Source organism: Solanum pennellii, chromosome 6, assembly GCF_001406875.1.
Source record: "Solanum pennellii chromosome 6, SPENNV200".
Taxonomy (NCBI): domain Eukaryota; kingdom Viridiplantae; phylum Streptophyta; class Magnoliopsida; order Solanales; family Solanaceae; genus Solanum; species Solanum pennellii.
In genome coordinates, this window is record NC_028642.1 from 45,038,732 (window position 1) to 45,110,320 (window position 71,589).

Consider the following 71,589-nt stretch of genomic DNA (forward strand, 5'->3'; position numbering starts at 1 on the left):
TAAAATGGGTCAGCCATGTAATCAAGAAAATAGAGTTATTTGTCAAAGCCAAAAATAATATATTAAAGGTATAAGTTGATACAAATAAGGAAAACCTTAAATATATTATTAAGGAAGGAAGTTGTATATAATAAGGATTGTACTTTAAAAGGGAATCCTTGTTTAAACATAACTTTCTTACCTTATTAGTAGGGATTGTACAAGGCAAAAACTCTATAAGAAGCACACGAGGCAGAGAAAATATCCACGACTTCACGCAGAGAACAAGGGAGAATTATTCATCAAATTGAAGTCTTCAAGGTTGATAGGATTACTACGTTTAAAACATTCTTGAGTGAGAAGGTTTTATCGTGTAGAACTATTTGTCTTGTTTTTGTTCTTAATTGTAATTTACAGTTTATTGTACAAAGGGTGGGTTTGGCTCTTTGTAGGGTTGAGTGTTAGTGAGAGTTGTAACAAAAGGTGGGTTTGACCTTTTGGAGAGATCGATTGGAGTCAATCGAGGGAGTAGTAGAGATAAGACTTTTTGATTATTGAGTTGTAATCACAAAATCTTATAGTTGAATTAATAAAACGAGGTTTTTCCTTCCTTGAGTGAGGAAGGTTTTTAATTCAATAAGTGTTTGTGTCTTTACTCTGTCTTTACTTAAAAGCAACTTACACGAACCTGGTTCGTGTTCTGGGGTAAGGTTTCTTCAATTGGTATCAGAGCAGGTCTTTTCGTTAAAAGATTCACACCTTGAAAAGACTCAATGGCAGCACCACCTACCCCACAAGAGGGAGCTTCACAAACACGACCACCACTGTTCAATGGCAAATATTATGGATGGTGGAAAAATCGTATGATGGACCATCTTATTGGCGAAAACCCTGATCTATGGGGAGTAATTCTAGATGGCCCAACCATACCTATGAAAACCGCAACTGATGGAATCACCAAAATCCCAAAGGAAAGAAAAGAATGGAATGTTGAAGACAAGCTTGCAATCCAAAACAATGCCAAAGCCAAGAAAATTTTGATCTGTGGCATAGGACCAGACGAATACAATCGAATCTCGTCCTGTCAAGATGCCAAAGCCATATGGGAAACACTACAAACAGCTCATGAAGGAACAACGCAAGTCAAGAAGTCCAAAATTGATAACTTGAACAGGCAATATGAGCTGTTCAGGATGGCAGAAGGGGAGACTATTCAAGATATGCACACCAGGTTCACCTCCATCATTAATGAGATGTACTCCTTGGGAGAGATAGTTCCTAATGGAAAGGCAGTAAGGAAACTCTTGAGTGTCCTTCCTGAAACTTGGGAAAGTAAAGTCGAGGCTATCACTGAAGCCCGCGACCTAGACTCACTGGCCATGGATGAGTTGATTGGTAATCTCATCACATACGAACTCAAGAAAAACCAAGAAAAGGAAATTGGAGGAAAAAGGAAGGAAAGGAACCTGGTTCTAAATAAAAATGCATCAGATGATTTTGAAGATGAAAATATTGCCCTCATAACCAAAAGGTTCACCAGAATGCTAAAGAGAGGGCAGACCTTTCAAAAGAAAACTTCTCAAAAACCATCTGAAAACACTAAAGACCAGGTTTGTCATAAATGTGGGAGCCCAGATCACTTCATCAAATTCTGTCCACTTTGGGCTTTAGAGCAGAAAAAGGCAAACTTTGAGAAGGTCAAAGACATCAAGAATGATAAGTACATTCCCACAAACAGAAGAATGACCAATCAAGAAGCGGATCTTTCAACGAGAAGAGCCTTTGCCGCTATGGGGGACTTATCTGAAGAAGAATTTGAGGATGGAGGGTTCGAAAATCAGTCACTACTTGCAATAGAACAATCAAATAAATATGATTTTCTTGCACTCATTGCTGAAACAGATTCTGAAGATGATGAAGAAGATGACAAACAAAGCAAGGTAAGTTTTCATCACATCAAAGTAAATATTGAATCATATTCTAAAAAGGAACTAGAGTCTTTATTGAGTACTCTTATAGATGCATATCAGTCTGTCAATTCTGAAAGAGAACAAGTGATGGAAAACTATGCATCTTTAAGAGAAGTCAATGACAATCTTGAGAAACACAATCACTTTCTTCAAAATAAATTAAAAGAACAGATTAAAATCTCAGAGTTAAGTCACAAGGGCAAAAACTCTGCTAGTGAACTTCAATTAGCTCTAGAAGAAAAAATAAAATTGTTAACCATAAAATATCAAGCTTTAACAGAAAGGAATAGGTTGTTACAAGAAAATCTTGATCATACCAAACTGGATCTGGAAAGAAATCTTAGATGGACCAGGTCCTCTGAAATTTTAACTCAGATTCAAGAAAAGCAAACCACTAGTCGAAGTGGGATAGGTTTTAAAAAACAGAATAATCTTGTGTCACACACTATTCACATGTCTAAAAGTTTATGCACTCATTGTGGAAACTCAGGTCATTTAAAGAATCAATGTAAAGCTTTATTTGAGGCTTTTCAGAAAAATGTTAAGTTCACCAAAAAGGAAAAGACTGATACGGCTAAGAACCTGGTTCGAAATAAAAATGCTCCAAATAAAAGGTTTTCTTATTTGCCTTTATGGGCTAGAAGAAATCTTATTCATCCTTTTACTCACATAAAGGGGCCCAAGCTAATCTGGGTTCCCAAGACTAATCTTTGACTAGTGTTTCAGGTGAAGGTGAGAGGGAAAAGGCCAACTTGGTACATGAATAGTGCATGCTCCAAACATGTGCTAAAAATGGTAGAAAATTTCCTCTCGCTCTTTGATTTTCAAGGAGACAGTTTATTCCTTGAAAAGGATGAAAAAAAAAAAGTTGAAGAAAGTGACATGATATCAAACATCTTTGATGATGCAAATTTAGGGAACACTGCATATGAACCTGGTTCACAGCTAACAATCATTGATGCACCTGCAACATGAATTACTACTAATCTATGGTTCTGGAGATTGGGGGAATATTAGAGCAATCGGGACAGTAAGAGTATGGCACACCTTTAGGGGGAACTTCGTTGTGTGAACATGGTCCTTGTTATTCATTGGAAGGTATTGAAAATTGACAAGGGTTGGTTCTCTGTGAATCAGCTTGAGATTCATTTGATCTGGGAGAATATGATGATGCGACATTCTCATGAAGGCCTTGAATATGAAGAACTTGAGAAAAATCAGTCAAAGCATGGTGTTATCGAAACAAGTTGATGCATTATCATGATTTCCTTTAATAATTGGCTAGTAAAAGAATAATCTTACGCTTGAGTAATTATACAATGAATATCTGCTAACTCAACCTCGTACTGTAACAGGTACACACTCAAGTCACATCTCAAACAATGCTTAGAAAGTTTGCGGATGTTATCTCTTCTTTTTGCTAACACCATTAAGTAAGTCATGAAGAAACACAAAAAAGGGGAACCTGGTTTCTCTGTAATACTCAGGTATGTACCATCCTTTTTCAATGCATTAATTTCCTGAGTGTGGGTCAAACATAAGCACTAATGAACCTGGTCGATCATCAAAAATTCAACTTTCTTAAAGATCACCAAGAACCCTCTTTGACAATAAGCATCGTTCAATCTCAAACTGCTCTAATGATGAAAATCTCAGTATTGAAGTCACTCATGCTTTAATTTAGGGGGAACCCTGCTTTATCACCCACATCTGAACCAGGTTCACAAACTCCAAATTGATATTTCATCCATTCCAAGTGTATAACTTGTCTATCTCTCAGGGGGAACAATTCTCACAGAAATAAATTGTTGCTTGCTTTCATTATTGATAAACACATCTCTTTGTGCACCAAAATGTGATGAATCTCTTACTAGTAGTTGGTACTCCTTCAAAGTTGTCATCAAGAAAAAGGCTATCAAAAAAAAAAAAAGAGAAGAAAATCATGGAGAATGAAAATGTTACGGAGTAGAGTTAAAAAAAAAAAAAAGGTGATGATGTATCTCATGTTTCTCGTGATGAAATTTCACATTCTAAGAAAACTGATCAGAATAAAGAAGCTGGTGCACAATGGGCATACTGAAAAAATTATCAATGGCAGTAAACATCCCTTTCTTCCTTACTTTAGTAATCTTTGTCCCAATCCTTATCCTCAAATTTTATACTCTTTTGACTCTTTGATGTGCTTATGTCTGTCTCATACTCATGATATTATATGTTTTTGATTAAGGGCATAAACTGGTACATATTTGTTTATTTCGTTTCTCATTGAAGATCTTAATTGTGTATGAGTTTAAGATGACTAATATCCTCAGATTAACTAACCATTTTGTTAGCAGAAGTGTACTTGAAAGTGTTGCCCAAGTGGCTATGAGTTAAAAATGATATTGCACTCATTGAATGTTATTCGAGTTCTTTGGTTATTGGTTTTCAATGATGCCAAAAGGGGGAAAGTATATAATGTAGATAGACATATGTATAGTTTGTCATCATCAAAAAGGGGGAAATTGTTGGGGAATGAGAAAACATGAAGTTTGTAGTTTTGATGGATGACAAAGAATTGAAGTTTTTGGAAATCTGTTAACTAGAGTGTTTGATGCATTTGAAGTACCATTGGGAGAAGACAGGATTTTGACTCGTGCAGATATGTTCACTCAAACCATTCTTGCTGATTGTGGCATTCCCATGGAGTCGGAGCAGGTTGCAACTGCATCTCCACGTACATCTGGTCATGTTGCTCAGTTACTTAGGGAACTTAAAGTAGCTGAAGAAAAGAACGCCTCTCTTGAATCAGACAACCAGAAGTTACGTGCTGAGCTTGATTCCTCAAATGCTGAAATACACAGGTTGAAGGATCAGTTGGTGCAGCAGCAACTTGCTAACAATGCAAGAGTTGACAGAGTTCTGGATATGCTGGCTTCTGCTTCAACTAAGCCTGGTCAACCTTCACATTGAAAAAGCATCTTGTTTGAACCTGGTTCTCTTAGTTGTTTAAACTTATTATGCTCAACTGGCTAGGATTATATTGTTGCTATGGATGTTGATTGGGTTTGTTTAGCCGCTGTTGGACTCTTTTTGATTTGTCAAAAGGGGGAAGAGTATTTGCGCATGCATCACACAGAAAGATTTGTTTGTCTTCATCAAAAAGGGGGAATATGATAGAATATGATAGAATCGATAATTCATGTTTTGATGATAGACAAGAAGCGCAAATAATCAGTAGCAAATGTACGCAGCAAAAGAAGCCAAGCTCGAGTCCAAGATCGAGTAAAATGGGTCAGCCATGTAATCAAGAAAATAGAGTTATTTGTCAAAGCCAAAAATAATATATTAAAGGTATAAGTTGATACAAATAAGGAAAACCTTAAATATATTATTAAGGAAGGAAGTTGTATATAATAAGGATTGTACTTTAAAAGGGAATCCTTGTTCAACAATAACTTCCTTACCTTATCTGATAAGGAGTGTACAAGGCAAAAGAAACTCTATAAGAAGAGCACGATGCTAGAGAAGAATTCCACGACTTCACGCAGAGAACAAGGGAGAATTATTCATCAAATTGAAGTCTTCAAGGTTGATAGGATTACTACGTTTAAAACATTCTTGAGTGAGAAGGTTTTATCGTGTAGAACTATTTGTCTTGTTTTTGTTCTTAATTGTAATTTACAGTTTATTGTACAAAGGGTGGGTTTGGCTCTTTGTAGGGTTGAGTGTTAGTGAGAGTTGTAACAAAAGGTGGGTTTGACCTTTTGGAGAGATCGATTGGAGTCAATCGAGGGAGTAGTAGAGATAAGACTTTTTGATTATTGAGTTGTAATCACAAAATCTTATAGTTGAATTAATAAAACGAGGTTTTTCCTTCCTTGAGTGAGGAAGGTTTTTAATTCAATAAGTGTTTGTGTCTTTACTCTGTCTTTACTTAAAAGCAACTTACACGAACCTGGTTCGTGTTCTGGGGTAAGGTTTCTTCAGCTTTTTATAACTATATCTTTATCGTGTCACATGCACTATTTTGTGGTCTAGCTAGCTAGTGTTGTATTGTTCTCATTGTTTGTTTCTTGTTCCTTAGCTGGAAGGAGATTTTTGTCATTGTTCTTTTATCTTGTTTGATTGATATATCACTTTCTTTTTCTGGACTTGTGTGGTTTGTTGTAAAGGTGCATTCTCTATTTGTATGGTCAATTCTGTTAAAGTTAGACAACATTATTCTTAGTTTAATTTGATCAATTTTGTGGAATAGCTATTTCTTAATTACCTTAGTTGTTAGTTTGATATTTTATTAGTATTTGGATTTCTATTATTTTCTAGAGTAGCACTAGTTTTTTCCTAAAGTTTAGGAGAGTTAGGTTAGTGCATTTATTTAGTGGGATTGTGATTCTATTAAAAGTTGTAATTCTCTCAATCCGTCGTTCTTATTCTCTGAAAAAATATAATCTCAGACTCCTTCGGTCATATTTTACTTGAGCTTATTATTATTTAAGTTCTTCATTTGGTATCAAGAGCAAGGTTGTTCCTTGGGAGATCGTTTACTGTACTTCTTTTTTTAGACTACTATGACAGACCTACGAGCTGTCGGCGAAATGAAAAAGCTCAACAACAACAATTACAGTACATGGTCAACTTGCATAATATCTTATATGCAAAGGCAAAATCAGTGAAAGGTTGTAAACGATAGTGAGGTAACACAACCAGCAACATAAGATGCAAACGACACTCTGCGAAAATGAAAGATAGAAGCTGGTAAGGCTATGTTTGCTTTGAAAACAACGGTCGAAGAGGATGTGCTAGAGTACATACGAGACGCCACCACCCCAAAGCAGACTTGAGATACATTCGTCAATTTTTTTCAAAGAAAAATGATACAAGGCTCCAACTCTTAGAGAGTAAATTACTCTCGATAGGACAATGCAACATGACAATTGCACAATACTTTCATAAGGTGAAGATGCTATGTCGAAAGATTTCAGAGTTAGATCCACAAGCTCTAATTGGAGAGACGAGTAATAACAGATAGTATTAAATAAATAGTATTAAATAATATTAGTATTTACTGTGTACTAATTCTAGTCCTATTAGGATTAGTACTCCTTAATCCTAGTCCTATTAGGATTAGTACTCCTTCCTATATATCCTATATATATCTCCCATGTATTCCCTTATTAGGTTAACACTTCAATACAATCAATATTCCTTCATGGTATCAAGAGCCAGAAAACCTAGATCTTCTTTTCTCTAGGTTTTTTTCTCTCTTTAGGGCACCGATCGTTCCCTCTCTTCTCTTGGGCGGCGGCAGCCATGACAACCGAGGTGGATCCTCTCGATTCACTTCCTTCTGGCGTTAAACTCCTTCTCAGGCATCTTCATGCCCTGATTCCCGAAAAATTATCAGACATAAATTACCCTACATGGAAAATCACCGTTCTTACAGCCCTTGAGGCCAATTACCTTCTCAAATACGTCGATGGAAGCACAGAACCGCCGCCGGCAGTCATCACCGCCACGGACAAATCAGAAAAAACCAATCCGGCCCATGCCGCCTGGAAAGCCGTGGATGGCCAGATCCGATCATGTTTGATTGCGGTCATCTCTCCCACGGTTCAGAAACACGTCCGATCCTACACAACTGCTTCAGCCCTGTGGACGGCCCTCGCAACACGCTATGCATCAATTTCCCACTCTCATATTTTTCAATTGCGTGATCGTCTCCACACAATTACCAAAGGCACGAAAACTATGGCGGAGTATTTAGACGAGGTCTCCACCATCATCACAGCCCTCGACACCGTGAACGAAATCATTCCCGAAAAAGATCTCGTCATGTGCGTCGTTCGGGGGCTCCCATCAGCTTACTCCTCCATTAAACAGGCGGTTCGCATCAGTCCAACGCCCGTTGACCTGGCTACTCTCTCCTCGTGGCTAAAAAGTGAAGAAATCAACGTGGATCTGGAGAGCAAACTTCTTCTCCGAGAAGCCGCTGTTATGGAGCCGGCCACCGCCCTCACCGCAAGCCAGAACTATCGCGGGGGGCGTGGTGGCGGCCGGCAGGGGAGCCGCGGCGGCTACGGCAGAAACAGCGGAGGCCGCGGGCGCGGCGGTCGGCAGGGCAGTCGTCCGCCGTACGACGGTCAGCAGCACGGCAGCAACAACAGCCTGCACTCCTTCGGCAGCGGCGGGCAGTCATCTTCCAGCGGCGGGCAGGGCACTTACGAGCGGGATCGTCCAACTTGTCAAATCTGTCAGAAAACAGGACACACCGCTGCTCATTGCTGGTTTCGGTATGAGGAGAGCCGAAATAGTGATAACCGTGCCAATTATGCATCTCAAGCCGGCCCTTCCTCTGAATGGCTGTTGGATACTGGGGCCAACATGCACGTTACTTCTGATCTATCCAAGCTTAACGCTCCAAATCCATATCATGGCTCCAATGGTATTACTGTTGGCAACGGTGAGTCCCTTAATATTTCTCACACTGGCACGGGTACCATTAAAACCCCCACCGCTATCTTTCACCTAGGTAACCTTACCCACGTCCCTTCTATTAAATCCAATCTCCTTTCAGTTCACCAATTCACAAAAGACAATAATTGCTCACTCTTGTTCACCTCTAATGATTTTCAGATCCTAGACAATACTACCAAGAGGGTGATTTTTCAGGGCCCCTGTGAGCATGGTCTGTACGTTCTTCCTGGCACAAGTTCGTCTGCCCACCCAGTTTCAGAAAGCGTTCCTGTGGCTCCGGTGGCTCTTTCGGCTGATGGCCACAGTCTGTTGTGGCACAGTCGTCTGGGTCACCCGTCTACTCAAATAATAAATTCTTTAATGTCTCAATTAGGTTTTTCTTCCATTCATGTAAACAATTGTGACTCCTGTTCAATTGCTAAATCTCATAAATTACCTTTTACTTTATCTGAGAAGCGTACAACTGCACCTTTTCAACTTATTCATTCTGACCTATGGGGTCCTACTGCTGTTCCTTCATTTGCTGGTTTTCGCTATTATATTTGTTTTGTGGATGATTTTACAAAATACACTTGGTTGTACCCACTAAAACACAAATCACAGGCATACACCACCTTTGTCACTTTTGAAAAAATGGTCAAAACACAATTCAATTCTCATGTTAAACTTTTTCGAAGTGACAATGGAAAGGAATATGTCAATAACATCTTTGGCCAGTTTCTGCAATCCCTGGGAATTATACATCAAACCTCCTGTCCATACACTCCCGAACAGAATGGGGTGGCTGAGCGTAAGCATCGCCATCTCATTGAAACGGTGGTTACTCTTCTACATCAATCTCATCTCCCTGTCTCCTTTTGGGTAGAAGCTCTAGCCACCGCAAACTACCTCATTAACAGAATGCCCAGTCACACTCTCTCCAACAAATCACCCTATCAACTCCTTTACCAAGAACTTCCCAATTATACCAACCTCCGCGTCTTTGGGTGTCTTGCCTACCCTTGGCTACGCCTTCATATTACTCACAAATTACAACCCCGATCCCGTCCTTGTATTTTTTTGGGCTATCATCCTACCTCCAAGGGTTATCGCTGTCTTGACCCACAAACTCATAAAGTCTACATATCTCGTCATGTCAAATTTGTCGAAAATGAGTTTCCCTACGAGTCTATTTCCTCCTCCACAAATACATCATTCATTGGCGTCCTTCCCCTTTTTCCAACATACTCACAGGGTCCCTCACCACCTTCCCCCACACCTCCACCCACTACCCAACCACCCCTCATCACCCCTTCGACCGTCACCCACAATACACCCGCAACCACCACCCACACTCACAACCAACCCGAACCACCCCATACCCACAACATCTCCAGCCCGATCCGTTTTGGGTCCTTCCCGGCCACCCCCGAATCACCACCGCCCGTGCCACCCCCCAATACTCATCCCATGTTAACCCGTGGCAAAGCCGGTATCTTTAAACCCAAAACCTTTCAGGCTACCATACTACCAAATACACCCCTTCCCGATAGTGAACCAACAACCTACTCTGTTGCCTCAAAAAATGCTTATTGGCGTCATGCTATGGATGACGAGTTTAAGGCTTTGACTGATCAGAAAACTTGGGTTCTTGTACCTAAGCCCCATGGGCGGCACCCAGTGGGCTGTAAATGGGTGTACAAAATTAAACACAATGCGGATGGCAGTATTTCCAGGTACAAGGCTCGTTTGGTTGCTAAAGGCTACAATCAGGAGTATGGGCTTGATTACTCCGAGACATTCAGTCCTGTTATTCGGCAGGAAACCATTCGCCTGGTACTGTCACTCGCCGTGCGCAACAATTGGCTCATCAATCAGTTGGATGTTTCCAATGCTTTTCTTCATGGCATGCTTGATGAAACTATCTACATGACGCAACCACCGGGCTATGTTGATCCCCGCTTCCCTCAACATGTTTGCAAACTCCAGAAGTCTCTGTATGGGCTCAAGAAAGCCCCCCGTGCTTGGTACACACGTCTGAAAACGTTCCTCCAGGGACTCGGCTTCACGTGTTGCGTACACGACACGAGTCTGTTTACTCGACATTCAGCACACGGTACAGTCATTCTTCTTGTCTATGTAGATGATATCATTATTACAGGCTCTACTGCAGCTCTCATTCAGGATGTCACTCGAGCTATGCATACTACCTTCAAAATGAAGGACCTTGGCCCGTTACATTATTTTCTGGGAATGGAGGTTTCTCGGACAGGCAGCGGCTTGTTTCTTCATCAGTCAAAATATGCTCGAGATCTGTTGCAGAAAGCTGGACTGGAAAAATGCACCAGTCAACCAACACCGATGGCAGTCTCTTCGTCTACGAATGGAGCCGACACCCCCTTTGCCGATATCACCCACTTCCGCAGCCTCATTGGGGCTCTACAGTATCTGGCCATTACCCGTCCTGACATCCAGTTTGCTGTCAACCGAGTTGCTCAGCGCATGCATCAACCAAGTGAACATGATTACCATTGTCTAAAACGCATTCTCAGGTACATTTTTGGCACTCTTGGTCGTGGTTTACTCATTCGACCCGGGGACTTGGAGCTTCGGGGTTTCTCAGATTCAGATTGGGCGAATGATAAAAATGACAGAAAATCTACATCGGGGTTTCTCGTTTTTTTGGGGCCGAACCTGATCTCCTGGTGTACAAAAAAACAACCCAAGGTCTCTCGGTCCTCGACTGAAGCTGAATACCGCGCCCTTGCTCTTCTTGCTGCTGAGACCATGTGGGTCACATATATTCTTCGCGAACTCCGCGCCACTCACACTGTTCCTGCTCTCTATTGTGACAACAAATCAACCATCTGTGTGGCCAAGAATTCCGTCCTACACACCAGAATGAAGCATGTTGATACCGATTGTCTCTTTGTTCGCGATGAAGTTCAGGCCGGCACCATGACTGTGCAGTATGTACCCACTGAAGAACAACCGGCTGATATTCTCACCAAGCCTCTCCCGAGCCGACAGCACGATTACCTCAGTTCCAAGCTTCCGTTCGCTTCCGCTCAGCTCAGCTTGAGGGGGGATAATAACAGATAGTATTAAATAAATAGTATTCAATAATATTAGTATTTACTGTGTTTAAATTCTAGTCCTATTAGGATTAGTACTCCTTAATCCTAGTCCTATTAGGATTAGTACTCCTTTCTATATCTCCTATATATATCTCCCATGTATTCCCTTATTAGGTTAACACTTCAATACAATCAATATTCCTTCAACGAGGATGAAGTGGATCATAATTCATGGTCTAAAGCCTGAATATTGAAGTTTCAATGCTGCTGTACAAGGATGGCAAAAGCAGCCATCACTCATAGAATTTGAGAATTTGCTAGCAGGTCAGGAAGCCTTGACTAAGCAAATGAGCGGAGGAGTCTCTCTTAAAAACGAGGAGAAAGCACTCTACGTCAACAAAAGCAGAAGGAAATCCAAACAGTACACGCCGGTGGATAAAAAAGAACTGATGATAAGTCAAAAAGTCATCAAGGAGAAGGAAGCTCTCGTCCAGGGGGAAGTTCGAAAAACAATTGGAGAAATTTGCTACATAAACTAGGACAAAAAGAGTAAAATATATTATTTTTTGAAAATTATGTTAAAATCAGTCATAAATAGAGACAAATAAAATAATGAATATTGAGCTCGTGCTTGCACGAGCTCATTGTATCTAGTTTATTATAGGAAAAATTACGTGGGATTACAAACATTCCTAAGTATTTACCTAATAAGGGTATATTTTAATTTATTTATTCTCAGTAATTATAGTTTCATTTTTTTTGTTATAATTAATGAGACCCATCACCTCTTTGTATATCCAACTGTAAAAGACCTTTTTATACTTTTGTGTATAAATTTATACAAAATTAATTTTTTCTCTCCTATCCCCATTCCATATCTTTCTTCTAAAATCACTCCTCCGCTCCTATTTTGAATTTCGAATTTGGGAAAATTTCACGTTCTCCCTCCTGTCTTACTTCAATTTTCGCATGTAACTGCCAAAATCAACCCATAATCCATTTATTAAATTTTTCCTTCATCAATAATTATATATGTATTATGCTTCTTAGTTTTTCAAAATGAGAATGGAGGATTCATCTCCATCTATGAGGACTACTAGATGTATGGCAGTGCATGTCAGTATTGTTGATAATCTATCTTCGTTTTCAATTGGGTTTACTTAGAATTTTGGGCAATGTAGAGTCTATGACAAAACATAAACAAGTTCTAGTTGAACAATCTGTTAAATTGAGATTCAGGAAAAAAAATGACTCAATGACAATTCAAAAAGTCATTAACAACGCGAAATATAGCGGCATTAAGATTGTTGAAGGTGGAAGTAAGAGAAAAACCATAAATAGAAATTCAGAGGAGATTGGATCTGCCTTGTCAGAACTAGAAAGAACTAGACAAATCTGAAGAACATCAGGAACATCAGGTAGTGTAATTTATATACAAATTACTAAAGTTATGTATATAATGGGTTGTATATTAAGGTAATATATACAAAGTATTATGGGAAAATTAATGTTATTTGTATATTCTATTAATTTTATACCAATTACTAAAGTTATGTACATAGTGGGTTGTATATTAAGGTAATATATACGAAGTCTCATGAGACAGTAGTTATTTGTATATAAATATTTAGTTTTGTATAAAAGAAAATTGTTAAAATCATTGTATGATACATATACATATTATAGTATATTATACAAATTCGTCGATATATACAAAAATTATGAACATAATAAAATATTGTATATATAAACATTACACTCTCAAATATACAAATAGATTTCAAGCTTACAACATATACAATTGACAAATGAATATTATACTATCATTTTAATCATTAATTTTAAAAAAACACAAAATTACATATGCACATATACAAATATAATTCATATACCAAATTATCGTACACTATACAAATTCCTAAATATATACAAAAAAATTTAAACATAATAAAATATTGTATACAAACAGTCTACACAAAAAAAATTTAAAACAAGTACAACACTCTCTTTTAAAAAAAACAACAAACGCGACTGTCATATATACAATTTTCACATTATGATGATCACATATACAGTTAATAACACTTAATAAATTACACACGAATATTGTATAAAAATCTATATACAATTTTTCAAATATATACAATATAATCAATTTATATATATATAGGATCATTAACATTTGAGTGTTTCATACGACTTATTTAAAAAAAAATTTGAAAATATTTGAATTTGAATGATTACCTTAAATCATAGGATTATGTAAATGTTTGTTACCATATGTAGCGCTACTGTTACCATTTAATGAAAAAATAAAATATTGAATACATTAAAAACAAAAAAAATATTTTATACAAATTAAAAGATACATAACAAATTAAACTATATCGATAAAATGTAATAATGTAAAATATAAAGAAATTCATATAATGTTATTTCATAAATTATATTAGACATATATAAGATTTTCTCATTATTGTATAAACATACAATAAAAACTAGAAAATAACTTTATAGATTTGGATAAGTTCCCTTCCACCCCTAATAGTCTTAATTCATATGTCTATTGACAAGGAGACAATCATGTCAAATAGCAATTTAAAATGAAAAAATGTTATAGCAAAACCATGAAATTCACAATGAGGATTATTCTTTTGTTTTTTTAATTAGATAATTCGAGTTTAAATCTTAAAATATATATATAAAAAATTAAAAATCCATAAAAATACTTCTCTCTTAACTTAGTCATATAATAATGAGAATTTAGTTAGTCATATAATAATGAATAGATTATTCAATATTTCATTTTCAATATAAATATAAGAAAAAAAAGATCAAGACAACATGAAATTTCAATATTCTCATAGGAAAAATGATAGAAATTTCATCTTTAAGTTCTTTTATTAGCATTATTTCATATTAGTTTTACAAATTATTGAAATTCTCCATTTTCACGCATCAGATTAATGTATTAGCACATCAAATTAATGTATCTCGCGCATCAAATTACTGTATCATGTATAAAATGTAATATATCTTATTTAACGATTAATGTATCTCGTATATCGGATTAATGTATCAACGCTTATATTATTGTATCAGTTTGAGAAATTTCTATAATTATAAACTTACAAGGAACAAATGAAAATTTTACCTTAAAAGTATGTGATTTCTGTCCTTTGTCCTTTTATAAATACCTTCAAGTTCATTATCATCCATGTCATTTGGTCGTCACAAAATAGTACTCCCTACAACATCAAGATTAATATCAATACCAAGAAACAAAACATATGCTAATAAAAACACATGCATTTTATTCAAATAATACATAGGAGATATCATTTGCCTAGCTTAATTAGCTCTTAATTAAGAGTTAGAATATTGGGTACAATTAATTATTTAGTTTGTTCTTATATAATATAGAGAAAATGTATAGATTGCCCCTTGAATTTATATCAAAAAATCAGTTACATAATCAAACAATAACGGTGATCTATTGCACTCTTATACTATTTACAAGTGAATTTTTTTACCCTCTAAATCTGACGTGACAAAATAAAATAAAATAAAAATAAAAATAAATCATGCGCGCCAGATAATTATTTAAGTAAAAGAAAGTTCTAAAAAATCAGAATTCTCCTTATACCCCACCCCCACATCCTTCTTCATCATACCCCACCCCCCACATCTCTTCTTCTTCATATCCCACCCTTCACATTTTCTTCAAACCCAAACAAGATTAAATGAATCAGTAACAAGAAGCAATGTAGTAACAAGTTACTTCAAAAACACCATTTTTTTTTACCCGTAAATCTCCCAGCAAGAAAAATACTACTAGTAACTTAAAATATGTGGATTTTGATTTGTGTTTGTTCATGTCATCGAAAGGTAAACTTTAAGTTTGGGGGTTCTCAGTCATGGAACTATGGTGAGACTTTTTAGAAAAATAGATGAATGATCGATTGAAAAGGGGAAGAAAATTATTTTCTTGTTATTCTTATCTTCTAAGAAACCTCCATGAAGAACATAAAAGAAAAAGTAAAAATGATGTCCATATCTGAAAAAAGATTTGCTATTGAATATCGATTTTCATGGTCAATCAATGGAAGAAACTAAAAGAGTCTTCTCGAGGTTCATTTTGGAACGAAAGAAATTCTTTCACCATAAGAATTAACTTCGGATTTCGAAGAATTTTCTTAACGGCCATTGTACAAAGCTTCTTCTTTGCAATTTTGAAATGAAGACGATATAATTATTAGGAAATTTTACTAATTAATTAGAAACTAATTAATGTAAAATATAGCTAACAAAAGAATTGATAAAGAAAAAAATAAAAAAGATATAAAACAATTATAATTTCTGACATGACGTTGATGTATCATTGATGTGGCAGCGAGTGTAATACACCACATAATGTGAGAGTGATGTTATATTTTGTAAGATGATATTAAATACACTTTTAAATAATAAAAATATGTAATAGATCGTTATAATAGTTTAAACATTTAACTGACTTTTCCGTATAAATTTAAAAGGAAATTCATGTCTTTTCCCTGTAATGTATGCATTCTATTTAGTTAACTCGCTGGTAGGTAGATACGTGGAGCTCAATAATGCAAATTGGCCAAAAGTTCAAAATGAATCAAAAATAAATTTTGGATATTGTACGTACACATACCAAATTGACACATAAATGGATGAAAGGGGAGGACAATAATGTTGGTCAATTCACTACTAAAAATAGGAATTTTCCACATACGTCTTATCGAAAATTGACTCATCGTTAGGAAATTTTTTGATAAAAATCTGTTTAATAAGTCCTATTTATGAAACTATCGAGAAAGAAAAGAAGGGGTTTAAGAAAGAGAAATGATCGACGGTAAAAGCAATGAAAGCAAGTACTATATATTTTGTGTTTATTATAATGTTTTTGTATTTTAATTAATATTACACAAAAAAAATACTACTGTGATGCTTAAAAATTTATATGAAATCAAAGTACAAACATTTCTACTAATAATTAATTTTAGATCCTTATAAGTAGTTGTGGTGGTGATTTGGATCTTGAACATTAATTAATGTTGAAAGATATATCATCAAACAAAGTCATTATCTCATCATCATTCATACTCAACAACTTGGAAAATGAAGGACTCTTTGGAATGCCAAATGAACCATTAATATATATTGTTCTGCACTGATGTATTCATTGAGGGGATATTCGTCGAACATCAACAAATATACCCTTGGACGAATATCAAAGTCAATAGTAAACAAGTATTGTTGGACAAAAATAAATATTCATTTTTCTATGTTTAGATGAGTTATACTTCCTCCTGGGTTTGCGTATCGGTTAGTTTCATTTGGCTTATTGAGTATCGGTTTGTAGATATGATAAACCGTTATAGAACCATTAAGACATTGACTTATTGGTTATTGGTTTATCAATTTTTTTTATCATTATCGGTTCGGTTATCAATTTAGCCGTTATGATTTGACACAAAAAAATATTAAAAAATCACTTAGAAAAAGGCGACAAACCGGATAAACCATGCACATGAGGTTACAAGTTACATCTTACTACAAAACAAACACTTTTACATTATAGAGTAACCAAGTATTCAAGACAACAGAAAATAAGAGTAGGAAACCAAACTCTAAGTCAAGGACTTCATATACAAAATTGTATAAATATAACTATCTAATTTACTATCAGATTATTGGTTAACCCATTAAGATAAAATCTCAAACTGATAAGAACGAATAATCGGATAACCAAAAAAATCAAAACTGTTACCAGAACTGCTAAACCAATAACACAGTACCGATAAACCAATAAGTTTTTTCAGTTCAGGTTATTGGTTTAGATTCGATTTTGAACAGTCCTACTCCCTTCTTCCATTTTATATGTCATCGCTTTCTATAAATAGATGGTCCATAATAGTTGTCATTTCATAAAATCAATGCATAAATTATCATATTGTTCCTTTTTACTGTTTTGAGTTATTAGTCGTGAAAATATACAGTTGACCAATTTAAAAAAGCTAAATAAATGATTCATGTTCATTGGTTAAATTAATTAATCAAATAAATTAATTTATATTCTTGATTGAAAACTTAGGTTCCAAAAAAAGAAGAAGATAAAATTACATTATTTTTTTTAATACAAATACAAATATAAAACGAGAAGGAGAGAGTACTAAATATAAGGAGAATTTAACATTTATTATCTGCTGGTTCTTAATATGTTTCAAGTAAAAAATCAAATATTATTAAATAATATGAGTATAATTTATAATATTTTATTGGAAGTTTCTTTTTAATATTTAAAATGACAAAGTTACCTTTTCAATGCAATTTTTAATTCCAAAAAGGGAAATATCGTTTTTAATTGTATGCTTCTAGACTCTAGTTGCTTCTATTTTTTCTTTATAATATAATAAAAATAAAATCACATCCACTCATGTATATCATTTTAAATTTTCCTGCTATAATTGTCCCACTCGCGTACTCAAACAGATAAATTCAATAATTTTCCTTTGCCCCTCGTTGATAATGATTTAAAGCCACATATATTGATAGTACTTAGTTTTAAAACGATTTAAAACCACATAATGTTCATTACTTACTTCCTCTGACACTTTTCATTTTTAAAAAATCAAATAATTTAAGTTTAATCAAAAATTTATATGTAAAATTTTTAATTTTTGAAATAAAAGTACTCATAAACTATCTAGAAAGTAATATGAGTCACAATAATTGATAATTCAAAATATTTAAAAGATATATGAAAAAATTTACGATTAAAGATAAACTTATTTAAATATCAAAATTTGAAAATATCAAACTTTTTGTGATTCATTGGGACGGTGGGAGTAGATTTTTCAAAGTGTATAATATAAGAAGTTAGAGTAATATTTTTTTGCTCAGAAAAATGGAGACAATTCAAATGATAGTAACAATATGTTGTTGTGCTGTTATGGAAAGTACTGAATTGGGTTTGGTTCAATCCAAAGAAGTTGGAGAATTTGTTGAGGAAACAAGGACTAAAAGGGAATTCATACAGAATATTATATGGGGACATGAAAGATGTTACTAGAATGATTAAGGAAGCTAATTCAAAGCCTATGAATATGTCTGATCATGATTTAGCACCAAGAATGCTGCCTTTCTTTCTTCAAACCATCAACAAATATGGTATGTTTTCAACTAATTCACTTGTTAAAATAGATTTAAATTTTTACTATATTTTCTATTGTGTGATAGTGCTTATAACTTAAGTTTATCAATTTTGAATTTGATATGACATGAATTCATAAGTTATTGACTAATTAGTAAAGTTGATGTAATGTGATTAGAGTTGTGGAAATAGCCTCTTGTAAAAATGCAGTATAAGGTTGTTTATAGTATACCTTGATGACATTGCACCAAGAATGGTGTCATTCTTTGTTGAAATTAGGAGTGTCAAATAGGCGGGTTGGGTTGAAATTGAAAATATTAAAATGGGTTCAGATAGAAGTCGGGTTGGGTCTTGACCTGCCCAAGTTTATTTTGGGCTCAAATGGGCTTAAAAATGGATTGGATCTTGACCCGTCCAATTTGACCCGATTAATATCACTAATTGAACATATTAATATTTAACTTTTATAATCATAATTTGAATTTTAGCTCGAATTTTTTTTTTTAAAAAAAACAAATGGATAGATAAATTCTAAAATAATATCTTAAATATAGAAACATATCTTAATAAAAAATTATAAAACGAGTTAAAATTGGAATTTGAATTGGGCTCAATTGAGGATTCTCTTCAAATGAGTTATGTTTGAATGGGTTGAGATTGAAACTAATTCAAATTATGTTGAGCTCAATCCTTAAAATTCTGAGCGGGTTGGGCGAATTATCTATATTTGGGTTCACTTTTGAAACACCTAGTTGAAATCATCAAGAAATTGTTGGGTTTTAGCAAGTGTGAATGGGAAAAGAAAAGAGAGAATATCAAAAGTGAGGGAATTACTTTGGAGGAAAAATGAAAAGTCATTTGCAAAGTGCAAATGAAAAGTCATTTCTTTGGATTTGGATTTGGATTTGGCAAATGATGTGATTGATTGATAAATTTTTTGGACAAAATTTATTTAATCAATTTTTGTTAAATCAAATAAATCCTGTTAATATTATCTCTTATAAATTTGCGGGTAACGGTAACATTCCGAAAAGTCGTTACTTTTCCGAAAAGTCGTTACTTTCCAAAAAGTAGTTATTTTCCTAACAGACACAATTTTTCGAAAAGTTGTTATTTTTTCCAAAAGACACAACTTTCTGGATAAAATGGGTCTGAACAGATTTCACTGAGCAGACATGTTTCTCGCTGAAAATGGCTATAAAAGGAAGTCAATTTTTGATTTTTTACTCACTGAAAATTTTTCTTTCTCTGCATTTATTTTTCTCTCAAATAAAATCAAAGTGTCGATCGACTGAGTCTGTGTGACTTGTTGCTGTTCTTAAGTTCGTTGAAGTTAAAGAAGTTTGAGGTACCGCTATTTCTTTAACAGGTTTAATCCGTTTTATCTTGGGAGAAATTAATCCATAACCTTGGGTACAGTGAGGGGATTAAATTTCTTAAGGACACACAGTAGTTTCTGTGAACTCGGATTAATTCTTGTATTCTATATTATTTTCTGCTTCATCTTATTTCTGTTTCTGTTTCTGTTTATTAACTTTATAAATACAAGTTATTGTAAGAATAACAGAAATATGTTATCTTTTCACCAAAAGAATTTTTTTTTTTACACAACCAATACATGTATTCTACTAGTTTTTCATATAAGTAGTAGAATAAATTCAGTAATTTGTTATCCATTCACAAATCTCTCATTCATTTCCACAAATGGAGATAGGATTTGAAGTTTATGTTTTTGGAACTTGAAATTGAACCCATATAGTTCTCTTTAGTTACGAGGTTCGCAGTTAAATATTTGTACATATTTAATGAACTTCCTAATACAAATAAGCAGTTTAGCTCTTGGTGTATGTAGTTTGTCTCAACTTTCTTCGAATTCGATGAAATTGTAATGAGCCTGTTCTCCTGAACTGTTTTTTTTTAATCTGAAGATCACTCTGTTCATTTTGTTCTCTTCGGTTGTATAAATGTTTCATATTGAATTTTGTACTAGTTGTAGTTAATCATGAGACATATATATGCTTGCTTTGCAGGGAAAAAATGTTTTACATGGATGGGTCCAAGACCACAAGTATTGATCATGGACCCTGAGCTTATAAAGGAAGTACTCTCGAAAACTTATTTGTATCAAAAGCCTCGTGGAAATCCATTAGGCACCTTATTTGTACAAGGATTAGTAAGCTATGAGAAAGACAAATGGGCCAAACATAGGAAAATCATCAATCCTGCGTTCCATCTAGAGAAGTTAAAGGTCTGTCATTCAACTTTGTGATTGGTCAACCAGAAACTATAATGTTGAACAATTCTTACTCTGTCGATGGATAAAATGTCTGCTCTTGCTTCTATCTCCTTTGATTTACCTTATCGTAATAATCTAAAATTTAATGTCATATGACTATTTCGAGTAATATCTTCTACCTGATTTGAAGTAGACGAGCATAGTAGTGGTTCTATAGGGACGGATATCGCCTGGATCATGATACAATTGTTCTAGATTGTTCTTCCACCAATTGATAATATGCTCGCTCTTGCTTATCTGGCTAATGTTCTGGTTAGAGATCTCTTTCCGCTTTGACTTTGCTTCTTTATGTTTCCAATTTGATCTTGTATGTATTCCACATATGACTATATTGAGTGAATTCTGCTACCTAGCTTGAGTTAGACAATTGGAGAATCATTTTATGGTTCAAAAAAGTCGAATCTTGTCTGGATCATTATCTGTCAGGACTATATTTGCGTAAGTTCCTTGGCTTGTACAGGACATTTAGTTCATGTTGCTCTTTATGCATTCAGAGAGGACAAATGGATCTTTTTACTCCCGACCTTGCTTCACCTTATTTGTTATATGAACATGTATCTTTCTTTTGATTTAACCTGCAACTTGTACTAGATGGTGATGGCAATTCCTAAATCTGTTCCAGTGTAAGTGTCATTGACATTAATCCTCGTTCACCATTTTGTCGAACAGCATATGCTTCCAGCTTTTTACTTGTGCTGTAGTGAGATGCTGAGCAAATGGGAAGACATTGTTCCAGTTGAAGGCTCTCATGAGATAGATGTATGGCCTCATCTGCAGCAGTTGACTAGTGATGTGATCTCTCGGACAGCTTTTGGCAGTAGTTATGAAGAAGGTAGAAAGATATTTGAACTTCAAAACGAACAAGCTCAGCATTTTATCGAAGCTATACGCTCAGTTTATATCCCAGGAGGGAGGTAACTTAAATTCTCCTAAGAATTCGGAAAATGTAGTTGGGAGTTTTCTATTACAAACTACATTAATTGATTTAGTTCTAATCATTGTGAATGCATTTTTGGTAAAGATTTTTGCCAACAAAGAGGAACAGAAGAATGAAGGAAATAAAGAAGGATGTTTGGTCCTTACCTAGAGGTATTATTGATAAAAGATTGAAAGCAATGGAAGCTGGGTACGCCGATAATGAGGATCTATTAGGCATATTGCTGGAATCAAATTTTAAGGAAATTGAACAGCAGGACGGAAACAAGGACTTTGGAATGAGCATCGATGAAATCATTGAAGAATGCAAGTTGTTCTATTTTGCTGGCGCAGAAACTACATCAGTGTGGCTCCTATGGACACTGGTGCTGTTAAGCAGGTATCAAGATTGGCAGGCACGGGCCAGAGGAGAAGTCTTGCAAGTATTTGGGAGCCGGAAACCAGATTTTGATGGATTAAATCATCTGAAAGTTGTAAGTATTCTAGTTTTTTTGGTTCAATTTCTGTGTCATGCTTGATATAAGTGATAGAGGCGGGAGCATGTATGTTACAGGTAACGATGATCTTGTACGAGTCATTAAGGCTATATTCCCCTGTAACAACACTTACCCGACTAGCTATTGAAGAGATTACGCTAGGAGAAGTATCTCTACCAGCTGGTGTGCTAGTTTCGTTGCCAATGGTCATATTGCAACATGATAAAGAGATATGGGGTGAAGATGCAAACAAGTTCGATCCGGAGAGATTTAGAGAAGGAATATCAAGTGCAACAAAGGGTCAAGTTACATATTTTCCATTTGCTTGGGGTCCAAGAATATGCATTGGACAAAATTTTGCCATGTTAGAAGCAAAGATGGCTTTGTCTATGATCCTACAAACCTTCTCTTTTGAATTGTCTCCATCTTACACACATGCTCCTCAACCCTCAGTAACTGTTCAGCCTCAGTATGGTGCTCCTCTTATTTTCCACAAACTATAATTTGTTCACGTTCCGATCAAGGATGGAGTTACAATTTTAGATACATGAAACAATTTCTCTATCGCATAAAGATAACGGTTAGTTTGTGTATTCCCACCCTTCCCTAACCTGGGGTATGTTTGTTGTTGTGCTCTTGTTCAAATTTTGTATTTGTATTAGGAAATCCATTAAATATATAAATAAAATGCAGATCAATAACTAAAATGAGATATGGATTGTAATGACAAATTCATATTTCATAAATTTTGAATTCTGAATCGTAAATATCTTAATAACTAAAATGAGCTATGAATTTAATGACAAGTACATCACCATAAACTTTAAATTCTGAATCGAAAATTAGGATTTGAAAACTACTCTTTTATGCATCATTCAAATAAAACAAGGAACCTATATAACGAATATGTCTAAATTGAAGAATAGCAAACAAACATTGTTTTCATTGAAAACTATTTTTTTTATGCATTTGGACACTCTTTAACCAAAAAAAAAAAAGGTTTTAAAAAAATCTCAAAATTATTTTTCAACTTTTTTTTTAAAAAAATAAAACCAACTTAACTCGTTTTTTTTAAAAAAAAAAAAAACCAGTAAAATCTCAATTTTTAAAAATAAGAATAGTATTATATTTAATCAAAATTTATTAGTTGGCTGATATTTGAATGAGCAAAATTGACATGCTCCAATATATGAAAGGAACAGAAATGGCCGATTAAGAAGCAATGGTTTCTGCTCTGTAGTGTGAAGAACAAAAAAATGAAAAATACTAGCATTCTCTGTCGATTCACTCGTTCAATTCAGAGAAATATGCTCTGCTCAGTTGCTGGACTTGTCCATAATACCCGTCATGCCTTCTCCACTTTACGAGAGGATCCAGAATTGGACGAAATGATGGAGTTTTTGGACAGTCTCAAGAACTTCGAGAAGGCAGGGGTTCCCAAAGGCGCAGGAACAGATTCCGAAGATGGTTTTGATTTAGGAAGAATGAGACGATTGATGGAACTTCTGGGTAATCCCCAATCTAGGTTTAAGGTCAGATTTCATTTCTCCATTGTACTATATTCACTTATTCAGTTCAGTTGTAGTCTCTGTTAAGTTTCCGGCTAATTCTGCATCACATTGTTGTAGTTCACTCCTTGGTTTTAAAGTGAAATTATTGTAGACTGTTCATATTGCTGGAACAAAAGGAAAAGGATCAACAGCTGCATTTCTCTCAAGTATACTGCGGGCAGAAGGTTATTCTGTTGGTTGCTATACTAGGTATTGTCAAAGATGTTTTATCAGTAACGTTGTTAAGCTGTGTTGCTCGAACTCTTCAAAAATGTAGACGGGTACGTGTTGGATCCTCCAAAAGTATGCATTTTTGGAGGATCTGACAGGGGTGCGACAACAATTTTGGAGAGTTCGAGCAACTTAAGTTGTTAAGTACTTATTTATAGCTGGGCTCTTTGGTACAATCGATGTAGTTTGTATGACTAGTTGATTTGCTGCATATGAGCAGTCCACATATACAGACTATCAGGGAACGCATAACCTTGGGAAAATGGGGTGAGCCAGTTTCAGCCAAGGTATTGAATCATCATTTCAATACAAGGAGGGAGGTTATTGAGAGGGCAGTGAAACTTGAGAATGGATATCTCAGTCATTTTGAGGTTCTTTTCCTTTCTTTTAGCTAGCAATACATAACTTATTGAAAGATGGTTTGCGATAATCATCACTCATCAGTGATAACTCTTGATGCTTTCCTCCCCTGGAATTATCTTTAACAATTTCAGTTTCTGGCTTTGATTTCTATACTTCCAAGAATGTGCTTTCTCCAAAGTACTCTTAAGTTTTCATTTTTGGTCTGCTTCTGTATATGGTCTTGTCTAATTTGTTTCTTCTTTTTCTTAAAATGTCAGGTTTTTACTGCTGTTGCATTCAGCCTATTTGCTGAAGAAAATACTGAAATTGCAGTTGTGGAGGTTTAACACATTAACTTGACTCTTTTCTCTACAATAGCTATACTCTTTTTTCCCCAGTTCATTTGTTCTTTCCACCTCAGTTGGTGTTTAAACATAATCTTTTAGACTATATTAGGTGTTTGGTCTTCCTTCTTCTTTTTCTTTTCCTTTTCCTCCAAAATCAAGATTTTCTTTCCACTCGTGCTCACATTAACATCATTTTGTATTTTCTTCCTACCATATAGGCTGGATTGGGTGGAGCACGAGATGCCACTAATGTTATTTCGGGTTCTGATCTTGCTATATCAATCATAACCACTGTTGGCGAGGAACATCTGGATGCACTTGGGGGCTCTTTGGAAAGTATAGCGGTGGCAAAATCAGGAATAGTTAAAAATGGGCGTCCAGTTAGGTGGTCTTTCCTTCACCTATCCGTTGGATATATTCGAAGATGAATATTTCTTCTTGAAATTGTGTTTTGATCTGATGTTTTCTGTTTAGGGTTTTCTAGACATGTGTGATTTCACACAGTGGGCAAACAGCTCATGCCCTACATTGGTTGTATCTATTTTTTTTTACTAGTCTGCTAGTTCTAACCTCAAACTTTGATGAGATAGTAAAGATGATTAACGTCTTAATGTTGTCTGTGTAGCATGTTATGTTAAAAATTATTATTAATAATTTTATTTTCTATTAGATTGACTTGCTTCAAATGATTCAATATTTCAGCTAGTTATAGGAGGTCCATTCGTTCCATCTATTGAGTGCATTCTTCGTAGGAAAGCATCTTCTATGTCTTCACCAGTGGTATCAGCATCTGATCCTGGAAATCGAAGTGCTTTGAGAGGCTTCTGTGAAGTGAGTGGCATACCACGCCAATTATGTGATATAGTGCTCCAGATTGAGAAGGACTATGATCTGGTATAAACTAATCTTCAGTTATGGTTCATAAATGACACATTGGACTTTTTGAAACTTGTTCAATTTCTGGTAACATAACAAGCTATTAATTGCTTTTTCATAAATAGTGCAGTCTATTGAACTTCTAGGTGTTAAGTTACGCATGCTTGGAGCTCACCAACTTCAGAACGCTGTAACTGCTACATGTGCAGCATTATGCCTTAATAAGCAAGGTAAGGACTCAAATTTTTCTTTGTTCTTACTTCAAAAATAGTTCTTGCAAGCTAATAAATCTTCGACTATGATGGGAATTCAAATCGTATAACCTTGTTTTCTTGTCATTAGAAACATTAACGGATTTGGGTTAGGTGCTCAGTTAATATATGCTATGGATTGGCTTTCTAATGTCACTTCCTGAAACCTGTATCTGTGTGCCTACTCACAAGGAAAAGTAGATACAGCTTTGTTGCCAGTTTAGTTACGATGTTTCTCTAACAGTACGGATTAGCCAATGAATTATGGGGATTATATAGCCTTGTATTATTCTTTTTGATAGGTATTCAACCTTGTAGTTGATATGCGCTACAGATTTGACATACTTTTACAGGGTTCAGGACACTAAAATTGCATGAATCATTGGGCAGTTTGCTCTGTGAAATGGAACCCTCATCTCAAATCTTTTCCCCTTTTATATTGTTGATTTGAAGGATTTATCTTGGCAAATCTCGTGTGTTCTGTTACATTAATGGCAGTCAGGTCAAGCTTTACCTTCAATCCCATAACATGCTAGAGTTAGAGTTATTCCAGGGGCATTAGCTACTAACACATGCTTGACCCCATTAATTTGGTATTTCTTTTTTTCAGTTGTGGGTTAATTTCTAATTGGGATGATTTCTCCTGATTGACACTAGTAGTTTTGGATAAGGATAGACGTGGAGTTAATCTTAAAGCTTCTTAAGAAGCAGATTGTAATGTCTTCTGATAATGGATATAAGTTATTTTAACTACAAAGTTTACATTGACAATGTGAGGTACTTGATTGAATTATTTTGATACATTGCTTGTATAATATGATCAGCCATCAACTTTCTTTCTTAACTTCAGTCTTGTAATGTGTCTAAATACCAGGATGGAGTTTGTCCAGTGGGGCTATTCGTGCTGGTCTGGAGAGTGCATTTTTGCAAGGCAGAACCCAAATATTGTCTTCAGAAGAAGCTAATTTACTTGGAGTATCTGGAGCAACTGTACTACTTGATGGAGGTTGAATCTTGATGTTCTTATTGTTAGTGCATGTGTCTATGTATGTGTTACATAGCCATGGATAATACAGTGTTTTACATCTGTTTTCAAGAGTTGTAATTGTCAGTCTTTTTGTAAGTGGATAGTATGATAACAATAAACATTTTCAGCACATACGAAGGAATCTGCCAGGGCTTTGGCAAACACGTTGCAGATGACATTTCCAAAGGCAAAAATGGTTCTTGTGGTTGCTATGGCGAATGACAAGGATCATCTAGGTTTTGCAAGCGAGTTACTTTCAGGTTTGACCAAACTTTTTTAGTTGATGAGTTCTTAGATCATTTACACATTTAATTTTTCAATTATTGCTAAGCTGTAACCTAAAGATTGTGGAATAGTTTTGTTGTCAATTTGACCCCCTTTGCGTGTTTGCTTCTGTTACTTTGCAATTAAATACTTGTCCTAAAACTTTTACTCTTTGGAGGATCAATGAAAACTTGAAACTATAGAGAAGTACACTAGAGAGCAATGTCTTAGGACAATAGAAGTAAGACATGATACACTGCAAGTTTAACCCTATAAGAAGAATGAAGGTGGAGCATGATAAGACAGAATTGTGATGCCCAATAAATACAATATGGACATCTGGACTTCATCTTTAAGTAGAATGGCATGATAGATGAATGCAAAAAATAGAGTTTAAAAATAATGACTCAAAAAGAGGAGTCTTACGAGAATGTTATGTGATAAACAGATACTTGAAACTATTACGAGACAAGGATGTCATATGGCTATGAATGGTTGGGTCTCCAAACCTAATGTATCCACAAGATATATGTTTATGGAATGCAGATGTTAAAAGTTAGATTTGCCTTCATTCAAGATGAGTCAAGACTGAAGAAGATTAGAAATGATAGCATCCGATAGAGGGTTCAAATGAATCACTTAGAGGATTTTAAGAGTAGGTTGCCTGAGATGGTTTTGTTATGTGCCACATAGACCTCATATGCACCAATTTTCAGTGTGACGATATGATAATTGGAGGTGCTAAAAAGGGATGGGGTAAATTAAATTTTGGATGTATGAAATGAATGAGTCCTGCGACAGCAAGAATGTTTACAATGAATTAAACCTAAATATACGTAAAATGAATGTCATTAAAATGTGGATACTAAAGATGATTGTGTGGTCATAAAGACTGAACAGTAATTAGAAATGATGATGTATGATAAAGGGTTCAAGTGGCAGACACAAGAATATATGAGAGAAGTTTGTCTGAGATGATTTTGTTATGTCCTACATAAACTTCAGTACAATAGGTAAAACCATCCAAGCAAGACTACTCCAGATGATTTTGTATGTGTTACGTAGACTTATAACTCCATATTGAGACAGAGAGTACTAAAAGTAGCAAACTTTTCCAAATATGTAACGCTGTTCACTCTCTTCTGGCCATTTACATGTTTTTAGTTATTAATACAAACAAGGTGAGTTCTAAATGAAATGTGAATCATCAGCTTTCTAACATTAGTGTTTGTCTCTAACATTATACTTGCATTTCACATGTTTTTTGATATTTGATTGTTGTATTATAAATGACTCCACTAAGACAATCATTCTTTTGGAAGTTGGGGATTTGGATGCTGTATTTTCTACAGAAGTTGACATCGCTGGTGCTAAATCAAGAATGGCTTCAGCATCTTTATTGAAATGTGCTTGGGTCAATGCTTTGAGAGAGACGAATATGAAGGTTCTTGACCTCAAAGTTGCAGAAAGTGAGGATCAATCACTTCAAGCTGCAGGGATAGTGAAATCTCAAGGCATTTTACTTGCGGAGGGATCACTATTGGCTTGTATAAGGGCTGGTGTTAAGATCCTCAATGAAAGAACTGGAGAACAACCTGGAATTGTAGTAGTCACTGGTTCTTTGCATCTTGTTTCCGCTGTTTTAGGGTACTTGCACAGCTGACTCCTATTTGGTAAGAGAACTTCCATTTTGGTTACTACTTAGAAAACATGTGATACAGAATTACTTATTAAGGGGAATGAAATTATCAACTAATTGTCAAATGTCAAATGATCTAGGGTCGAGATTATATGCATTTTCTGCGTCAATTCTACTCTATTAAGGTCTTTTTATTGTTGAATCACTTGTAAACAGAATGATCATTTCTCCATCTAACATGCACGCGCATATCTTCAGGACTTATGATTACTATAGCAATGCTTGTTCTTTCTATACACAATACTAAAAGATGTATTTTTTTTATTGAAGAATTTCCCAGTTTACATGCTTGCTACTATAAAATGGCATTATCTTGGTATATTGTCAGCTCGTTCTACAGACGGACTATATGTTTAAGGTCTTACCAGAGCCCTTTGATGAGTTGAGTTCTAAACTGAACTTAGGAGGTTCAGAGTCCTGAAATTGTTCGTGCAAAAGTTGAATAGCTGAACTGTGGATGACTGGATTATTCCTTGGCTCTCAATTTGGTCCTATGAATGAACAATTTTTTACGATAATGACACATGGTTTTTGAATATGCATCTCCTTGCAGCCCAGTTGTTGACGCCAATTTAACTTTATTACATGGATCTCTCTGGCTTTTGGAGCAGGAAGAAAAGCATACTTCTCTTCTCACACTCTTATAAGGTATTAGGGAACTTTATGCAATTGAGGATCAGTGGAACAGGTTTGCCGTACTGTTTTAGGGGACATGCATTTACCTTGTGACAAAATCGGAGCTAACCTGCAGAAGTCTAAAGCTAACGTCAACTTAGCCCTACCTAATTTCCATTGCTAATATGCTCTCAGTTCAAATTCATCAGCTACATTAGCATGCATTTCTAGCAACTATTTGCTACGGCTATTTCTACTAGTATCAAACAAAGTTATTTAGTGCAAACGCTTTAAGTTGAAGAAAAGTTTGTTGTGTATTAGCATATGGAGTAGCCTTGCTTGGATGGTTGTTACCTGTTTTACTTTAATGTTTGTTTTTATTGTATTATTGTGTTGTTAAATTCATTTTTATGTGATGACGAAAAGTTCATTATAATTGATTCGGTGTGAGACTTCGTTGTTTATTTGTTTTTTCTTATCATTTTATCTTTTAAAAGAAAATTGTTTAATAATTTCATTTTATCGTTTATTCTAATTTATTATAAATTTTTTATCTTGTATCCTACTTTTTTTCTTTATGATATCCCTAACGTGTGACATTATCTAACAACGAGAAATAATAAAATTTATTCAAATATATCGTATTAATCAAAACAATACCATGTAAATAAAATATGATATGACATCTAGGTAACAACCATCTAAACAAGCTGTTAGGCAATTGCAGTACAAGTTAAAAGGAAAGAGAGTACGGTTAAAACAGTTTTTTTTAAAAAAAAATTATAATTACAGTTAAAAGGATGTCATATCGGCGGATTAAATTGAAATTGAATAAATAAAATGAGCTGAATTATAATTGAGTTGGTGATGATCCGTGCAAATTTACTTTGGATTAAAATCAATATTTGGGAGCTTTATTTTTTAAATCAACCTTTGGTTATATAATCTGCACTAATTATCAATTTCAACTTCAAATCATAGTCTCAAACAAACATTTCAGAAAATAGGATTTGCAATTCTAAATTTGTTTTTTTGAAATATAAAAATTAATGTTTAAAAAAAACTCATAAATTTGAATTATGAAAAAAAAAACTCATAATCAACGTGAAGAGATAGTATGTACCATGTGGAAGGATTTTTATCAATAGTTAGTTACTATTATTGTTAATTTATTGAACTAGTTAGTCTTTTGTAAAATTATGTGTATTTGAAAATTTGAAATAATATGTCATCAGGAATATTTATTTATGAAACATGAAGATATGTCATTTATAAATGTGACATCCTAATGTATTTTAATATCTTGTATATTAAATATAACTTATAAAAAAATAAAATCATATCATCATATCATATCATATATTATTATAAGTGGGAAGCTCCCAACTTAAAAGTTGAATTACTATTTTGTCCTTATTTTATCTCTAAACTAAATAAATATTAATATATAATTAATTTAATATTAAATAATATTTTTTTATTTTTTTTCATGCCTCTAGACACAATGGTTCAAATTCTNCAATGGTTCAAATTCTTTTGGGAAATAGTTACAATGAAGAGGAAAGACCAAAAGTTGTATTTTTCTTAATAAATGTGTATATCAATTCTTCTTTATAAAAAATCAATTTAATTTTTGCTTGGAACTGTGTCAGTGATTATTTCTTTATCACCTTTTGTTGTTAATAGAGAAAAGATATACAAGAAATAGTATAGACACTAAAGGTAATTTCATTTATATTCCTTTTTATTATTTTATTTATTTAATCTTGATTTTGTTTATTGTATTTAATATATTTTCTTTAAGTTTTTGATCTTGTTTTCATCAAATTGTGCTAAGAATCTGTAATACAATTTGTTAATTTTGTGTGATCTTTTTAGTGTTATGTGCTTTTGATTCTTCTTTCTTAATATTAGATTTTGATGTATTCTTTGAATATCAACTTTTTTATTGGTTTTATGGTATTTGATATGCTTAGCCTCATTGTGGTTTCAATCTAGACTAGAAGAGGTTTACACCGTTATTATTTTATTCTTGTGTGGTCTTGTTAATATGTTGTACCATTGAATGTTTCTTTATATTTATTTTTTGACTATTTTTAGTAATTTTGAAATGTATTCTCGAGGTATTGCTCAATTTTATACGTTATGTGATAGTTTTCTATTTTTTACCTTGGGATTTCAATTTTTGTTGGTTCTTTGACGAACTTTTTCATCCTTTAAGAAATGTAGTTATTACTGTCAACACATAGTATAGGATCACAGAGACATTAACTTTCAGAAAGTCATCGTAGTAATGTCACTTTTATGGTAACAATTAAAATAATAAGGTTGAACCTCACTTTTATGGTACCAATTAAATTGAAAAATTGAAAAGTCATGCCTATATATAATACAAGTGTATGTAATACAAATGACCAGTGAATAAATATATGGTTCTCATATCTATATTTGATAATAGGGTAATATTACTTGATGTTTCAATTAATTCACAAAATTTGGAGTATACATGTCACCCTTCATTGATTTAAGTTTATGAGTATTTTTCTAAAAAATCTACTTTATGCCTCATTTATATATTTTATACTTGTGTAATTTAAAAAAATGGAATATTAATTAATAGGGTACACGTGCGTGGCACGTGAGCAAAGACTAGTCATATATTATTATAAGTGGGAAGCTCCCAACTTAAAAGTTGAATTACCATNTTTGTATTTTGTATGCTCAAATGTTCAGTTTCACTATAGAGACAAACAAAATGAAATGCCTAACTATCTTTCTCATGTGTACCCTTTCTTTTTCTTTTCTCCGTACTTATAATTTTTTACATATACATTAATTTTCATCTTTAAGAATGAATGTTATAAAATAGGATGTTTACTCTTTTCTTTTCTTTTTATGGAAAAAAAAGGTGAAACATATAATATTAGATTAATGGTGGATAAGTTATGTATGACAGAATTAAATTTTATATAAAAATAGTAGTTATTCATAAATATCCTGATTTTTAAAATATAAATGATAAAACTTTTTGCATCTTAGTTTTAAATATTTATAGTTAACTAATTAGTTTAAAGTGTTTGTGGATAAAATTTAATACGATACTTAAAACACATTCATTAAAAAAGTTGAAAGATTTTGTTTTCCTTCACTCAAAGTTAATCTTACACTATCTAGCATTATTCTATCAATAAAACTGAACTATCAAGAAATTTAATTTAGATAGTTGTTATTTTTCCTTTTAGCTTTGCAAACTTATTTTTTGAATTACAAACAAAGTTTATTTTATTAATTTCTCATATTATTATCTCGATGCATTCACTTGGAGGTCAGAAAATTGGAGTGTCACAATTAGTAGTAAAACAAAGTAAGAAATTTCAATTAGACATATTTTATTATTCAATAGTATTATCTTTTAAGAAATAATACACTCATGGGTTACACGCGCAAAGCACGTGCTCGGAAACTAGTATATATATATATATAAGAAAACCTTACGCCCGCCCATGTGGCGCCACCAAGAACCAGAATTTCCTTTTAAATTTATTTATTTTCAAAACTAGTCTTTCGCTTTGATGAAAAGTTGTAACTTTTATGAAAAGTTGTGACTTCAATAAAGAGTTACGACTTTCACGAAGAGTTGCGACTTTAATGAAAAGTTATGACTTTTATAAAGAGTTGCAACTTTTATCAAAAGATATAATTTTTATGAAAGGTTGTGGCTTTTCAAAGGGTTACAACTTTTTCAAATAGTTATAACCTTTCTGATAAGGCCTTAAACATTTGTACAAACTATCCTTTGCATCATAACATTTAAGATGTTTTCAGATTTGTATCATGATTTTTCCTTCAATTGTTTTTTTCTACTTATAATCTAATTTTTTCCAGGTGTTCTCGGCTTTTGGATTTGTCCATAAGATTACGACATTTGAGAAAACTGCTGGATTCCAGGTCAGTATGTTACTGAAGTTGGATTTGGTTTTGTTATGTTACTGACCATTGATTCAGCTGATAAATCCACCACTCTCCCTTTGGAACCTTTTCAGGCTCTAGTGCAATTTTCTGCTGCAGAAACTGCCACTTCTGCAAAGGATGCCCTTGATGGAAGAAGCATTCTCAGGTGATTGTGGATTTATATTTCAGATTGAGGAGTAGCCCAACTGTTATGGATCATTTACTGTAGATGTGTGCACATACATTGGGGCTCGACATCTTTGAAGAACTTTTATAAGAATCTATCAAAGGGGTACACGCATGTTCCTTGACCATTCCATATCTCATTATATATTCACATTTAATGCTCCTCAGGTTCGTTGTAATTAAGCAATGTGGCCTGTTTACTGCTAAAATGTGCAGTTTAGATGTTGCTATTAAACCTATTCGTAAGTCACAAATGGTGATCTTGCAACTTCTAGTTTAAGAAATATTTGCTGATCCCAGTTTAAAGGTGCTTGTCCAGAAGAGACTTTTTCTTAGATTTGCTATCCGATGCGCGTATGCCCAAACACTTCCTTTTCTTTTCCTTTCTGAGACAAGGGTAACTATATATTCACACCAAAAAATTCATTTTCCAAAAAATGATGAATGGAAACTTACATCCCACAAAGATGTGTTGTAAAGCAAAAAAAGTATTGCTATGTCTTTATACCCGTCATCAGTTGTTCAACCTCAGTACATATTAGTCCTACTTAGTGTGAGACAGAATAGCCATTGACGGTGATTGACCTATATTGTCATTCTCTTCTGTGTTAGGTATTTGATTCCAGAACTGGGACCTTGCTCCCTCAAAATAACATATTCTGCACATACTGATCTGAGTGTGAAGTTTCAGAGTCATCGTAGCAGGTAGAAATGATCTCTCTCTCTCACACACACACACATACACACACACACACAGAGGACATCCTCCTGTCTTCCCCCTTCTTTCTGCTAGATAGACATTCATGATGATGGCTTATTCCACTATTGGGAAACTGGTTGTACATTTGCATCTTTATATCCTTCATCGCTCATACTCGTGTTATTTCCTATTCTTTTGGGGTCTAATGACTACTTTTCTCGTTTCTTTAATCACCATCTTTCATATGGTTTTGATTTAGGGACTACACCAATCCTCTCCTTCCTGTTACTCCCTCAGCCATTGACGCAAATGGTCAGGTAATCAATTGGACACAACTCTTTGAGTGTGGTCATTAGTTGCATGGAACTATGGAAGGATGTGTTAGGATTCTGTTTTCTATCTTCCAATTTCCTTGTTTGTATATTCTTGATTTTATCTTTTTTGATTAGTCAAAAAGCTTCATTAAGTAAGAAGGACTCAGTTTTAAGCATGCGACTCAACCATATTCATCTATCAACTTCACTCTATCTCTATCTATCAAGCAAGATATACTCTCTACACAAAAAATACAGGTGTTACAAAATATATAATGCCTTGCATATCGTATTTTGCATTTTGGGGGCTACATTAAGATAATGCATCTTCATAGATATTATGATTTAAGTGGTAGAGCATAGCAGTTTGCATGCTTATCTTTTGTATGATTGGTACACTTCTAATGTTTCTGTGCTTGGGGTACATTTGTAGTTGATTGGCTGATATTGTGATAAAATGTTGGTTTCTTTCCTTTGAGATTTATTTCATTCATGTTTCAGATCAGTGTGGGTTTAGATGGGAAGAAACTGGAGCTGAGAGGAATGTTCTTCTAGCTTCCATTGAGAACATGCAATATGCTGTAACCTTGGATGTCCTACACACAGTACCCCGCTTCAGTTGCAAAATAAATTTTTGTGCAGTATGTCGTGACCTTAATCCCGAGTTATTCATTGATTCATCTGTTTTAATGCATGGGGTTCAGGTTTTTCGGCTTTCGGCCCTGTGCTAAAGATTGCAATGTTTGATAAGAATGGTGGGGTTCAGGCTCTGATACAATATCCAGGTGAGATGAAAATTTTCTTCTTTTCAGAAGTGTGTTTTTCCGCTAAAAAGTCATTAGTTGCTTGTTTTGTTGTTGGTTCAAAAGTATTTCTAGCAAAGAGGCCAATGATTGTTCTAAGCTTTATTTCATATCGAATTCAGCAATGAAGTTGTCCTTTGTTTTAGGTATAGATATATTGACTGGAGAAGCTTTAGTGATTATTGTACTTGTATTTGACCTCAACTGTGGATTGTTACCTTCCTAACAATTAGTCCCCCTTTTACTGGTTTTGCATTACTGAAACTGATTCAGTTACCAGTATTAGGAGTACTTGTATGTTAAAGTAAGCAATAAATGTGATGTGTTTGCAGATGTGCAGACAGCCGTTGTTGCAAAGGAACCTTTAGAAGTACATTTCATATATGAAGGAGGATTTTGTAAGCTTCATATCTCCTACTCTCGCCACACTGATCTCAGTATAAAGGTAAAAAGGATCATAGAGATTTATTTGCTAGAGATCGTAGGAGAAGTTTATAGGAGCCAGTGCAGAGTTTAGCGTCAACCATCTCCTCACTAGATGTTTTTCTCCTATTTGGAAAGAGTGGTCCACTAAATTGCATGCTTTCTGGTCTAATGTTAGGTGAATAATGATCGCAGCAGAGATTATACAATCCCGAATGTCCCTATGATGAATGCCCAACCGCCTATGATGAACTCTCAAGTTCTCAACCCTCAGTCATGGGGCAGCAACCACCTTCGGTAGGAGGTCCAGTTGTTCATCCATACAATGGGCCTACACAATATGCCCCAGCCCCTCAAGGTTTTGGTGCACCTCAGCATTCAGCAGCAGGCTGGAACTCACCTGTTGGTTCTGCACCTCCACAAATGCCAATGCAGACGCACAATCACCATTACTCTATGCCAGCAAGTGAACCTACTCAAATGGGTTATGGGATGATGCCAATGCATGGACAGAACGGCCTACCACATTCCGGTGGAATGCCTCCTTATCATCCACAATAGCACTAGTGACAACCCCAAATTTCTAGACCAGGATTACCTTTTATTGCAGCAAGATCTAAGCCAAAATGTTTTCTAGTATTTTTGTCCAGATTGCATATGTTAGTTCTTGTTATCTGTCTCATTTCTTATTCCCTTCTCTTTGGGTGTCTTCATTGACCTATAGGACCAATCATACTTCAATGCCTTTTGATTGGTGCTAAATATGAATTATATTATATTGTCATAGCATTTTATCATGGCGTGTTTTGAGATATATATATATATATATATATACTGCTGGCTTGACTGATTGAAAGAACTGTTACGTTTAATTTTCTCAAGTGTATGTAAGATAAAAAAAAGTATATTATATTTTCCCAGACAAAAAACTGCTCATGTGGAAGTTGCAATAACAAAAATAGGGGAAATATTTAGCAGATCAATAAAATCTTAAAAAACTCTTGAAATAAACAATCTTGTCATTGTGGCCAGCTCGATGTTTCTTTTTTTTTTCTCATGTATGTACCGATTCTTTGATAATCCCTCATCCTTTATTACTTATTCACTTTTAAATTGACACAACTATTAAAAAGATAATTATTGATATAGGTGAGTTTATCATTTTACCTCAATTAGTTATGAAGTGTGTGAAATTTTTCAAAAAGTTTTACCTTTTTTAAATTAATCAATTGAAGGTATAATAGGTAAAAAAAAAAATTTCATTATCTCCCCTCTAAGCCTTCTATTTCACTTCTATTTCATCTGCTATTTTTTAGGAATAAAAAAGGATACACAGATAGAGTACAAAATAGACTTTATCCTTTCTTGATTTGTAAAAATAAACAAGTAATTAGGGACAATTATAAAAGAAAAAAGTGGATAAGTAATTAGGGAAGGAGGAATACTAGTTTTCATGGATTTGTGTTGGCTAATTCATATGATTGTAAAATTTGCTAGTATTATATTTGGCATAAACAAGCATTAATTAACAACTGTCCCTAAAGAAAGGGTCATCTTGAGGAAAATTGTGTCTTTGTAATCACAACAAATTAGTAGTATCAATTCTGCCTCAAAGTCGTAGATAGTTGACAAAAATAAATGGAGAATAGTGCAAAAAAAGTAGATATTGTCAAACTCAGGGATCATGAGGATGAGGTGCATCAAACATGTCGTGATGAACAATCAACTAACTACGTTGACTATGCTACAAATAGGATCAATACACAATTTAACTCAACCAATGTCTTTACAACTATTACATTTATTTATGAGAAAAGAGTTTCATATACCCCTCAACTTTGTCATTTGGAGCTGATATACCCCTCCTTATAAAAGTGGCTCATATATGTCCTTACCGTTATACAAACGGCTCACATGTACCCCTACCGTTACAAAATGGCTCACATATGCCCTTCATTTAACGGAAGTTAAAAAATTAGTGTTAAATTTATATTTCTTACTTCTATTTTTTTTAAAAAAATTATTTAGGCGTATATATGATTCTTCTATCAAAGTTCAAGGTATATTTTAATTTTTTTCATACATAAATTATTTTTTGACTTCTTTTATTATAATTATTTGAGTTTCTTCTTTTTATTTTGTTTTTTTCCTTCATTCCTTAGTTTAAAGAAAAAAAATTTAAACTATTTTTTTTCTGTGTATTGTAATTTAATTTCGTATTCGAAGAAAAAATTTGGTCATCTACAATAAGTTTCACAAGAATATTAGTGAAACATAAATAAATTTGATTATCAAAATAATAATTATAAATTAGTCATTGAAATTAAAAAAAGTCAAAAAAATATATTTGAGGAGGATTAAATTTACTCATATGGGATTATATTTTTTAGAAAAAAAAAATAAAAATTTAGATTAAAATTATTATTTTTTCATTTCCGTTAGAGGAAAAGGGTATATTTGAGCCATTTGTTTACAAGTAGAGGTATATGTGAGCCATTTTTATAACGAGAGATATATCAGATACAAAGTTGAGGGATATATCAGATTTTTTTCCCTTTATTTATTTATTTACGATAATAAACACCCACACACGTCGGTGATTTGGCTCACGGGGGAGCAAATCAAACTTACTGTGCAAGTCAAACAGCAAATCAGTCAGGTCAAATGCCTTGATTTTTTGTTAACTTGTGCAAATTGTCTTTGCTCATTGAAAGGCAATTCTATTCGTTAAGTGCTGTCTTTTAACACCTTGTCACTTTAATTTTATTGTATCGTATCATTGAATTCGTTATTACGTGAACGAACGACTGATTTAACGTGATACAATTTATCATTTCAAATTTGAAGTTGAATAGAAAGAAGAAACCTGGAAGAATCGAAGCAAGCGCCGGCGTGCTGTATGATTTTAAGAGACAGCTGACAGTCACCGGCCGGTTAGAAAAGTGGGTCCCGGTAAAGCTAATAAGTAGGACCCACAAAAGACACTCTGTTGTGGATCTTCCACTTCCCACAAACGAAATCTGGGTGGGACACAAGTTGAAAAAACCTCCAAATCTTCTTCTTCTCTAAACTTATTAGTACTTGATTCATATAATACCACTTCTTTTTTTGGCTTTCATGAGTTCCAACTCTCTTCACTCCCAATACACAAATATATTCTCTTTTTCTCAGGTGAACTAACTGAACATTACCATTCCATTCTGCTTTTGGATCGATGTGCGACGATCTAAAGTCAAATCTGCCCCACTTTGAGTTTTTTTCCAAAGAGGTTAGGTAAGTTTATATTTGAACTTTCTAAATTTTAACATATATAAAATATTTATAGAGTCGACTCTAATTGATTCCGGATTGTGCCATGGTTCCAACATTATATTGGTTATTATAACAATGTATCAGTTTAAACAAATTCTCATAATTCATATTTATCTTCCTGCAAATAATTTATGATTACAACTTTGAGAATTAGCAAGTGTGTGATGTTTTAGAATTTTATAGCTGATCAAGGTGTTGAATTTTTTTACCCTTTTTTTTTTTTTGTTGCAGTAAGTACTCTGATGTAGAAATTTGCCTCTAGAATGATTTTGGAAGTTGATTTTCTGTATTGAGCACATTGATGCATTGGCTCAAGTTATGAATCACCGACAAGAGGAGTTCTCGAGGTCAGATTTCTGAGAACCTCAGGAAGCCCCAGTTTTTTTACTTTCTCAATCCAGGTTACACCTTTTAAGTAGTTTCTGTTTGATGTATGCTATGGGAATAGAGAAGTAAATAAAACTAAACTGCGATTAAAGAGAATCATGAGTGGAAAGTAAACTAATTCTGGACCTGAAGGGAAAGAATTGAAAGCCTGGATGGCCTTCTCTATATGAAATTGGAAGTCAAGAGAAAATTAATAGGAAAGTTCAAGCACATTCATGTTTTGTTACTTTATTGGTAACTTTGATATTTATGAAAATGATCAACCAAGTTAATCTGAATAGTTAGCATAGATGTTGTATAACTGTGTGCACTAATTTGCTGACATACTGCCAACTTGCATTTCTAGTACTTAAATTGGCTGCCTTGCAGATTTCACGGTTGGAAATCAGAGAAAAACTCTGAAGGAAATTTTCATGATAAGGATGGAGTGCACCGAACTAAAGTTGTAATAGCTTCCAATGAATTACATAAAGGCTTGGAACCTGGTAAATGGAGGGCCAAAAGCATAATTCAAGCCGTAAAATCCAGTTTAAGTGGTTTTGTGGAAGAAAGCTTGGGATCCAACAAGAACATACTTGATCCTCAAGGACCTTTTCTTCAGAAGTGGAACAAAATATTTGTATTATCGTGTGTAATTGCCATCTCCTTGGATCCTTTGTTCCTTTACATTCCATTGATTGATAATGACAACAAATGCCTGGGGATAGACAGAACATTGGAGGTTACAGCTAGTGTTTTGCGTTCTTTTACTGATATATTTTACTTTCTTCATATTGCCCTTCAATTTCGAACTGGTTTTATTGCTCCTTCTTCACGTGTATTTGGAAGAGGCGTTTTAGTTGAAGATGCTTGGGAGATAGCAAAGAGATACTTGTCCACGTACTTCTTGATTGATATTCTCGCAGTTCTACCACTACCGCAGGTGCAACTTACTTCCCTCAAATTGTTTCTTTGTTTGATTGAATAAAGTCTTATTCCATTGCAATAACACATGGTTGGTAGATCTTGTGAGAAGATTATTCTTGTTCAATCACGGATATTAGATTTACATGATATGGAGCATTCTTGCATTGCATGTTGGCTTTTACCTACTTCCTATTTGTAAATAGAAGTGTATGTTCAGTATCCTTCTATGTATTTTCAGGTTGTAATTTTAATTATAATCCCTAAGTTGCGGGGTGCAAGATCCCTGAATACCAAGAATTTGCTGAAGTCTGTTGTCTTTTTCCAATATATTCCAAGGGTCCTTCGAGTTTATCCTTTATATAAGGAAGTCACAAGAACATCTGGCATACTCACTGAAACAGCATGGGCTGGAGCTGCTTTCAATCTATTCCTTTATATGCTTGCCAGCCATGTAAGTTTGCAACAAGCTAGAGTTACCATTCTGATGGATATGCTACATACTCTGTTCTTTAATTTTGTGCTACCCGAAGTTACCTATGGATGATTCTATTTGAAAGGCGTCATTTAAAATTGAACAATTGGTATCCTAGAAATAAATTTGTAGATTTTCAGCCATATTAAAGTTTTTCCTGGCATACAAGCTTATGCTATACCAGCAGATATCACTAGTATGCTGAAATAGATACATCATTCTCTATTCTATACTTCTGTGGACTCGTTAGGCTGAGATTTGAGTGACTTTCTGCTCTTTAGGTACTTGGAGCCTTTTGGTATCTGTTCTCTATAGAACGTGAAACTACTTGCTGGAAACAAGCTTGTGCAAATTCCTCTGCCTGTCGTCATGCCTCGTTTTATTGTGATGATAATCATACAGGATTTAAAACGTTGCTGAATATTTCCTGTCCTATAGAGACACCAAACACAACGCTCTTTGATTTTGGGATGTTCCTTGACGCTCTCCAATCAGATGTTGTAGGATCAATGAATTTTCCACAGAAGTTCTTTTATTGTTTCTGGTGGGGTTTACAGAACTTAAGGTATGCTTGCACTCTATGCTTACTCTTTTTTTTGTGTGTGTGTGTGTGTGCAAATTCAAAAGAATGTTTATTAGATCTTTATAAAAAGTGTCATTCTGCTTAACCACATTTGCATGTATATGTAGTGGTCATTAACCATCTTTTTAAAGATCAAGAAGGAACGTATAGAAACTCAATTTTAGAATAGCTTGTGGCTTACATATGGTATGCGTAGCTTGAGCACAGACTTAGCAATGCTGGAACACTGGTTTTTTTATTGATTTTATAATGTTTGAAATTTGTGACCATCTCATCTAATTGCTCAAACAGTTTGCAAGAGTATATTGTTATCTATTAATTAGCTTTGCAATGCGTCATGTCAAGTGTAACCTAATTCATTGTGTTTTTTTTGGAGTTAGCTAGTGAAAGAATTTAGGTTATCATTACGTCATGTCCGTTGATAATTTTGGTTCGGTTTTCCTGCTTGAATCTAATTTTTAAGCGTAGAAAACTGATGAATTCTTTCCTCTCAAAGAAATTGGGTTAAAAAAAGGAATTGGGCCAAATCAACAAATAATTTTATAGAAATGTTTACAACATTAAACAAATAAGAGCACCAAAGACTCTTATTCCCCAACATAGACAAAAAATACTAGGTGACTTCTTCTCATCTAGCCAAGCATGTAACCTGTTTTGGTGGGAGGTAGCAAGTACCTTGTACTCTGTAGATAGTCGAGGCATGCACCTGTGAACTCCTGTTAGAATTCCGAGTTGTGTCTTAAAAAGTTCAGTTTTGTTTGAGTTTTCTGTCTGTAGTTTTTCTAACCTAACTTTGATCCTTTATGTTGCAGTTCCCTTGGTCAAAATCTCCAAACAAGTACCTACGTATGGGAAATTTGCTTTGCAGTTTTCATTTCCATCTCCGGCCTGGTGCTATTTGCCTTTCTCATTGGAAATATGCAGGTAGCATTGTGGCTTTCGTTTTTATATTCACTGTTCTGGAAGTTCTTAAATGGCATTGCCACGGTATATGATCGAGCCATGAAAATAAAATCTATCAAAAGATTCTACCAAGAAATAGAACTTGTATTGCAGAGTTCTCATTCTGGTGTATGACACCTACTTTCTCTGTGATGTTGCAACCTGTTTAATTTAGTCCACTTGAAACATCAATTTATTTGCTGTAAAATTTTGGTTCATCTTATGTGAGTAAAACAATCCCAGGCTGTAATAAGCTATATACTTGTTTGTGATAGACATGTCTGCAGTCCTCAACAATGAGACTAGAGGAGATGAGGGTGAAAAGGCGAGACGCAGAACAGTGGATGTCACATCGGTTACTCCCTGAGAACCTCAGAGAGCGAATTAGGCGCTATGAGCAATATAAGTGGCAAGAAACAAGGGGTGTTGAGGAAGAAAATCTGATTCACAACCTTCCCAAAGATCTCAGAAGAGATATAAAGCGCCATCTTTGTTTAGCTTTACTCATGAGAGTAAGTTTTGTTACTGTTGCTCTTTGACTGTGTTTCACCCTTATTTTGCGAATACAGATGTGATTTATCCCTCTCTAATGGTTGGCATCATAACTAAGATGAACCTTTTGCTTAATACACAAGTGAGATTTTCCGAGAGTAATATAGTGTAAGATCTCTTTATCAGTTCCTGATTTTGATTATGCATGAATATTTTAAGGTGCCAATGTTTGAAAAAATGGATGAACAACTCTTGGATGCACTATGTGACCGACTCAAGCCAGTGCTCTACACCGAGAACAGCTACATCGTTCGTGAAGGTGACCCAGTTAATGAGATGCTGTTTGTAATGAGGGGCAAACTACAGTCTGTAACCACTAATGGAGGGAGGACAGGTTTTTTCAACTCAGAGTATCTAAAAGCTGGTGATTTTTGTGGAGAGGAGCTTCTTACTTGGGCTCTAGACCCTCATTCATCAACTAACTTACCTATCTCAACCCGAACTGCACAAGCACTCTCAGAAGTTGAAGCATTTGCTTTAGTGGCTGATGATTTGAAGTTTGTGGCCTCTCAGTTTCGAAGACTTCACAGTAAGCAGCTCCGCCATACTTTCAGGTTTTACTCAGGTCATTGGAGAACTTGGGCAGCTTGCTTTTTACAAGCAGCATGGCGCAATTATTGCAGGAAGAAGGTAGAAGAGTCTCTTCGTGTAGAAGAAAGCAGATTGCAAGATGCATTAGCAAAGGAAGGTTCCAGTTCACCAAGTTTTGGTGCTACCATCTATGCATCAAGATTTGCTGCTAATGCACTTCGCGCTCTGCGACGAAATAAAGCAAATAAAGCAAGAGTGCCAGACAGGATATCACCCATTCTGCTTCAGAAACCAACAGAGCCAGATTTTACTGCTGAAGATAAATAACTGCCAGTAGTCAATGTAATGTGTGATAAATGATTTTGAGTGGTATTTTTGGCCATGTTTGTTGTGTATAATAATACACTTACAGGAGATTTCTTCATGCCTAAAGGCTTGTTGGAATAAAAGCAATGGTATTTGTACAAAAGAAATGATGATTCTACTCTTTCACCAAATTTTTACAGAATCCATAACTATGACTACACCTCAAATCCAACCAATTGAGGTCAAACCACACAACCTCAAGATCCATTTGGACCTAGTTTATTCTTGTGCATGTATTCACTGGTTGTAAGATTTCCTTAACATTGATTAATTTCACGTTGATCGTTATCATCAACTTACTGCGATCCCCTCCTTTACCATCCATTGTGACTGTGCTAGTACACTTGATTTCAGCCTAATGCTTCCGTCCTCGGGCTTCAACTGGGTTACCAATGAAACGACTTGGAATAAGCCATTTAACTTAAGCCCCAGATCATCAGAGTGCACCAGATCTGTAAATTCTTTATTGGGCATTACTATGGATTTGTCTCTTCATAAATGAGCAACTGGTGGTGGTTGTTTCTCTTGCACAACGCCAATGTTAGGCCAGCTTTCATGCGCCTAGACTATTTCACTAGGTATCAAGTAACTCATATGGTAGCCCATCAAAATTAAGGCTGATAGGAAGAGATCACCTAGAATCTTATTCTCTTCTAAGATGTGAACCATGGTCTCATATTGTTCTTCTACTGTTAAAACAATACAGTTGTGAAATACTAGTTGATTCACTGAACATTAATGTATGTACATAGCAGAAGAAACGGTCATGGTGAAGCAGAAGATGTACACGAGTAGGGTAAACATATAAGCAGCTGCTCATACGGTCGAACCAACTAAAAGTCGTGGCTGGATAAAGCAAGAGGCTTAAATTCTGTATTTGACTTCGTGGAGTGATTGCTCAATATCCTGTGTAAGAAAGAGACAGCTTCCACAATGCATTTACCCTTGTTCAACATGATACAATTTGTCCTGCAATAAAAAAACAGATTAAACATAGTCGTGCTGTTAAAGAACATTGTCAGGTAAAAGGGGGAAAAGGTCGAGTTACTAGCGCAGTTCTAATACGAGTTTAAAACAGCAAGTATTTGAGATGGTTCGGAAGGGTTAGGCGGGAAAGAAAAGTTTGAGGATAAATGGTTAGACAAGGGATTTATTTCTTTGTCAACACTGGATGAAGTTCATCTTTTTAGAAGATATTTAAAATGATTGGGAGGTGGATGAAATCAATGAATTATTTAATTATTGAAGCCCATTAAACTGGATGATAACAGCAAGAATAGGATGATTTGGTTCGCTGATAAAAGTGTACTATCTGAGAGAATTAGTTGTTACATGAAGTTACAGAAGCAAGCTGGAAATTGGGAGTCGATTGACCATGGAAAATAAAGCCCCTCCAAAGGTTTCTTGTTTTAGGTGGTTGACTGCCAAGAGTGCTTATTTAACACAAGACACCATACAGAGGAGGGGTACTTCAATGTATAGCAGATGTTTTTTATGTGAGAAAAGCAGGAAACACCACTATCATCTACTGCTGTCTTGATCCAACCTGGCAGGTTTAGACATAATTTCTGTGTGTTTTTTGTGTGCAGTGGGTGATGCCAAAGGATGTTAAGAGCATCATGCCAAGTCGGCAGGGAGAGAGAATTCAGAACCAGTTGAAGCATATAAGGAGGAATGTCCCATAGTGTATCATGTGGAATATTTGGCTGGAAAGAAATAAGAGATGTTTTGAAGAGAAGAAACAACATTGGTACTGGAATCTAATTGCATCAGCCGTCTGTTTTGTGGTGCAGGAAACACAGGATAGAGAATACGGAACATCTTTTTGAGCTTTGAACTCCATGATGTAATGCAGTCATTGTAATGCCTTTTTTATACTCTTCTGCAGTTACCTTAACTATCTTTACCTTATAAAAAATACCACTCTGACTGATTTAAAGGAAAGATATCTTCTTGATTATATATGAGCTAGTAAGTCCTACTCAACGCCAGTCCCATACCTCATGCCACAAACTAAAATGGGCAGTCCTTCCAAGTACCAGTTAAAGCAAACGAATACCAAGTTCAACAGAAATGGAGAGTTGCTCTTACAAAGTTGGGCATAATACCTCCATAATTATTTCCATCGTCCAATTAATTTGACTTTTAATTGTCAAATTATTCATGGTTCCTCAAATGAAGAAGGGTCGCCTTGTTACATCATCCAGTTCTCTTTGTACTTGGTTTTCTTTAGAGTTTTATCCATTATTGACAAATGAGAAGTATAATGATATGTCCAGGCATTAACACGTTTCTACACCTCAAAACTAGTTAAACTTATGCATGTGTGCTGAGAGAATTTCAGTTTTTTCAGAAATAACTGATCCAGAAAAAGAGCATTCAAGTGTTTGACTTGATAAGTTATGTCATGTTTTAATGTTAGAAGTTGCAACACATTGTAATTTAAGTATATTTAGCATTTGGTACAAACAAACTAATGAATAATATATTCCTCACTAATAGTTTTTAACCTTGTTCTTACTCAGGGAAGTGCAACAAAATATCACGGAAATAAAGAAGCAGCCAGATTATAACCTCCTCTACTCCCTACTCAATTCCTAAAACCTCGAAAGGAAAGATAGAAATCAAAATCCCCCCTACCCCCACAGATATAGACACAAACGCATACTGGCAACGAAATTACTGACCTCATTCCTTCTGCCACATCAGTAAGCTCAGCTCTAGTAGGCACTCCAGACCTGACGAGCGACTCCAGGACCTGTGTTGCCCAAATGACAGGAACATGAGCAGCTGCACAGACAGAGATTATCTCCTTCTGGATATATGCCATATTTTCCCATCCACACTCTACAGCAAGATCTCCTCTGGCAATCATAATGCCTAAAGGATTTGGCATTTTCATTGCCTCCAGTAGTAAGAGCGGCAATTTCTCAAATCCTTCTTTCGTCTCGATCTTTAAAGAAATCCCCAAGTCCCTTCTTTTCCGCTTCTCAAGTTCTTGGCGCAACAGTAGAATGTCACGGACATCTCGGACAAATGATACACCCACTATGTCTGCATGGTTGGCCACAAAGTCAAGATCTATAAGGTCTTTTGAAGTGAGGCCTTCATACCGAATATTGCTCCGCGGAATATTTATGGACTTCTCTGATCCAAGTTTACTACCCCTAGGACCTGCATGGGTGATTGACACAAGAATTTCCGAAGTGCTAGTTGCTTTAATAATACCCCATATCTTCCCATCATCAAAAGCAATAGGTTCCCCAGGCTTCACTGAATCAAAAACATATTCAGATGAGCAGGCTATCCTGTGCACACCAGTGGAAGAAGTCAAATTGTTTTCTTCATTTTGACCGTCTCGTGATATACTCAGCAAGTCATCAACCCTTAATTTGATAAACTGCTTGAGAGGAGGAATATCTACTACATGTCCAGCTGATGATTTCCTTCTCTTGTCCTTGATATATAATTTTGCACCTGACTTGACATAAGCAGCCTTACTGCACTCAGCCATATATCCGACGCCTGAGAAAATAGGATGCCTGCTTATGATCTTAAGTGTCCTTTGTTTTCCACGAGCATCTAATAATGTCACAACATCATCAACCTCGAGCTTACTAAGAAGTTCTTCACCATCCACATGTAGAATGGCATCAGGGGATACATGGGCAGGTGGAGAACCAGCTCCTGGGCTTGAGAGCCAAACTAGGGCAGGATATATCACTTGCCCATAAGCATTCTTCTGGGGAGATATTTTCAACACACATGGACCAGCCTGCAGTTTTCCGGTTCGAAGCTTGGGCCCAGCTAAGTCCATGAGAATTCGACAAGGCTTTTCCAGAATTTGAGAGCTTCTTTTCACCTTTCTGATAATCTCACTCCAAATTTCAGGGCTTCCATGAGCACAATTGATACGAACAATGGTAGTTCCAGCATTTAAAAGATCTTTTATTAATGTTTCACTTTCTATAGCTTCTTCACCCACTGTTACCATGATATGGGTGTTTCTCTTCTCTGGCAATCTTCCCAATAACAGGTCCGCAGTATGGGATGCCCTCCTCCTTAGTGTATTGATAGAAAATTCCCCCTTCATTTGTTTGTCCAGACTTTTTGTTGAAGAGATTCCTTCACTATAAGAGATACTATGACTTGAAGAATCATATTTTACATTATCTAACAGCCGGATGCCTGCAGAAAGACTTGCTAGAACATGTTGATTTATTGTGTCTAAATTCAGGAAACAAATGGAAGAAAGTTCTTCTTTAAGCTGCTCTATGTTGACGCTTTTCAAGGCCAAATAATGAATCAGGTTTGTCGCACTGACCAAGTATTTTCTGTCATTCATGGAACCACAAGTTAGTTGCAGGAAAGATGATCAAGCAGGAAGAAAATAGCAATAGTGTTGCTGATGGAAAAGCTGAATATATAGTAGGTACTTTAATCACATTATGCGTAAATGCTTCAAGTTTATTTTAAAACACTCAAGATACAATAAATAAGTACCTAAAGAAACCAAACAACCTCAATGATAAAAGGAAAAGACAAGATTGATTGTCCGTGTTATACTGGCTAAATTTTGCATGCTGGCAATGTTCTCATTTTTATAACAATAACCCTCCCATTAGTTCTTTTAACACATCCTTTCTACACGTTTCAATTTACATTGTTATTTCTTTGTCTTATCATAACTTCATCTGCTGGTATTTCTCCTTCCGCGGTCTGAGAGATGAAAAATAGTGAGGATAAGCAGGACTTTATCATGTTGCAATATAATAAATGTAAATACATTTTATCACCTTCGCAGAAAAGGAAAATACTGAAGAAAACATACTTGTGGGACATTTTAAGTTTGGAAGCGTTCCATTGTTCCATTGCCAGTACATGCAAATGAACCGCCATCAGCTTAGCAAGTAGGCCGTCTTCTTTACCATTGATCTCATAACTTCTAAGTATACCTTCACCACATGGCAACAAGGAAAAAGTTGTTTCCATCTCTGGTGCACAAGAACTCCCATCTTCTTTCTGACCGACGATGACCGGATAATCAATATAGTAATCTGAGCCTTCTTTTTCAGCATCATCCTTTTCATTTGGAATAGCAAAGACAATGTTCTTTCTGGCAAGGTTTCCATTATTACTGGCTACAAAATGGGCAATATGTTCCCTAAAGCCAGGAATTTTGAAAAAAGGTTGTGGAATTGTGTACTTCCTGGAAAGGTTGGAAGATCTAACAACCAAGAATGAAGCAACTTGAAATCCCTGCAGAAAGGAATGTCCCGCAATGTAACAAAAGAGTGAAACTATGATATAGCAACGAATAATTAGGGACTGTGAAAAGCATAGCCTCAAAGATACCAAAGGAGAGTGATAACCTTTAGCTAGCAGAGGTTAGCACAAGGAACGCAAACTCCAACACAAGTTCATTTTCTGATACTTAATTGAACTAAACATTGTGCTATACGAGTATCCTTGTCAAAAGAGGATTACTTACATTATTTGACAATGCAGATTGATTGGTGAATATGGCAACAGAAGCTACACCACCCAACATCTAGAGACAGAGGACAATTGAAAATCTGCAAAGTACAAGCGAAGCATTTCAGACTTGGAGTCATGTTTAACAATTGATTTTGCTATAGAGGAACCATCAAATAACACAATATCTAAGTTTTAATGGTCCATAACACCATATGAATGCAAATGATTTGAAGCCATCTATTTACACACACAAATTGTACAAGTAAACACAAATAGAAACTCTCCTCGTTAACACCAAATCATTTTTTGACCATTTTCAATTAGAACTCATAAGAAATCTTGTATAGTTAGCCAATCAGCTGCTATAGATGCATTCTAAATAAAGGATAACAACACCAACTTGAAACTCTATTTGATTCGATCCAAGTCTTAACACATAAGTTCGCATACACGTTAAAGGAAAAAGCAATAAAAACACTTTCAAATGAAATATTTGATAGAAAAGAAGAAAAGGGTATAGAATGATTAAAGAATTGCAGAAAGAAATTACCTGAGAAGGGATTGGGTATAACTGGAGAAATGAATGGGAAAGTAAGGAGAGAGAAGGGTAATAAGGAGTGTGGAGGGCGCGTGCCAGATTCAGTGTAGGAGATGAAGATTCTTCAGCCCTATCATCATTTCCTATACGGCATTAACATGTACCACTAATCTATCTTCTCACATTTTCATACTATAAAAAACAAATAAATAGGGCCAATTATTTTGACCAAAAACAACCAAAGAATTATGTGGAATTTCTTTTTTTAAAATTTTAATTTCAGTAATTTGCAATCCTAATGTATCAAAAAAAAAAAATAACTGAAAAAATCCTTAAATATACCATCAAATTTTGAGAAAAGAGTCCGTCCGTCAAAAATATATCCAATTTTGACATACAACTTTGTATACGTGGCCAAATATGATAGCAGCATTTCACTAATTAAATTAAGAAGAAAACAAAACTAAACCTACATCCTTTTTTTACCCAAAACCAACCATTATCTCTTCTTTAACGCCCACATTTATTTGAATAAGGGGTGCACGTGCACTCACTAACTTCGAAAAAAATTATTGATGAAACTAAATAAGAATCATATAGTCAATTGTGCATCCTGAAAGTAGTGCATTGGTCCAACACAGATCACTGCGCTTCTTTGCAAGCAAGTATTTGCTTCTGTTTATGAACAAGAAATTAAAAGACGGAATATATATACAAAGAGAATTCAAGGGTAAGTGCGACATGAAATTGATAGACTTTAGGACTTCATGTCCAGGTACAATATTATACAAAGTACAAACAATTCATAATGGACACAAAGCAAGAAACTTATAAAGGGAAAAAAAGAGAAGTGTTAAAGTAGTGAACTATTTAATACTATTTCCATCTCCGCTGAGTAAAGATTTCTTCAACTCAACTATAATGATGCTTATGTTATCTGTACTGCCCCGTGAAATCGCTAATTCTGCTAGTAAGGATGCTGCCTTTGCTGCAGCATTATCTTTCATGACCTTATTTTGAGATGGCTCAATCCCATTTTTACACCTTCTAATCTGACCATTTAAGCATCTCCTTGTAAAATCACAAGCAATGTCGTTGGGAATAACATCCCACAGACCATCACTGGCAAGTATTAAGAACTCATCTCCATCACTTCTTTTGCTCACTGTGACTTCTGGCTCTGGTATTACATACGGTTTTAGGTAGTTATCCCCTGCATTATTAACTCTTTTTGTCAAATTGAATAATCAAGAATTACGTCTTCGTTTTTATTGTGTCCTGGACAGATATTAGAATACATGATCATTTAATTTTGTTTTGATTCTGGACGTACCTATGGATCTTGAAGTAGCCAGTACTCCTAACACTCGATGCCCATTCCAATTGATGACCTTCCCGCCTGATTTCTCAATTCTCTCCAGTTCATCAGGTCTGTCCGGCTGTGTACAGGAACGTCAGTTTACAAAATTAACAACCAAATAAATCATTACTCCATTCATTTCATATAAATGCACCTATAGACTGACAAAAGTTCAGGTTCTAGTTGATCTCTTCGATTCAATTTGTTTGTATTACTTTAATTTTTAATTCGCTGAAGAAGTATGTTTTTCAAACACTTCTGTAGTAACTCTTTAATAGTAATGTTTTTAAGATCAAAGAACATTTTTGAAGTCGTATTAGATATCTAAGTAAAAGCAAGATTCGAAATTTTGGAATTACCTTATGATCATTAGACAAGGCTAATGCAACTCCACCTCGTGAAAGCACAGCTCTAGAATCTCCACAATTGGCAACTATTACCTGTTCCTCCCCCACAATCGCCACGACTGCTGTTGATCCAATTGTCGCCACTTCCGCCCCATTAATCCTGTTCACCTCTTCATCCATCTTACAGAAACTCATCGTCATCACTTTCCCCCAATTTATTTCTTCTAATTTCCCATCTTCTTCAAGAATTACGTCCATCAGTAACTTGTGCAACAAGTCACGGCAGGCATGAGCTACACATGAACCTCCATGTCCATCATAAACACCGAAAAAATCATAATTCGTCAATAAATTCAGCTTCACTGACAGGGCATCCTCCATTTCTCTTCTTCCACCGATCAAAGAGATAGATCCATGTGAATATCTCGTAATGGATTGTAAATCCTCTGTTTCCTTGCTCGCTTCATCGACATTACTAGAAGTTCTGGTCAAAACGACACCGTTTCCTGAATGCTGCTGATGATGATCGGGATGATCAGAAGTTGTCGTACTCATAGTGAATAACAGAGACACTACAACCTCCTTTTCCTCTCCGTATTCATCTCCATTTCTGTTTTTCTCATCAACACCATTCGTTACTCCAATATTCTGATTCCGTTTCTTTTTGTAGCATTTGTAGTTGGTTATGGCAACATTGGCGTTAGTGCTAGAGATGTCAGGCATTAATGTCCTGCACAATCGCTTCAATTGCTGACTACCGTTAAGGCGAGAGCACTTTTGCTGTTTTGCATTGAGATTAAAATCTTCCATTGCACCTGGTTCCGACAATGTGGTTTGCCGGAAAACATTTTCCGGCGATGCACTGTAAAATTTATCATTAGTCATTGTTTGAAGGCTGACAATATGACAAACACATTGCAGCCTGTTGGTGATTGATAGGAGGATATATAGCACCTTATTTCTCTATGGTATCGTTAATTTAAATATTATATTAATCATAAAGTAGAATATTTATCGCATTTAAATTCATTGCTAAGTAATACTAAAAAAAATCTCATTTTTTATAATAGTAATTTGTGTGATGATGTTGTTATTTTAATATTTTCTCTTATTTTACTTATTATTATGTACTTTCTTCGTCTAAATAAGGATAGTCTAGTTTGACTTGGAATGATTATATCAAATGTATCAAAATGTTCTTTAATCTTGAGGTCTTAAACATGTTATGTGGAAAGTTAAACTTAAAGTGTTGTCAGAATAAAATTCATTCTTTCTTAAACAAACTAAAAAGGAAACAGATACATTCTTTTTTAAACGGAGGAAGTAATAATTTTATTTTTGTTCTTTATTTGCAATAGAGGTTTAATCACATACTCAATTTTTTTTTCATAAATTCATCTTTCAAATTGCTAATATACAATAAAGAATCACATAATCTCTTCAAATATTTTATTTATTAATACAATATAATACAATACGTTATGAAATAACGATAAAATCGATGGCCCAAAAATGGAAAGAGAGAATAAAAGACCATGTGAAAGTTGAAAAAACATGGGAATGGGGTGGGGGAGGGGAGAGGGGCGGCGATGGTGGGACAGAGCTTAAACGAATTAGTTTGATACGCGTGTACGGTGGCGATGGAATAAGAGATAACAGGTGGCAAAAAGATGTTTTGGATTAGTTGATACGTTTTTTTTTTTGGAAATTAGGGGAGGACCACCGTATACGTGTCATTAAATTGAGTGGAGAGTATGTTTTCTTTCGTGGGACCATACTATGGATATGTCAAAATCAGAGGATGGAGATTTTATGAGACACGTGTTTGTTAGCAAATGATTTTCTTAAAATTGGACTTGTTTTTACGTGTCTCATTTTCAATTAAATAATGTGATATGTTCCGTAAATCTCACTCTACTTCTTTTTTTATACTATAAGGTAATATGTAGGTGTTAAGATATTTATTGAAGTAGAAAGAACTTCATCTCGATAGGTCACTCTATTTAACAACGTTTTTTTACCATATAAATAAAATTTATTGAAAAATAATTTGAAATTTCTTATATGTTTAATAGACTTCTCAACTCAAATAAGTTGTTGAATTTGAGATTTGCTTTCTATCGCCCATGAAGGAATAACATATAAGGTGGGCTGTTTCTGTCACAAACATGCACTCCATGCTTAAATAAGTGACTGGAAAAGTTTGACGATATGTGATAGATGACCTTTCAAGACAAATATTGAATGGAAGAGACTATATTGCTAATAAGTTAATACTAAATCAAGATTTATATATTATTGTCAAACCAAAAGCAGCCACACTGCTTTGCTTTGTTGAGTGTGGAATGATCACTTGCTAAAACATGAACAGAACCACACAGAATCATATCGTATAGAAATATCTAACAGAAAATCAGGTAAAACAATTAACCGCGGTATAGGACACCACATTCCAATAACAGTGTAGGGAAAACTCAACACGAACTACAAAAGAGAATAAAAGTTCAACAAGCATAGAGAAGAGGAAGGGCATGGATTAGAATATGAACATGTTCAGATTACTAACTGTTTAGATCAATTACTCCGATAGCAGTACATAAGTATCTTCCTTGGCCTACACAAAAGTCACTATACAATATAAGTTTCTCATATGCACAAAATCATCTTGAATTCCAGCCGGAGTAAAGAAGAGATGTCTATTCAGAAATATTTTCGCTTATCAAAACATCCATGGATACTGCAGAACATCATGAACAAAATCAGTTAATATGAATACTCTTCGAGGGAGGGGGCAGGAGAGAAGAACACATTATCATGAAGTACCTTTTCCATTATAAACTTTTCCATCTCCTGGTTTTGCATCTCGTCTAGTGTTGGAAGACCCATTGCTTCCTGTCGCTGATCAAACTGCAGAAACATTATCCGTCTCATATTAAGGCATCAATATCCATAAATACAACAAGAAAGTCAGTTCTTGTGAAAAAGAATTTCACCAGAAGATGAACCAGTAAACAAGTAAATTAAACATCACCAGACTTGTCCCTTCTACAAAATGAAGATAACAGCAATACCACTCCCAAGGTAACAGCATGTTCAAGTCCAGTAATTAAGTTTGGCTAGTGGGCAGATGAAGCTGGTAAACACAACTTAGCATCATCAACAATAGCTATAGGAAAAGTAAACCTTCTAGGCAAACAATCACCCGTCATAGCATTGTGTCCCTTTAGAGTTTAGTTTCTTTCTTGTGCCATACAAAAGATTCTACTAAAAAAATTGTATAACCAAGTATTTATGTTTTTCTGTAAAGCACCTTCAATACTAAACTTTCATAACTAACCTCAAATCCAAATGTACATTTTGATTTCATAATTATGAACCGAAATATCCTAGAAGAATTTTAGGCTCAAAAGTAGCTTGCTAAACTTCAAATCTGAAGTTTTTTCTTATAAACACATTTCTATGCTAAGTTTCTACAAACTAAACCAGAAGTACTTTTTTGGGCATTTACCAAGCATGTCAAGTAAAGGGGTCAACAAGTTACCCATTTTCACAAATGCAAAAGGAAATTTTGGGGGATACTAGTACAGCACAGGGTAATGGTAAATTTGTACAAATATAGGATAACAAATGACTCATAAGATATAGGATAAGCACAAATTATGCAGTACTGATGCTAGAAACTTCCATATGAATACCATAAATGAGGGTTTACTTGGTAGATATAAGTAAAAATGAAGTGACTCCAGAATCCCGACATAAAAAGGTGTTACCATAGCAGAACAATTTCAACTAATGATAAAACCGTACCATAACAGTTTCAACACTAGATCGAGTCTCCGGGTCCAATTCTGATAGGCTTGTAATTTGTTCAACTTTCTCGGTATCGAGTTCAGGTTCACCTTTAACTACCCATTTCCACCAGTTCATCTGGTCTATCTTGGTAAGGAGTAGAGAGATGGATTTCTGATCCTCTGCAAAGATATTGGCAATAGTTAGTTATTGATCTTATGTTCCTCAAACTAAAGCTGTGTCAGCTATTCTCGCACAGATTATAGTAAGATCAACTAGCAAACTATTGGATTAATAGAGACATGCCCATACTCTGAAACTATGTATCATGGTGAAGATCAACTGCAGGGTACTAACAACAGCAGATGTAAAAAGAACAAAAATTCAAGCAACCATGCATCAATACATGACAGCAACTTACCTAAGGTCCAGAAACAAGCCTCAACTTTGACAGGTCCATAGAGTTCTCCCTGCCACCACAAAGAGGCTGAATGTTAATGTACAGGCTCAGAAGGAAATCATACAAATCTTACACATTTTGAAATGGAAAAACAGAATATGATATCTCTGAATGACAAGAAACAGGAGAACACACTAACATCAACAATTGGAGGCTGACCCTTTAGTCCAACTGTAAGATGGTTCCTTTTTATATCGCAAACAATAAACCGTGATTTTGTTCCCTGAGGTACAGGAATATTGACATAAACCTCCTGTAATGATTGACCCCAACAGTAGTTGTCCAGATCAAGGCCATTGTCTATGTTGGGAGCTGTGTACATATCAGCAGAAAGAGCAATAAGCTACTGGTAATGCAAAAGAAACAAGGTTGTTTGGTAACACCAATTAACATATAAAGTTGGAATATGATGAGAACAAAGAATAACCAAGTGTAATATGGAGTTCGGAATTTCAAGAAAATAGACAATGAACAATGTATAGCAGAGAATTGGAGTTAAAGGACCTTCTGCAAAAAATATAAACAGTATACCACAAACGTACACACCTACACAGCTTAGAAAAAGAATACTAGTTCAAACTGAATACGGTCAACCTTCCGATGACATAAAAGGTAAGAAAACCAAGTCCAGCGACAGATTGGCACAATGCAAATATAAACCACATAAGTCCTCTGCTATCAAATTCTGAATTCCAAGAGAGCAAGAAGTAGGGCTTCAATCATGTGCAAATGATCTGAAACCACTTAGCCATTAACTTTCACTAAAATGTTGTACGAATATAACTTTAAAGATCACGGATGAAAGCTTCAACTGGGCTATTTGATACACTTATTTGTTTTCAGAACATTAGGCTCTAAACACACTTGATAAGTGCAAACATTTGAAACGACTTAGCCATCAACTATTATTGCTTTACAAATCGAACTCAAATAAACTTATGACTAATAACAATAAAAATATATATCAGATGATATTCAAGATCAAGATTCAAATCAATAATTATTATATCTTTTTCACTAAGTGGTAATCTCGAAACCCAAGGGTTCAAGGGAGTGGAATTGAAGCACGAGTTAGGACAATCATCATGTAACCATTGTGTTAACAAATTTCCCAAAATTCGTACCCAAAAGCTACACGCCTCTAAAACACCAGGGGAGAAAAGTAAAACACAGATGACAATTTGTTTAAGAAAATACCTAGAGGCCCCTTCTTGTTCTCTTCAAGGACCTCAGTAGCATTATTGGCCTCCTTAACCTCCTGTACAGATTGACCGCAAGAGTAGTTGTCCAGATCAAGGCCATTGCCTATGGTAGGAGCTGTGTACATATCAGCAGAAAGAGCAATAAGCTACTGGTGATGCAAAACAAACAAGGTTGTTTATAAAGTTAGAATATGATGAGAACAGAGAATAACCAAGTGTAATATGGAGTTTGAAAGTCCAGAAAATACACAACAAATAATGCTATAGCAGACAATTAGTGTTAAAAGACCACCTGCGAAAAATATAAACAGTATGCCACAATCATACACACCTACAAAGCTTAGAAAAAGCAATACTAGTTCAAACTGAATACAGTCAACCTTCTGATGACATAGAAGGTAAGAAGACCAAGTCCTGCGACAAATAAGGAGACAACAAAAGAAAGCCACAACATGAACCCTCCCTCAGCAGATTGGCACAATGCAAATGAAAACCACACAACTCTTCTGGTATCAAATTCCGAATTCCAAGAGAGCAAGAGTAGGGCTTCAATCATGTGCTAATGATCTGAAACCACTTAGCCATTAACTTTCACTAAAATGTTGTACGAATATAACTCTAAAGATCATGAATGAAGCTTCAACTGGGCTCTCAAATTAACTTTACTTATGACTTATAAACCATAAAATATATATTAGATGATATTCAAGATCAAGATTCAAATCAATAATTATTATATCTTTTTCCTAAGTGGTAATCTCGAAACCCAAGGGTTCAAGGGAGTGGAATTGAAGCACGAGTTAGGACAATCAGTATGTAACCATTGTGTTAACTCGTTTCCCAAAATTCATACCCAAAAGCTACACGCCTCTAACTAAATACACCTCTAAAACACCAGGGGAGAAAAGTAAAACACAGATGAGACATTTGTTTAAAAAAATACCTAGATGCCCCTTCTTGTTCTCTTCAATGGCCTCAGTAGCATTATTGGCCACCTTAACCTCCTGTACGGATTGACCGCAAGAGTAGTTGTCCAGATCAAGGCCATTGCCTATGTTGGGAGCTGTGTACATATCAGCAGAAAGAGCAATAAGCTACTGGTGATGCGAAACAAACAAGGTTGTTCTATAACACCATTAACATATATAAAGTTGGAATATGATGAGAACAAAGAATAACCAAGTGTAATATGGAGTTTGAAATTCAAGAAAATACACAACAAATAATGCTATAGCAGAGAATTGGTGTTAAAGGACCTTCTGCAAAAAATATAAACAGTATGCCACAATCATACACAGCTATACAGCTTAGAAAAAGCAATACTAGTTCAAACTGAATACAGTCAACCTTCTGATAAAATAAAGGTAAGAAGACAAAGTCCTGCGACAAACAAGGAGAAAACAAAAGAGAGCCACAACATCAACCATCCCTCAGTAGATTGGTAAAATGCAAATGAAAACCACATGAGTCTCTCCTATCAAATTCCAAATTCCCAGAGAGCAAGAGTAAGGCTTCAATCATGGGCTAATGGATATTCTTAATTTTTTTTTTCTATAATCAAACTATGTATGTTCTTTTTATCAGAAAATTAGGATCAAAACATACTTGACAAATGATAAAATCTGGAAACACTTAGCCATTAACTTTCACTAAAATGTTGTACAAATATAATTCTAAAGATCACGAATGAAGCTTCAAATGATCATAAAAATATATATCAGATGATATTCAAGATCAAGATTCAAATCAATAACTATTATATCTTTTCTCAGAGTAGTAATAATCTCGAAACCCAAGGGTTCAAGGGGGGTGGAATTGAAGCACAAATTAGGAAAATCAGAATGTAACTGTAGTGTCAATTCATAACTCATTTCCTAGAATTCCTATAGGGAAGAAAAGTAAAACACAGATGAGACATTTTGTTAAAAGAAGAAAATACCTTGAAGCCCCTTCTTGTTCTGTTTAATGGCCTTAGTAGCGTTCTTGTCCTTAACCTCCTCTACAGGTGAGGACGATGGTGGTATGTCATCTTGCTCATTGTATTCGGTAATGATCACCATTGATAAACTCAAGAGTCAGTTCAGAGTTTCAGGGTTTTGGCGGTTGATTTTTTGAATCATGTAGAATTGAGGCTGATTATATATATAGAGAGAGGGAAATGAAAATTGAAGAGCCAAATGTAACAAACAGGCAGCCTATAGAATATTCTAGAACATTCTAGAAGATCTTGTGGGAGGAGTTCAAAATGCAATATAAAATGGGCAAAACACAAAGCATAATGTTATTGGTGGAATACACTCTCTATATTGTTCATCTCCTTCTCGTAAATGTATTTTTCACAATATTATTTATATGTGTATTTCGTATCAATTTTTTTCTGTAAATACATCTATCATTAAAGCAAATAAAAATGAACGTACATACATGATGCAATTCCATTATAATGATTTCAAATCTTATTTCAATTTTTTTATTTTAAGTCTTGTATCCATCATACATGTCAGTAACAGCCCTAGTAAACACTATATTGCTCTAGCCTCCAAGAATCTCCAAAGAACACCCTTGAGACTTTGTGTGTGTTTTTTCTAGGTCTATACTATGTGTAAGTCATTTTTCGTCTTTTTACGATACTTCATCATTCTCCTAGTTAAATGAATGACTTCTATAATTAAGTATACATGTATAAATAAATCGAACTAATTTTTCATAACGGACACACCCCTCTTCACCCTCGTCTCCACTATCCTCCGTTAAAAATAATATATTTAGTGATGATGTCATCTGTGTACCACTTATTATTTAGTTTAAATTAGGCATCAATTTTGATTGTTGGAACCTCTCCCTTCCTTTCCCTCACTCTTCTCTACGTAGGGCAATAGAATTGAGTTTAATTTGTAAATTTTTAATCATATCTTTTATAAAAAAAATTTTTTTAATTTTTTACCTGTTCATCCTGTCCATATAGACTCGTGTAGGGCACATAATATTTTCTTTTTTCTAGTTAAATTTGATTCTAAAAAAGAAATTTATATATTCACAAAGTTGTATTACTTTAATAAGATATAGACTTAAAATTTTATTTTTTAGAGTTCAATTGGGAATCATATAAAAAATTATATTATTTTTTATTGAACCATTTATATTTACTATATCTTATATTTTAGTAGCTTTAAATGAATAATCTTTATATATAATGTTCTATCACTCTTATAACATATAAAAAATTACAATTAAGTTTAAACTCACATAAAATCTCATACAACCGCAACCCACCCCATTCTGCATTAGTTTTAAAAAATCAATTCAATCCACTTGTATCGAACCTACCTGCACAACCTTAAACCTGCCCCGCCCCATCGCCACCCACTACTCTTCTCGTATGCTCTTTAGTATTACAAAAGAGAAAAGTGCATATAAATACCAATTGGTACAGTTAATGACGACGATAGCCTAAGTTTTATGTAGGGCATGTTTGGGAGATCATCCTAATAACTAGATTTGGCGTAATTAGATGTAATTACATTGTCTTGTTCTATCTGGTTGATCATGTATTACCTGGTCAGCAGGTAATTGAATGTAATTGACAATAGCGTACACACTCCAATTCACATGCTGTGAATTGCTGATAATTACATGTTGACTACTTTTTAATTTCTTCCTTTTATTTTTATTTTTATTATTTGATTTAAATATACTTTTTATTTTTTATTCTTTTTAATTTTTATTATTCTAATGTTTTCTAAAAATATTTTATTTTATGAAATATTATTTATATTTCATTTCCTTCTCATTTTCAATCTTTGTTTCATATGATTATATGCAATTTTCCACAGTATCTAACAAAAAAATTCATTAGTATAATTACTAGTATTCTAATTTAAAGTATGATTGACTATTAGTAATGGACTTAAGTTTTTCTTTTCTTTTAAAATCATATTTATGTATGTTATGTTGAAATTTGACATAAGAGTATTATGTTAAATTTTTGTTTTGAATTTAGGACTTCTATTGTATTTTCAATTTCATTTTGTTTTAGGAGTATTGACTTGATATTTTATATTGCAAGCTATTTTTTAAAGTTAGACTTGATAGATTATCTTTTTTTTAAATGTTTTATAATTTTATAACATGATATTTATAAATATTAGTCTTTTTGTCAAACATGCATTTCATAGTGTTCATTGAATTTTTTTTTTACTTTTTCTTTTTATGATTAATTAAATTAAGTATACCAAATTGAAAAAATATAAATCTAACTATTTTTTATAATGTTAGTTAAGAACATGTGTTTATAAATTAATATATTATTAAAAAATAATATATATCTTAAATATTCAGTTTAATACTATATAAATGTCATTGTTGGACTAATAAAAATATTTAATTTTAAATAATTATTTTTATTTTAAAATTCAATATAACCTTGTGACTACACTTGTGCAACCAACAGTACACTTATAATTATATTGTAATTACATTGTGGCAAACAAATAGATTATCATAATTACTAGGCTGGTATGTATTGCCCTAATAATTACACCAACTCCAAACATGCCCTTATTAGCACGATTTATCAATTTAGGCAAAAACACGGCAAATTAGGGGTCGTGGGACTTTGGACCCTCGACTTATATTACCAAAAGTTAGGACTATACATCTAAAGTTAAAGAAAATTTCCTTCATATCTTGAGATTTATCGTATTTATATGACACACTTCAACATCACTTTTGAAAGGTCAATTGCACAACCAATTTTGAAATTCATAATTCGATTAAATCAATTCGGTGTTTGTATGATAGCTCGGAAACATCTTTGGGAATCTAAATAAAAATTCTGATATATGTTTTCTTGTATATCAATGTATATTGCCTCTGCATATCCATGTATTTGACGTATATTTTGTATAATCATGATAATATGTTTTTATATATATGTAATATTCACACATGATATACATGATTGTGTTGATGTTTTCCAATTACATTTAAAATCTGAAATTCCAAATTAGCTCAAATCATATCTAACTTCCTCACATTTACTAGTATTTTCAACGGATTCCAACCACATTCACTTTTGAAAAAAAACTATTGACAAAATTAAATTACAGTTTAGTTGTGATTTCAAATTCTGAGTTTTTATAAGATTTTGTCAGTGATGAAGTAAGCAATTTTTGTGATAGCTGTGGAGAAATAAATTATCGAAAAATGTGGCAAAAATCGAGCTTTTGATGACCTGATTTTTTCCCGATGAATGAGGAAATTGAGGGATTGAGGGAGAATTAGATTTAGGGTGAAGTTGAGGAAAAATGTTAAGAAAGAGGAAAATGAAATCGTAAGAGTTATTTATCGTCAAATTATTTAGTTAATAGGTGCCAATACTAATTGTTGGCTTATTTGATATATTTGGTAGCTTAAGGAAATCATATTAATTTAGAACCTAATTATTTATCATATTGGTAATATGTGAATATTATCAAATTTTGGACTTTGATATAGATATATATGACACATCCAGATAGAGTTGTCAATATGGGCTAGCCCACTCCATCCGGCTAATTCATACAGACTTTGACATTTTACGTGTCAGGCCGAACTAGCCCATTTTTGGTGTGGGCTGGAAAATGATCGGCCCAACCCACAAGTACGTGGGCTGCAGGCTTGCTAGGCCAACCCACTTTTTAAAAGATTGTATATTTTTTTTAATTATTAATTTAAATTATAATTTAAAAATATTATCATAAATATCGACAAACAATATTACATGATGTTAATGTTACTACTTGTTAATCAAATTCACAAATAAAATCATCTTTATAAAATATTTATTAAGTTAAGTTACCACTTTAAAAAATAAAAAAAAATTATTAAGTTTTTTTCAAGTATAAATATCTAAATAGAAATATTAACCTAATTATTTTGAGTTTGGACTCTCTTTAATTTTAAATTTTAATATTATATTATATTTTTTAATTAAATTTTATTGGCCCACGGGCCGGCCCTACCGATATTTCTCAAGCCCCTCAAATCAACGGGCTTATTCAGGCCGGGCTTAAAAGTCCTTTTCTTAAATGGGCTCCAAAAATCTTAGCCCAATCCTACTAAATCCCGGGTTAGGCCAGGCCAGGCCCAATGGGCCTAACCCATATTGACGGTTCTACATGAAGATACATGTATCTCAAATATATAGAATAAAAATTAGGTGTAATTTATTTAGAACATTGTATCTAAGTGGATTTGCATTTATTTAGGATGCATTACAAATTTCACACGTCTCCCTCCTATCTTGCCCATATATCTGGTATTCTCAGAAGTCTATATTTAATGTTAGATACATATATTTAGTGTATTTCACATGTATCTACGATACATAGATAAATCTCACTTGCCTCCTTCCCAGTTTTGTTTGTCTCTCTCCCTATTTAAGCTTATGAGGTTGCAAAGAACATCTATCTAGATGTATCGTCTGATTTGAAATCTAGTATGAATTAGTCAGATAATATGCAGCTATTCCAAATCATAGGGAGAATCAATAAATATGAATGAAATGTTTGCGTAATTAGGTACCTTTCATATCTTTTATATTTATAAGTTATATAAGGTGTCAAATTCTCTTCACTGAATTAACACTATTGCTTGCAGTCGCTAACTGAAAGCCCACAAGGCCCATCCAATATATAGCTCATGCAAATCTCTAATGATGTTTGCATTTAGATGGGAACATATTCATCTAGTTCTCATGAATAATTAGATAATTAACCTAAATAATATAATTGCTCACCCAGTCACTTAAATTAAAAATAGCCATATATATCTGTCTAAAGATCCTTTCATGCAATAACTTAGCTATATTCAAGCCACTTCTCACATGAGTACCTTGATAAATTTGTCATCCATGAACATGTAACTCATAGTTCGAGTGTATAGATGAGTGGGATATGGCACGATTGAAATCTCATAGACACATTGTAACTAAATTAAGGCCCTATTAACCCTCCCTCCCCCCCCCACCCCCTCAATAAAAAATAATTTATTTTGTAATTTTATACACCTTTTTTGTTTACGTGACATCCAAACATCTCTCACACGTCTCAACTATGTGGAGTCACGGAGTCTATCACGTAAGCCAAAAGGTGTAGAATTTTTTTTTGAAAAAAATGAATTCAGCGGGTAGTAGGACCTTGGGTTAGTTTAATTAAGATATGTTTCTAAAATTTCGATTGTAGTCTAAGAGGTACTTGTGTTTTATTCCTAAATGAGCCTTAGGGTGTGGATTTAGTATGAAGGAAAAATGTTTTCTTAGAACATGTTTTTCTTTATAAGTGGTTCTCATACTTATTTTATATTGTTCAGTCAGTAATTAAAAAAATATATTATCTCAAAAGCATTTGGATATAACTTGAACAAATACTATAGCACTGAACCTCAATCTCCGCCCTTTAACACATCTAAGTATGAAATCTTTACTGTTTAACTATGTAATTTTATCCATCGCTAATTAGAAAACTAAAAAAGAGTTGTTGCCATTAGTATTAATAGGTCAAAAGAAATGTAATGCAGCATTATGTTTGGTCCCTTAAGTCTCTATCATCCCATGTATATTGCACATGGATTATGAATGGGATTATTATAAGACATAGACTAATTGATAGCAAAGTATATATAGTGGTACTAGCTAGCTAGCTACTATGTTGTTGTTGTAGACATGCACTTATCTTCATGTCTATGATACCAACAGGAGCTAAAACTAAAACCCAATTTGAGAATGTCATTTTCTTGAATAATGATATAATTTATTTAATGTCACATGCAAGTAGCCTATTTCAAACTTTATAAACCAAAAAAAAATCAAACTCCAAATGACCCTTGTCTTTGTCAGCCCCTTTTATGTTAAGGCAGTAAAATTAGGTGTACTTAAGATGCCTTTAGGTCTGTGTTTTTTATATTACGATAAATATTTTTCGTTTTAATTTATGTGATTTAAATTCTCTTAAAGTACAAAAAAAATTAGAAATAAGATGAATAATTTTTTGGATGATAAATTTTTATAGCTTATAATCACACAATATTATAGCATATTTAATATTATTAAGAATGTTGTGCTTAAATACATGAATTAACATCAAAGAAGAATAGCCGTTGTGGATTTCATATAACAAATTACTCGTATTTTCCTTTTATTTTATCTAACAAAGAATGATCCTTTTTAATTTTTTTTTAAAAAATAATTTTTTTCTAAGTATAAACAATAAAATTTCTTAAATTGTGAAAGCACATTAAAGTATAATTATAATAACTTCAAAATAGGATTATTGTAATTGTGTATTTTTTTTTTTATCAGCAAATGATTGTCCAAGTACAAAATTGCTAAATTGAGTGTGTACTGTGTACCAAAGCAAATAAAAGATAGCCAACTACAAGAAGGGTAAGTATGGCCCATAAGTTAGAGAGAGATAAATTCACAATTTTAAAACGTGTATGAAGAATAATGCAAGTGAACCCACAAGTTCTCAAACCTCTTTTATATTTTATTTATTTATTTATTTTTCACTTAATATTTGAAGCACATATTGGAGTCCCAACTAAATTTGAATCTCGTGTGATAGACCCATACCGGCATGACGATTCTAAATTCTACCATGACTTAAATCTAAGATTTCTGATTGAGAATAGAGCGGTCCATCACTATATCACAATCCATGTTGCTTGGAGTCATTCACATTTGATTGGGGCTCATTATAAAAAGATTTTGTCGATTCCATTTATAGTCATACCTTCTTCGGTTATTCTTATGAGATCACTTTGAATTCCGCACCTCTCTTAAATTAATGATTAATACGAGTATTTTATTATAATATTCATATTAATTGATATATAATCTTAGATCTTGAAAAATAATTTGATAAATAATTAATTAATATTGAGGGGGAAAATGAAAAAGAAAACATTTTTTATTATGATATGCTAAAAGTGAGAAGAAAATTATATAGACTATAGGTAATATTAGACGATTTCTACTATTCTTCAATCGAAAAATTTGTCAAAAAATTCAAATGACAAGAGAAATAAATTTTTGTAGCAACTAGTGTTCTTTTCATTGACATGGAAAAGATGAAATAAAATAAAAAATTGAGCTTGTGTGGTTATTCATTTTCTTTCGCCTCTTAATTTATCTATTGACTTCTCAGAAATTTTATTAAAGATGTTCAAAAATTTTATAGCTAGTAAAAATAATTTAATGAATGGGTATACTTAAATTATGTAAATTAAACTATGTAATATTAATAATTAATTATTTTAATTAAAAAATATAGCAAAAATTTACAATCAAGTTACATAATATTTAACTTTAATGTTCAAGTTTATTTGATAGGAAGTGAATAAACAAAGAAAAGAGAGAGAAAATCCAGTTTAGAGTAAAACTACTTTATGCTTTAAAATTTCACGAGTCTTTGATGACTAATAACGAGAAATGAAAAATAAAGAATAGAATCAAACGAGTTAACTTTATATTGAATAATTACTTTTAAATTTTATACAATTTTTTAATGAAAAAGAAAAAAAAATCAAAGTCGAATAACAAATTTATTATTTTTAAATTACTTTTAAATAACATATTTATTAACTATGATTAAGAAAATAATTAGAAGTTCTATAGAAAATTATATAATAATGATTAAATTACGGTTTTACCCTTAGATATATAAAGTCACTAGACCTTAGGATCTAAACGATTGTGCTACGTATATTTTCACTTATATTTAGCTTTGCATCTTCTATGTTTTTGTTCTTTTTAGCTGTTTGTGACAAATTTTAAACATATAAAAAATAAATAAATCATACAAAAAAAAATATGAAGAAACATAAATTTTAGTGATCAAAATAAATTGAAGGTACAATTCTGTTAATCCCTTGATTCTACTCTCTTACGATTTATCCATGATTCAAGAGCCGTTAGTGGCGTATTTCTCGAACTAGGATGATTTAGATTTTGACCTCTCTTTATGAATAAACCATCAATTTGTGGAGTATTTGAGATCTTGATCTTTTTATGAAATTTCCAAGATGCTTTTTAAGGAAATTTAATATCCTTTTATATAAGCATAAACTAGGGTTTAGGGTTGAGTAGCCTCAAAGAATTCTTATTTGAGTTGAACACAATTTGTAGAGTCCCAACTCGAGCATCTTGTAGAATCCCACAAAATTTTAATGTCTACGTTAGCCTTTGAATATTTTAACAATTCATAATGAATATTTTAACAATTCTATAATAGTATAACATATTTGTAAATTGATGACCAATAAGTCAAAACGATAGTATTCAATACCGTATAAGATGGAGTGGCATTAATGATGGTATTTATTATTGAGCGTTTTGTGCACGGCAGGAAATCGTCGTTTGTGATTGACATGTTACTCTTTCAAAGATTCTCAAATACATACATTTCATTCTCAGTTATCAAAAGGAAAGAGGAAATATTACTACTTATGATCTATTGGGTCTACCCTTTGATTTTATGGGGGACTACCATTCTCATACCCAAAGAGTAGAGACCCAAATCGTGGGGACCATGAGATAAGCCATCACTACTTTTAAAAAATCACTATTGTCGATCCCGTTCAATATCTTTTGAATCAAGTCTGTCATATAGGGCATCTCTATGTGGTTTGCAGACTATTACACAGTGAGGATGGGGTGAAAGTCGAGGTGCGGGGGTTAATCTAGTTTGTACAAAGTGTTCACCCCAAGGCAAAGCCTATGACTGATGTTGTAGCGATCGCGGGTTATCCTTAGATTAAAAAAAAACATATTTTATTACACAAAGTTTTCATTTTCTCATGGTGTCCCTTCGTTGGAAGAAGTAAAATATACATAAGTCAAATTTTACTTTATATGGTATATATTTGATATTTTTAAGCGCTCTTAAAATCAATGGAGACTTATAAGGCAATACTCAAAACTTACATGAATTCTATAGTAAACAGCTTTTAGAGAATATATCTTGACAGTCCAATTAATTTGATCTTAATGGACAGTCAAACATTCCAACTTATTTCCATAATGTCTAGTGTATATTTGATATAAATTTTTTATGGATCTCGATGACATTTTATAAGCTGTAGTATTCAATTAATTGATACAAAAAAAATACGAATTGAGATATCTAGTTAAAATGTTAACTGAGGTTAAATTTTAAATATTTTTATTTTATTTTTACATAGTAATCAGCAAAATGGTGTGAAACGAACCGTATGAAAAACTCCTATTGAGTATTGACATTAATATGCGTGCACTAGTCATGATCAATTTGTTGAATATTGGGACTTTTTCCTATATGGTTGTACTGAAGAACCAAAACATAAGCAAAATAAATTATTAATGAAAAGGATATGACACATGCATGTTGTTTTATTATTGGAGTAAAACAGTTTTACTTTTTTTAAAAAAAACTTCGGATATGTTGTATTTGTTAGCAAATCATGAAAGGAAGGATAAGAATCTTATATGGTAAAAACAGCATCAGTAGTTGCAAAATACATTGAATAAAATTGAAATAGAAAATGACAAAATTAAAAAAAAAAGTAGAATAATAGAGCATATATAAGACATAAAATAACGCGTCTTTTTGTTACTTTTCAACTACCAATAGTCTCTTTTCCTTCTTTTTTTTTTAGCTTTTGGGAGGCTGTCCTGTCTCTTTTGCTGTGTGTTTGGATGGATATAACTCACATCACATCGTATGTCTCATAATCTTTAGCATAATACAAATCAATTTGAATATATTTCACAAATGTCTGTAAAATATCGAGTTAATTCACGCTTAAAATTGATAGATATAGTAACAATTGAATCTAAGTTTTTTAGGAAAACATGTTTATGTTTATATATATTCAAACTATGCATACATACCCAAAAAATAAATAAATAAAATACATAAATAATATGAATACGTAAATAATAAAATCATATTGGTTCTGAATTCAAAGGTGATCCACGTTATAATTTCCTCTATAGCAAATGACTATGTCAAAAGTGAACCGTGTTATAATAAACAAGCGAGTTCGTCAAATTTTTTAAATAATACAAATATTAAATTACCTTGTTAAATTTAAATAGTTATACAAATTTCTCATCTGATGTGAAACTTATATTAGATCCCAATCGATTCATTAAATTTAGACCATGTAGAGAGCTCTGTACAGAAGAAAACGCTTATTGTTTTTTAAAAGAAATTATACGAAGAATTTCTAACCTCTCATAAGTAAAATTACTAATTTGGAACAAGGACCGCTCATTTATGGCGACTGCGACTCTACTTTGTTCCTATAAAAGCTTGTCAATTTAGGATAAAATAAAATGATTAGTTTTAATAATTAGAACAGACATTACTTAATTCCAGTTTATTGAATACATTATTTTAAATAAAAATGCACTAAATGGTTTGTCATTTCATTCGTTTCGTATATATCTTCCAATTTTGCTATCATATTTTTCTGCTTTTGAATTTTTATTTTTTTTTGAATTAAGTGTCAATTATTAATATTTTTCTAAGCGCTTCACAAACTTTGAGTAAAGTATATTTATAAGATTATGTTGATTATGTTATTATTATTTTAAATTTAAAAATATATTATATTATTTTTAAATTTTAAGAATGAATATAACAAGTGTTATTATTCTCTTTGGAAGGGAGAAAAAGTAAAATTTTCCTATTTTTTTCTAATGAAATATTTTTTAAATCTAGTAACAATTTCCTAGAGCAATATGCGACATTAGAGTAAGATGAGAAGCTTTTTGAATATCACATGCCTTTCTTTCATATTTTAATGGAAAAAAAAAGTTTTTAAAATGGATCTATTTCATTTATCACCCCAATTTAACTTCTTCAAATAGGTGTAAAATAGGTTGACATACTTTTTATTTTAAAATATCTTAAGCGCATCTCGAATACAAACATCAAATTTGATGTCAGCATTATTTTAGATGTAATTAATTTTAACTTGTATCAAGTTTTACATTAAAAAGGAGTATTTTTCTCTCTTTTTATTATTTATTATTTTATTTATATTTTTTTATTTCATAAAGCAAATTTTTTCTAAAACATTCACCGTATATAATTCATATGATTTTCTTTTATAATCATTTAATATAAAATTATTTTGTACTATATTTTTAAAAAAAAATATAAATTGCTAACAAATATTTATATATTATGCATAATAATAGATAATACAAATAAAAGTGAAATCATTAATGAAATACAATTAAATAAAAATGACATAATTGAAAAAATTATTTTAAATTCTACATAAATATTCAACTTTCAAGATCACTACGGTGCTCCAATAAATGCTCTATTAATGCATTAGATAGTTCAAAATGAGCTTCTTTGTCCTTTATTTTTTTTATCGAGCTAGAAATTAATAATGTTCGTCTATTGTCATTTCTATGGTCGAAGTTTACTTATACACTTTAAGGAGTCGTCAGGGGCGGCTCAACGTACCTGGGGGTCTAAAGCGAAATTTTAATTGGAGGCTTAAAATATAAACAAACTTCATATACATATTCATTCAAAATTTATTTTTCTTACACTATTTAGAAGAAAAATATTAGTATCTAATATTGTTTTTTTAATTATTGATTTTAGGTAAGATTTTATCAACTCAACATAAAAAAATATCTTTTCTGTGAGGCAGTTATTAATTATATGAATTGTTAACATAATTTTATAAGTAATAAATTGAAAAATAATATTAAATAAAAATAAGAGTTAGAACAATAGAATCTGATTTAAGAAGTTGATAACTTCGTATACACCATTTTATATTCTCGTTGTAATGTTTGAAATTAAAATTTAAAAAGAAATAAAGACGAATTAGTAATTTACTTTATTCAATACACTATTAATTCTTATCTTTAACAAAGTATAAACAATATTAAAGTGAATAAAATAGTATGTATGTTTATCACAATTAATCAATTTTTTTCTACAAAAATTTAACACATAGTTTGTTCTTAATGATAATTCGGGGACCCCAAAATTTGGGGGACTAAGGCATAAACCTTATTTTATAAAGGCAAGAGCCGCCCCTGGGAGTCGTTTGGTAGAATATATTGAAAAATATAATGCATTATTAGTAGTACCTTGTTTGGTACACATGCTATGTATAACTAATGCATTAGTTATATACTCTATTGTGTATTACTAATACCAAGGAATACTAGGTATTAATATAGACAACATTTTAATACTTGTATTAAATTAAATAATTACAAAACTATCCCTAAAGCTTTTTCATTTTCTTTGTTGTCATAAGTTTTTTTTTTTTTTTTGATTTGATATTCGATGTCTTTTAAATTTTTTGTGTCTTAATAAGATGTATGACCTCTTAAGTATCTCTTTTTAATCAAAAGATAATCTAATTTCTGTATAATTT

General features: G+C 33.6%; 6 protein-coding genes and 2 pseudogenes across 10 annotated transcripts; 5 read left to right on the forward strand and 3 right to left on the reverse strand.

Annotated features, from left to right (window-relative positions):
- The first annotated feature begins 1,477 nt into the window (after positions 1 to 1,477).
- Positions 1,478 to 3,879, forward strand: LOC107021728. Its single transcript, XM_015222434.2, has one exon. The coding sequence runs from the start codon at positions 1,521 to 1,523 to the stop codon at positions 2,661 to 2,663; it is 1,143 nt and encodes a 380-aa protein (XP_015077920.2). The 5' UTR covers positions 1,478 to 1,520; the 3' UTR covers positions 2,664 to 3,879.
- Positions 3,880 to 18,395: 14,516 nt separating this feature from the next.
- LOC107022640 lies at positions 18,396 to 22,942 on the forward strand (annotated as a pseudogene).
- A 556-nt stretch (positions 22,943 to 23,498) lies between these two features.
- Positions 23,499 to 30,001, forward strand: LOC107023886 (dihydrofolate synthetase). Of its 4 annotated transcripts, none has more exons than XM_015224725.2 (11): positions 23,499 to 23,881; positions 24,012 to 24,109; positions 24,351 to 24,501; positions 24,751 to 24,813; positions 25,038 to 25,199; positions 25,522 to 25,713; positions 25,826 to 25,925; positions 26,821 to 26,952; positions 27,102 to 27,233; positions 28,560 to 28,910; positions 29,217 to 30,001. In XM_015224725.2, exons 1-10 carry the CDS (start codon positions 23,606 to 23,608, stop codon positions 28,898 to 28,900), a joined length of 1,647 nt encoding a protein of 548 aa, XP_015080211.1. In that variant the 5' UTR covers positions 23,499 to 23,605; the 3' UTR covers positions 28,901 to 28,910; positions 29,217 to 30,001. The 4 variants fall into 4 exon arrangements, with proteins under 4 accessions (XP_015080211.1, XP_015080209.1, XP_015080210.1 ...); XM_015224723.2 differs by having other exon boundaries at positions 23,500 to 23,881; positions 29,207 to 30,001; XM_015224724.2 differs by having other exon boundaries at positions 23,500 to 23,881; positions 29,265 to 30,001.
- Positions 30,002 to 32,981: 2,980 nt separating this feature from the next.
- Positions 32,982 to 36,597, forward strand: LOC107022353 (annotated as a pseudogene).
- Positions 36,598 to 38,633: 2,036 nt separating this feature from the next.
- LOC107023139 (cyclic nucleotide-gated ion channel 1-like) lies at positions 38,634 to 44,110 on the forward strand. Its single transcript, XM_015223722.2, has 8 exons — positions 38,634 to 39,201; positions 39,472 to 39,587; positions 39,997 to 40,549; positions 40,772 to 40,984; positions 41,287 to 41,570; positions 42,401 to 42,512; positions 42,806 to 43,042; positions 43,242 to 44,110. Exons 2-8 carry the CDS (start codon positions 39,559 to 39,561, stop codon positions 43,938 to 43,940), a joined length of 2,127 nt encoding a protein of 708 aa, XP_015079208.1. The 5' UTR covers positions 38,634 to 39,201; positions 39,472 to 39,558; the 3' UTR covers positions 43,941 to 44,110.
- A 467-nt stretch (positions 44,111 to 44,577) lies between these two features.
- Positions 44,578 to 50,179, reverse strand: LOC107023138 (plastidial pyruvate kinase 4, chloroplastic). The gene is made up of 5 exons (XM_015223721.2): positions 50,008 to 50,179; positions 49,471 to 49,555; positions 48,811 to 49,238; positions 46,667 to 48,313; positions 44,578 to 44,948 (listed from the first exon to the last, which is right to left on the reverse strand). Exons 2-5 carry the CDS (start codon positions 49,528 to 49,530, stop codon positions 44,813 to 44,815), a joined length of 2,271 nt encoding a protein of 756 aa, XP_015079207.1. The 5' UTR covers positions 49,531 to 49,555; positions 50,008 to 50,179; the 3' UTR covers positions 44,578 to 44,812.
- Positions 50,180 to 50,688: 509 nt separating this feature from the next.
- LOC107021592 (protein phosphatase 2C 51-like) lies at positions 50,689 to 52,680 on the reverse strand. Its single transcript, XM_015222286.2, has 3 exons — positions 51,715 to 52,680; positions 51,329 to 51,434; positions 50,689 to 51,208 (listed from the first exon to the last, which is right to left on the reverse strand). The coding sequence occupies exons 1-3, from the start codon at positions 52,585 to 52,587 to the stop codon at positions 50,862 to 50,864; spliced, it is 1,326 nt and encodes a 441-aa protein (XP_015077772.1). The 5' UTR covers positions 52,588 to 52,680; the 3' UTR covers positions 50,689 to 50,861.
- A 1,423-nt stretch (positions 52,681 to 54,103) lies between these two features.
- On the reverse strand, positions 54,104 to 59,410 carry LOC107022694 (protein BOBBER 1). 2 transcript variants are annotated; one of them, XM_015223291.2, is made up of 8 exons: positions 59,093 to 59,407; positions 58,097 to 58,216; positions 57,149 to 57,268; positions 56,091 to 56,263; positions 55,913 to 55,961; positions 55,510 to 55,673; positions 54,526 to 54,609; positions 54,104 to 54,439 (listed from the first exon to the last, which is right to left on the reverse strand). In XM_015223291.2, the coding sequence occupies exons 1-8, from the start codon at positions 59,211 to 59,213 to the stop codon at positions 54,422 to 54,424; spliced, it is 849 nt and encodes a 282-aa protein (XP_015078777.1). In that variant the 5' UTR covers positions 59,214 to 59,407; the 3' UTR covers positions 54,104 to 54,421. The 2 variants fall into 2 exon arrangements, with proteins under 2 accessions (XP_015078777.1, XP_027773417.1); XM_027917616.1 differs by having other exon boundaries at positions 54,104 to 54,609; positions 59,093 to 59,410.
- Between the last annotated feature and the right edge of the window lie 12,179 nt (positions 59,411 to 71,589).

Excerpts from the sequence above, each read along its gene's own strand:
- LOC107021728 (XM_015222434.2), top strand. The coding sequence starts at position 1,521 with ATGCTAAAGAGAGGGCAGACCTTTCAAAAGAAAACTTCTCAAAAACCA.
- LOC107023886 (XM_015224725.2), top strand. The coding sequence starts at position 23,606 with ATGAAAAATACTAGCATTCTCTGTCGATTCACTCGTTCAATTCAGAGA. Across the intron at positions 24,502-24,750 it reads GATATCTCAGTCATTTTGAG|GTTTTTACTGCTGTTGCATT; the intron begins GTTCTTTTCCTT and ends TTAAAATGTCAG. Across the intron at positions 26,953-27,101 it reads AACTGTACTACTTGATGGAG|CACATACGAAGGAATCTGCC; the intron begins GTTGAATCTTGA and ends AAACATTTTCAG.
- LOC107023139 (XM_015223722.2), top strand. The coding sequence starts at position 39,559 with ATGAATCACCGACAAGAGGAGTTCTCGAG. Across the intron at positions 39,588-39,996 it reads CGACAAGAGGAGTTCTCGAG|ATTTCACGGTTGGAAATCAG; the intron begins GTCAGATTTCTG and ends GCTGCCTTGCAG. Across the intron at positions 43,043-43,241 it reads GTTTAGCTTTACTCATGAGA|GTGCCAATGTTTGAAAAAAT; the intron begins GTAAGTTTTGTT and ends GAATATTTTAAG.
- LOC107023138 (XM_015223721.2), bottom strand. The coding sequence starts at position 49,530 with ATGTTGGGTGGTGTAGCTTCTGTTGCCATATTCACCAATCAATCTGCA. Across the intron at positions 49,239-49,470 it reads AATCTGCATTGTCAAATAAT|GGATTTCAAGTTGCTTCATT; the intron begins GTAAGTAATCCT and ends TCCTTTCTGCAG. Across the intron at positions 44,949-46,666 it reads GATGTGGCAGAAGGAATGAG|GACAAATTGTATCATGTTGA; the intron begins GTCAGTAATTTC and ends TTTTTATTGCAG.
- LOC107021592 (XM_015222286.2), bottom strand. The coding sequence starts at position 52,587 with ATGACTAATGATAAATTTTACAGTGCATCGCCGGAAAATGTTTTCCGG. Across the intron at positions 51,435-51,714 it reads CCTTGTCTAATGATCATAAG|CCGGACAGACCTGATGAACT; the intron begins GTAATTCCAAAA and ends TCCTGTACACAG. Across the intron at positions 51,209-51,328 it reads GGCTACTTCAAGATCCATAG|GGGATAACTACCTAAAACCG; the intron begins GTACGTCCAGAA and ends TTAATAATGCAG.
- LOC107022694 (XM_027917616.1), bottom strand. The coding sequence starts at position 59,213 with ATGGTGATCATTACCGAATACAATGAGCAAGATGACATACCACCATCG. Across the intron at positions 57,269-58,096 it reads GAACAAGAAGGGGCATCTAG|CTCCTACCATAGGCAATGGC; the intron begins GTATTTTTTTAA and ends ATATGTACACAG. Across the intron at positions 55,674-55,912 it reads GGCTTGTTTCTGGACCTTAG|AGGATCAGAAATCCATCTCT; the intron begins GTAAGTTGCTGT and ends ATATCTTTGCAG.